This window comes from Ylistrum balloti, unplaced genomic scaffold (genome assembly GCF_031769215.1).
Source record: "Ylistrum balloti isolate Yb309-2 unplaced genomic scaffold, AGI_CSIRO_Ybal_v1 Utg369954, whole genome shotgun sequence".
NCBI classification, from domain to species: Eukaryota; Metazoa; Mollusca; class Bivalvia; order Pectinida; family Pectinidae; genus Ylistrum; species Ylistrum balloti.
In genome coordinates, this window is record NW_026782055.1 from 1,403,782 (window position 1) to 1,475,870 (window position 72,089).

General features: G+C 36.6%; 5 protein-coding genes across 5 annotated transcripts in view; 1 reads left to right on the top strand and 4 right to left on the bottom strand.

Moving 5' to 3' along the window:
• Positions 1 to 356: 356 nt before the first annotated feature.
• On the bottom strand, positions 357 to 26,404 carry LOC132547401 (U4/U6.U5 tri-snRNP-associated protein 2-like). The gene is made up of 14 exons (XM_060211159.1): positions 25,696 to 26,404; positions 25,152 to 25,215; positions 24,567 to 24,661; positions 22,546 to 22,682; positions 18,021 to 18,117; positions 14,951 to 15,006; positions 12,230 to 12,455; positions 10,678 to 10,823; positions 9,432 to 9,477; positions 7,171 to 7,394; positions 6,651 to 6,712; positions 6,016 to 6,157; positions 5,771 to 5,857; positions 357 to 541 (listed from the first exon to the last, which is right to left on the bottom strand). The coding sequence occupies exons 1-14, from the start codon at positions 26,402 to 26,404 to the stop codon at positions 443 to 445; spliced, it is 2,190 nt and encodes a 729-aa protein (XP_060067142.1). The 3' UTR covers positions 357 to 442.
• Positions 26,405 to 26,588: 184 nt separating this feature from the next.
• On the top strand, positions 26,589 to 32,756 carry LOC132547404 (UPF0561 protein C2orf68 homolog). Its single transcript, XM_060211162.1, has 4 exons — positions 26,589 to 26,678; positions 27,845 to 27,966; positions 28,380 to 28,459; positions 31,284 to 32,756. Exons 1-4 carry the CDS (start codon positions 26,602 to 26,604, stop codon positions 31,416 to 31,418), a joined length of 414 nt encoding a protein of 137 aa, XP_060067145.1. The 5' UTR covers positions 26,589 to 26,601; the 3' UTR covers positions 31,419 to 32,756.
• Positions 32,757 to 33,254: 498 nt separating this feature from the next.
• Positions 33,255 to 52,061, bottom strand: LOC132547409 (piwi-like protein 1). Its single transcript, XM_060211167.1, has 20 exons — positions 52,017 to 52,061; positions 50,940 to 51,090; positions 49,018 to 49,180; positions 48,446 to 48,518; positions 47,638 to 47,913; positions 46,477 to 46,672; positions 46,249 to 46,367; positions 44,957 to 45,037; positions 44,544 to 44,657; positions 43,621 to 43,812; positions 43,155 to 43,233; positions 41,635 to 41,733; positions 40,989 to 41,129; positions 40,484 to 40,786; positions 39,911 to 40,006; positions 39,053 to 39,169; positions 38,149 to 38,532; positions 37,789 to 37,856; positions 37,069 to 37,246; positions 33,255 to 36,889 (listed from the first exon to the last, which is right to left on the bottom strand). Exons 2-20 carry the CDS (start codon positions 51,048 to 51,050, stop codon positions 36,803 to 36,805), a joined length of 2,877 nt encoding a protein of 958 aa, XP_060067150.1. The 5' UTR covers positions 51,051 to 51,090; positions 52,017 to 52,061; the 3' UTR covers positions 33,255 to 36,802.
• A 1,897-nt stretch (positions 52,062 to 53,958) lies between these two features.
• On the bottom strand, positions 53,959 to 56,142 carry LOC132547430 (uncharacterized). The gene has a single exon (XM_060211185.1). It carries the CDS (start codon positions 56,140 to 56,142, stop codon positions 53,959 to 53,961), a length of 2,184 nt encoding a protein of 727 aa, XP_060067168.1.
• Positions 56,143 to 70,530: 14,388 nt separating this feature from the next.
• Positions 70,531 to 72,089, bottom strand: part of LOC132547391 (polycystin-2-like protein 1) — a 14,540-nt gene continuing 12,981 nt past the window's right edge. Inside the window, exon 14 of the mRNA XM_060211149.1 lies at positions 70,531 to 72,089. This exon is cut by the window's right edge and continues 542 nt beyond it. The gene's annotated coding sequence lies outside the window, so the exon portion shown is untranslated.

The following is a 72,089-nucleotide window of genomic DNA, read 5'->3' on the forward strand; positions in this document are numbered from 1 at the left end:
TTGTTTTACCACTGTCTGTAATACCTGATGGTATTGTTTTACCACTCTCTGTAACACCTGATGGTAATGTTTTACCACTCTCTGTAACACCTGATGGTATTGGTTTACCACTGTCTGTAACACCTGATGGTATTGTTTAACCACTCTCTGTAACACCTGATGGTATTGGTTTACCACTCTCTGTAACACCTGATGGTATTGGTTTACCACTCTCTGTAACACCTGATGGTATTGGTTTACCACTGTCTGTAACACCTGATGGTATTGTTTTACCACTCTCTGTAACACCTGATGGTATTGTTTTACCACTCTCTGTAACACCTGTTGGACAATGGTATAGTTAAGACATTCACCACTTTCTATGATGCTTGACATTTTATTTTCGTCCTATTCTTACACACATTGTTATAGATATGTCCTGCTATCGAGTCTTTCCAATCATTTAAACTTCCATAGAAGCAAAGTTCTCAGGCTGGGGTGGCTGGTCTTCTACTGCCATACCAAATGTTGGATTTGGGATGTCTCTCCTTAGCTCAAATATCTGGAATAAAGTTCTATATATTTAAGACAACAGATAAGTAATTTCTTTTCCTATAATGTTTTAAGTATAGTATGATCAGCAAAGCTTAGTGAAGTCAAATACATTATGTTAAAATAAAAAAAACCTTCAGGACTTCTGTAAGAAAAGCAGTGAGAATTTTGTATATGCATAGTGATAATAGTATTTGGTAGTTTGGTAGGTACTGAGATGGTAAGGAAGAAAACATCATAGGTACATGTTATGAGGAAATACTATAATATGCAATCATTTCAGCCTTGGAAGAATTTTTAAAAAATTGTGTTAGATGTTCTGAAACTTTAGTATATGGGGCTCAAGGGTCTTCAATAGGAATATAATTATCTAAAACAAAGGAGTAGGACTTCCTATCAACCATAGATTTTCATCCCATCTACTGCTACCGACAACACAAAATAGAATTAAGTTTTTTACTTCTGTCTTGATAATAATACTTCTTACATGTTAAGTGAACATTGGGGCTGTATTTCTCACTTGGATTAGTTCCCTTAAATTGCTTCATCTGAACTAAATAAAAAGTATTTAAAACAATTACATCTATTTCCCCTTTTAAGCCCCACTTCTCTGCCCTTTTGGGATCAGATGCATTGTTTAAACAAAATTAAATTCCCTTCATCCTAGGGTGCTTTAGACCCAAATTTGGACAAAATTCAATAATTCCTTATTAATAAGGACAATTCTAAAGAATTCAATATATTTCTCCTGACATCCTTCCCTTCCGAGGAAGACCCACCAATTATACAAAAATTGATCCAAGAATGCTTCAGATGCAATTTCCATTTTTGAGCCTTGCCCCTCAAGCCCTTGGGGACTGAGACCAACCATTTATACAAAACTGATTCCCCTTCTTTGAAAGTTTCTTCTGACCAAAACTGGTCAAAATTTCCTCAGCCATTCAGTAGCAATCTGTAGAGGATGGACAGCCAAGGTATGCCATAAGGTCATGTGGCCTTTTGGGCCAGGTGAATGTACAAAGGCCCTTAGGGCCTGCATCACTCACTTGGCTTTGTTCTGATAATATTTCTTCATCAAAACTAAAGGAAAAGGAATTCTGAATATCCAAACACACAACAAACACTATATCTATTTCCCCTAGGAGCCCTACTCCTTTGTCCTTAGAGAGTTCATGCTTCAGACCAAATAAGGACAGAATCCTACCATTCCAACAGAAGATGAACTATAAAGAATTTGCCTTACTTTCCCTTGAATGGGTCTTGCATCTCCCATCCTGAGGGGCCTAGACCCACTGTTTATACAAAACTTAATTCTGTTTTTCCTAGGATTTATCAGACCAAATTTGCTCAAAATCTAATCTTTCCTTACTTATTCCTCAAAGTCAGGGGTTGGGCTTATTACAGGACCTCAGAGGGCCAACACATTACTTATTCCTCAAAGACAATGTATGGGCTTATTACAGGACCCTTGTGGCCAACACATTACTTATTCCTTAAAGACAATGGGTGGGCTTATTACAGGACCCCAGAGGGCCAACACATTACTTATTCCTCAAAGACAATGGATGGGCTTATTACAGGACCCTTGTGGCCAACACATTACTTATTCCTTAAAGACAATGGGTGGGCTTATTACAGGACCCCAGAGGGCCAACACATTACTTATTCCTCAAAGACAATGGATGGGCTTATTACAGGACCCTTGTGGCCAACACATTACTTATTCCTCAAAGTCTGGGGTTGGGCTTATTACAGGACCCCAGGGAGCCAATGCAATACTTATTTCTCAAAGTCAGGGGGTGGGCTTATTACAGGACATAAATACAGGGTCAACACATTTCATCTTATTCAAAGGTGGGCTTATTACAGGATAATCAAGTAGCATTGAATGATATGGAACAGATATGGGTGGAGTTATTGTCACACCTGAGCTTATTGCTGTTATACAGTCATTTGATTCTGAAATGGAATGGCTTTTTTTTTACTTCATTTATAAATCTTTTAAAAATGACAGTAGAAAAATATCTACTTGTTAATTAATTGTGGACTCATGTTGTATAGTTACACAAATCTTACTGGCTCCTTAATGCAAAAGGATTTAACAAGTTGTACATAGAATGAGATCAAACAATTACGTAATGTATCTGGTAACTACTTGGAGTTATTTAGACAGTATATCGTTACTCCAGTACAGAACTTGGTCTGAGGGGTATAATAACATCACTCGTTTGTTAAATTACTTCGCAAAACTAATGTATATAAAAGCGTGACCACAAAATCCTTACTGACTGAAGTCTGTCGAGTACTACAAGACATGATGAATGTTGATAGATCAAAGGTCAATTCTTCCTCTCTACCTGTCACACCCAGCTATTTACTCTCACCAAACATTTACTTACAAGGGTATGTGTAAAGAGACTCTTAAACTCTCCACAGAAACGTGTGATCTACCTTTATGTTATCATTTCCGTTGGCCCTCCGTTAATGTATCCATACTTCCCGTTTAATCCCTACCTAATCCATTCCCTGAGGTATTCATTAATGAGTAAAAGTCAGCAATTATTTACTATTGTCATCCTTATGATGGTGTTATAATTCAGGTAATGCAGATATTCTTTTTATATCAAATAATAATTTATTCATCTTACAACAATTTTGAAACAAGTTTTTCCAACTTAATCACTCTTATTGGCACACTTGGAAGCGTGCGAGGGGTCTTAATGTGGGAGGAAACCAGAGTACCCGGGGAAAACCCATATGGTTGGACAGGTGATCCCAATCCCTGTTCATGTCCATTCCGGGAATCGAACCCCGGATCGCTAGGTGAAATCAAACATATCAAATCTACCATAAACAGTGATTTGATAAAGTAAATTAAACCTTATAGAGATGTTTAATGATAGAGAAAGGGTACCTCAGTGTACTTAGACAACAGTGTACAAATGTTTTTCCTTAATGCTACCTAACATAACGATCATAATGTTAACATGAAAGAATTTCAAATACAAGTAATATATTATAGGCAGACAGCTGAGAAACTGTTTTTCTTTTCCTTTTTTTTTTTTTTTTTTTAAATAAACTGGGCCCACTCCTGAAGCATATTGTACAAACAAAATGTTATCTGATGACAATAACTCCTACAGGTTTGAATCATGTCTTGCAGAAAATAACAAGCATACCCAAAAGTATAATGTTCTGATATATACTACAGATATTTAACCTCTGGGGGCTATGGGGAAGGGGAGGAGGGCATTAGAGGTTCTGTTCTGTAATATTTCATTTAATTTGGTTTAATGTTTTTTCACAAGAAATAACAAGAGATCCCAGAGGGATCTGGGTACCCACCATTTTTTTTTAAATTTTCTTATAATTATATGTTCTTGAATGTTGGATCTTTTCTGTTCTTTTCTCTTCTCTGTTTTTGCTCTTAATGATAAGACATTTGAACATTCCTATGCAGAAATAGCGATGATAACCTTTACCTGCCAAATCCAAACTGGCCGTCTGGAGGCCATTTTGTTTCTTTTGATCAGTCCCAAAATCAAACAAGCACAAGGAGAGAGCAAAGGGAACATACATATGAAATTTAAGATATATCCATTCAGTACTTCTTAAGAAACAGCAATAACAATCTTTACTAGGCAAAATCCAAGATGGCTGCCTGTCAGCCATTTCATTTTTCTTATCTGTCTAAAACTCAAACAGCACAACTAGGGACCTAAAGGAACCTGTACATGAAATTCAAGAAAGATCTATAGAGTAGTTCTCAAGAAATAGTGATAACAAACTTTCAAAGTCAAAATCCAAGATGTCCGCTTGTTGGCCATTTTATTTTTTCTGATCAGCACCAAAATCAAACAGGCACAACTAGGGACCAAGGAGAACCAACATTAGAAATTTGAGAAAGATCTATGCTGTAGTTATCAAGAAATAGCTATAACAAACTTCAAAGACAAAATTTAAGATGACTGTCTGTCGGCCATTTTTTTTTCTGATCATTCCAAAAATCAAATTGGCACAACTATGAACCAAGGAAAACCTACATCAGAAATTTAAGAAAGATCTTTGCTGTAGTTATCAAGAAATAGCAATAACAAAAAATTGTTTAAGGACGGACCATGGATACAGAGCAATTTGAATAGACTAAAAAAAGTGTCAATTGTTTGCAGATGGATGACTCAACTCATGATAATAGACAAAAGGAAAAGATCATTAGAATAGATTATTTCAAAGTTCGTTTGGGTTTTGGGTGACTTAACAAGAGGCCCATGGTCCTTAATGGTCATCTGATAATCAAACATCATTCATTTCAGATATTATTGCCATTTCAGTTTTGCATGTATGAATACTAGTATTGAAGGCAAAGTTTCAGCTAAATTTCCCATTAGCATCCCCCTTCTCTCCCTCGTCCTCCCAGAGGTTGAATCAACTCTCTGAGTTTAAGTAACGACTGACCTCCCAAAGATATGATTCAGATGTATTGGGTTGAAATATGCTAAGGCATTAAAGAAAGGATGATTAGAGTTTAAAAACAAAATTTAGACCCAAAGGGTCAATGCATCTCTCTGAATTTAAGAAATGATAGCCTACATCAGTGATGTTTCAGACCAAATCTGGTTGAAATTTCCTGAGGCATTAAAAAAAAGAAGGGTTTTGGAACAAAATTTTAACCAAATTTCCCATCCAGACAACTGTCCCACAGTCCCCAGATGTCGAAACAACTTGCTGAATTAAATAAATAATTGCCCACACCTTTTCTGGTCAAATTTGTTGACATAGGCTGATGTAAAGGTAGAATAAGTTTTCAAAGCCAAATTTTTCCTAAATTCACATTTAGGGCTCCAACTTCCAGTCATCAGTGGTCAAATCAAATATCTGACTTTAAGAAATGATTGCCCACCTTTAAGGATGTTTCAGACCAAATTTGGTTGAAATCCACTCAAGTATTAGGAGAAGTAGCATTTTAAAGGAAAAGTTTATCGACAGCACACTGCAGGAGCTGACAGAGGGTCAGATAACCTGAAATTTCTCTCAAGATATTCAAATATTTGAATATATATCTTGTATCATTTGATAATTTTGATGTCCTAAGAATAATATTCACACAGGATTTTGGGAAAGACTGTATTTATCATGCCTGCATATATAATGTATATAATTTCACTCGCAACATATGACTTTCATTGTTACTGAGGGAAACTTCTGTTTCTGTAATCCATAGACTTAAAGGTTGACTCACCTGTATGTAACTCTCAGAGAGTGGAATCATCTGAGGTAAGATATCTGTCACATGGAGATCTTGCATCTCATACCATTTACCCAGACCCTGGAATAAAAGTAACGGTAGGATAGTCACTTTGTAATTTATGACAGATAATCGAGATGGTCACCATAGTATATCATAGAGAAATAGGACGGTCACCACTTACAGTGTCATAGAGAATTAGGATAATCACCTTCATAATTTATAAAACAATGACCCACCTTATGGATAACATGAACTCTGTAGGTGCCTTTCCCTGACTTTGGCTCCCCATCATGGACAATGTTAGCCATAAGGTCATATGTTGTGTTCTTGTGTTGAGCTCGGATCTCGGGAGCTAAAAGGTCACCAAAGTCAATGTTTCTACAAAAAATGGAGTATTGTATCGTATATTAGCTAATCAGCAGATCATATCATAATAAAATTCATAATTCAAAGAATTCCAGTAAAATAACAACAATAATTAGAATAGTATGCTCTTTCTTTTCTGACTTCTAATGCACCAGGAAAATATAACTAGAGCTGTCATCGAGGGAGTGACAAGTATACCCCCTCACCAAACATTGCCACAAATACTTATTTGACTTTTAAATAAACCAACCCTGACCTTTGACCTTTACAGCTGAAAAGCAATCCCATGCCAGCACTTTTAATAAGGAAGCACTGTATGAAGTTTGAGCTTTATCGGCCCAAGGAAACTCAAGCTAACGCACGGAAACAAAAGTGCTGACGGACAAACTGTATGTCGGACACCAGGATTACTATACAAGTGATCTTATTATTAACATTACAGCTTTCATTAGGATCAGCTTTCAGTACTTAAATGGTTTTAAAAGTTCTTTAGAAATATACTTACTTGATAGGAAAGTTGACAATTGTTCTGTTCTTTTCTTGAATGAAATAATTTTTCGTGAATCTCTGTAAGATTGTTAAGTACAATTGCTAAATGTCACATCTTTATAGTTTGTTATCAATACAATCATAATCTTAGATCATAAAATTATTATCCAATGCCAACCCATGAAAATACATAGGAAAAGATATTAGTGTGGCATTTTTACCTTTTTTTAGCCTCATTGCACAAAGTCAGTCTACATCAGTAACACTTGCAGAAAAGCAATAGTATAAAACTTTGACAATCTCAGAGATCATTGTCACACTAGATCGAAAATAACAAAGGCTCCATCTTCAACATGAAACATGGTTGTTTGTTAAGGAATAAATACAGACCTGCTGAGTAGATAAACTTTACTTTTTCATTTTAGATTATTTGACTGCAACAATGTGGACATTCTTAAAATATCAGGACAGGAGCATATGTAATACTTAAACTTGTCATCATGTGGAGAGGTGTTACAACATAGCCATGTAAATACCTTTATATAACAGATGATGTAGGGTGGGAGACGGGTCAGCTCAAACCTCTTCATGTGGGAGTCTTTATGTGTCTTGTACTCCTTCTCAGATATCCCATTAAATTTGGCAAGGATGGTGGAGAATGGCACCTGTGGAATGATGTTCTCTCGTAACTCATCAGGGTACAGTGGTGGAGGTGGAAGGTCACAGGTCAAATACAGCCAAGGGATCTCCTCATACTTTTCTGCATATAAAGCAGGCAACATGTACACAGGAACTACAATTACCTTAGTATCATGTCTACACCACATGTACACAGGAACTACAACACTACCTTAGTACCATGTCTACACCACATGTACACAGGAACTACAACACTACCTTAGTACCATGTCTACACCACATGTACACAGGAACTACAACACTACCTTAGTACCATGTCTACACCACATGTACACAGGAACTACAACACTACCTTAGTACCATGTCTACACCACATGTACACAGGAACTACAACACTACCTTAGTACCATGTCTACACCACATGTACACAGGAACTACAACATGACTTTAGTACTGTGTCTACACCACATGTACACAGGAACTACAACATTACGTTAGTACTGTGTCTACACCACATGTACACAGGAACTACAACATTACCTTAGTACTGTGTCTACACCACATGTACACAGGAACTACAACATGACTTTAGTACTGTGTCTACACCACATGTACACAGGAACTACAACACTACCTTAGTACCATGTCTACACCACATGTACACAGGAACTACAACATTACCTTAGTACCGTGTCTACACCACATGTACACAGGAACTACAACATTACCTTAGTACCGTGTCTACACCACATGTACACAGGAACTACAACACTACCTTAGTACCATGTCTACACCACATGTACACATAACTACAACATGACTTTAGTACTGTGTCTACACCACATGTACACAGGAACTACAACATTACCTTAGTACTGTGTCTACACCACATGTACACAGGAACTACAACACTACCTTAGTACCATGTCTACACCACATGTACACATAACTACAACATGACTTTAGTACTGTGTCTACACCACATGTACACAGGAACTACAACATGACTTTAGTACTGTGTCTACACCACATGTACACAGGAACTACAACATTACCTTAGTACTGTGTCTACACCACATGTACACAGGAACTACAACACTACCTTAGTACCATGTCTACACCACATGTACACAGGAACTACAACACTACCTTAGTACTGTGTCTACACCACATGTACACAGGAACTACAACACTACCTTAGTACCATGTCTACACCACATGTACACAGGAACTACAACATTACGTTAGTACTGTGTCTACACCACATGTACACAGGAACTACAACATTACCTTAGTACCGTGTCTACACCACATGTACACAGGAACTACAACACTACCTTAGTACCATGTCTACACCACATGTACACAGGAACTACAACACTACCTTAGTACTGTGTCTACACCACATGTACACAGGAACTACAACATTACCTTAGTACCATGTCTACACCACATGTACACAGGAACTACAACATTACATTAGTACTGTGTCTACACCACATGTACACAGGAACTACAACATTACCTTAGTACTGTGTCTACACCACATGTACACAGGAACTACAACATTACCCAAGTTCCGTGTCTACACCACATGTACACAGGAAATACAACATTACCTTAGTAATGTGCCTACACCACATGTACACAGGAACTACAACATTACCTTAGTACCATGTCTACACCACATGTACACAGGAACTACAACACTACCTTAGTACTGTGTCTACACCACATGTACACAGGAACTACAACATTACCTTAGTACCATGTCTACACCACATGTACACAGGAACTACAACATTACCCAAGTTCCGTGTCTACACCACATGTACACAGGAAATACAACATTACCTTAGTAATGTGCCTACACCACATGTACACAGGAACTACAACACTACCTTAGTACTGTGTCTACACCACATGTACACAGGAACTACAACATTACCCAAGTTCTGTGTCTACACCACATGTACACAGGAACTACAACATTACCTTAGTACTTTGTCTTTAGGCACCATGTTAAGTAGAATGTCCGAATGATTATTCGGCCATATTTCTATCTATAAATCTTGATTTTCTATTTCTCTCTCGACAAATACACAAAATATTTCTACATGTACATTGTATTATCAAGGAAGAATAAAATCAGAATTACCTGTATACTCGTCTGTCTGAAGTAGTTTTTCTTTTTCCTCGTCTTTCTATTAATATACAAAACAAACTTATTGTTGCTGAAAAATATACTAAATGTTACATAAATCTCTGTGAGTTGAATATTACTGCACATTCTACTGTGTAGTAAATTACAGACAGAATATATTGGTTTATCAACAAAATACAATCCCATGATACATATCATAACAAGTCTGGAGGTAGGAGTGACATGTCATCACACTGGGTTTAAAATCTCTGTAGATCTAATTTCTATTTTCTTTTCTAACCATGGCTAACAGCAGTAAATGATCCTTTTCTTGAAGAGTTTTTCTGGGGAATACTAATACTGTATACTATATAGTAGATGTGTTGGAGAGATATAAAGCCCGGCTGACAATCACAGATATGTTTGAAAAGTTTTTTTTGTGTTATTAGTTTTGTTTAGAGGTTTATTCGTGACTCGTAGTTCTGTCCACAAAATCTGTGTAAAATTATCTGAAATAAAAGTTCTGTCCACAGAATCTATGTAAAACTATCTGAAATAAAAGTTCTGTCCACAGAATCTATGGAAAATTAATTGAAATTAAAGTTCTACCTGCAGACTTCTTTTTTAGATTCTGACTGGAGTTCGGCAAGTCTCTCTAATATTGATCTTGCCAATTTTTTTATATTAAACTTTAATTTAAATTCTTTAAATTGAATAATCCAAACTCTGAAATTGACCAAAACCACATCAGAAATCATCTGCATATCATTATACAATTATAGACCAAATTACAGTGATATATATCTGTATCTTTGAATGAGTAAATGAGCAGAAATAATATCATACTGGAATGTGGAATGACAGGTAAAGGTAACACTATATGTCCCAACCATGAAATGACTGGGGCATAACAACAAAATACTGGATTGATATCAAATCCAACCAAGTAATCTCTCTTCTGAATAAATAGGAACAACAAAGTGTGGTTCATTACAGAATTATAGGACATAGAACTATAGTAATAGACATAACAATAGAAAGGTGTGACAAATATCTGCTCTGTTACACAGGTGACTATTCCAGTAAAACATCTATTTAATCCTTAGATTCCAAAATAACTCACTTCTATCTATGGTCTAGTTTACAACCTATTACTTCTAAGCATATGATAAATTAAATGCTATGGATGGTAGCCCTAAACAAAATCTGGATTCCTGAGTGGGATACTGGAATAGCCCTTAATTTCTTCACTTCAACATACCAATTCCACAGGCAACACTTTGCGTGTGTACACTCTCATCTTGCCTCGGAAAGTCTTGTTAACAATACTACTGCTAAGCTTCCTTGTGCCGTTCAGCGCCTGATGTAAAGCATTCAGGAACCAGGACATAAAATCCAGTGAGTCACCTGTTATATACATAAAACAAACATAGATTAGTACATTTATAGCAGGTTATATAAACATAGTGTGTTAGGATATTTATAGCAGGTTATATATAAATAGTGTGTTAAGATATTTATAGCAGGTTATATATACATAGTGTGTTAGGATATTTATAGCAGGTTATATATACAAATAGTGTGTTAAGATATTTATAGCAAGTTATATATACATATTGTGTTAGGATATTTAGAGCAGGTTATATATATACATAGTGTGTTAGGATATCTAAAGCAGGTTATATATACATATTGTGTTAGGATATTTATAGCAGGTTATATATAAATAGTGTGTTAGGATATTATAGCAGGTTATTTAAACATAGTGTGTTAGAATATTTATAGCAGGTTATATATACAAATAGTGTGTTAAGATATTTATAGCAGGTTATATATACAAATAGTGTGTTAAGATATTTATAGCAGGTTATATATACATAGTGTGTTTGGATATTTAGAGCAGGTTATATATATACATAGTGTGTTAGGATATTTATAACAGGTTATATATACATAGTATGTTAGGATATTTATAGCAGGTTATATATACTGTGTAAGGATATTTATAGCAGGTTATATATACATAGTGTGTTAGGATATTTATAACAGGTTATATATACTGTGTAAGGATATTTATAGCAGGTTATATATACTGTGTAAGGATATTTATAGCAGGTTATATATACATAGTGTGTTAGGATATTTATAGCAGGTTATATATACTGTGTAAGGATATTTATAGCAGGTTATATATACATAGTGTGTTAGGATATTTATAACAGGTTATATATACTGTGTAAGGATATTTATAGCAGGTTATATATACATAGTGTGTTAGGATATTTATAGCAGGTTATATATACATAGTGTGTTAGGTTATTTATAGCAGGTTATATATACATAGTGTGTAAGGATATTTATAGCAGGTTATATGTAAATAGTGTGTTAGGTTATTTATAACAGGTTATATATACTGTGTAAAGATATTTATAGCAGGTTATATATACATAGTGTGTTAGGTTATTTATAGCAGGTTATATATACATAGTGTGTAAGGATATTTATAGCAGGTTATATGTAAATAGTGTGTTAGGTTATTTATAGCAGGTGATATATACATAGTGTGTAAGGATATTTATAACAGGTTATATATAAATAGTGTTAAGGATATTTATAACAGGTTATATATAAATAGTGTGTTTGGATATTTATAGCAGGTTATATATACATAGTGTGTAAGGATATTATAACAGGTTATATAAACATAGTGTGTTGGGATATTTATAGCAGGTTATATATACTGTGTAAGGATATTTATAACAGGTTATATATACCACTATGTATATACCATACAGATGGTGTTTATTTTGTACCTTGTTCTGTGATCTGAAACTTCTTCTTGCTACACAAGACCACAGACTGCAACATTTCGTGAGGACTGACATGAGCCTTGAAGTTCCGTGGATTCCACAGTTTCCTGATAAGTTCACCGAACCGTTGAACAATCAGAAACATTTGGTCCCCAGGAGGTCGCTTGATCTTTTTATAGTTCTGTTCCTGAAGGAAGTAGTTCCTTAGTGGAGACACGTGGGATAGTGCCTGGAGATGAAAACAATACAACAATAAAACTTTCCAGTCTTCTCAACCAGTTCATCCTGGAAGTCTATTTCAGAGTCTATCCCATCAGTCTCTCTGATCTGACTAGCCCACAAATCTATCTAACATGGCTATCCCATCAGTCTCTCTGATCTGACTAGCCCACAAATCTATCCAACATGGCTATCCCATCAGTATCTCTGATCTGCCTAGTCCACAAATCTATCTAACATGGCTATACCATCAGTCTCTCTGATCTGACTAGCCCACAAATCTATCTAACATGGCTATCCCATCAGTCTCTCTGATCTGACTAGCCCACAAATCTATCTAACATGGCTATACCATCAGTCTCTCTGATCTGACTAGCCCACAAATCTATCTAACATGGTTATACCATCAGTCTCTCTGATCTGACTAGTCCACAAATCTATCTAACATGGCTATACCATCAGTCTCTCTGATCTGACTAGCCCACAAATCTATCTAACATGGTTATACCATCAGTCTCTCTGATCTGACTAGCCCACAAATCTATCTAACATGGCTATACCATCAGTCTCTCTGATCTGACTAGCCCACAAATCTATCTAACATGGCTATACCATCAGTCTCTCTGATCTGCCTAGCCCACAAATCTATCTAACATGGCTATACCATCAGTCTCTCTGATCTGACTAGCCCACAAATCTATCTAACATGGCTATACCATCAGTCTCTCTGATCTGACTAGCCCACAAATCTATCCAACATGGCTATCCCATCAGTCTCTCTGATCTGCCTAGCCCACAAATCTATCTAACATGGCTATCAGTCTCTCATCAGTCCACTCTCTGCTATCTCAGTCTCTCTAGCCCACAAATCTATCTAACATGGCTATACCATCAGTCTCTCTGATCTGACTAGCCCACAAATCTATCTAACATGGCTATACCATCAGTCTCTCTGATCTGCCTAGCCCACAAATCTATCTAACATGGCTATACCATCAGTCTCTCTGATCTGACTAGCCCACAAATCTATCCAACATGGCTATACCATCAGTCTCTCTGATCTGCCTAGTCCACAAATCTATCTAACATGGTTATACCATCAGTCTCTCTGATCTGCCTAGCCCACAAATCTATCTAACATGGTTATACCATCAGTCTCTCTGATCTGCCTAGTCCACAAATCTATCTAACATGGTTATACCATCAGTCTCTCTGATCTGACTAGCCCACAAATCTATCTAACATGGCTATACCATCAGTCTCTCTGATCTGCCTAGCCCACAAATCTATCTAACATGGCTATACCATCAGTCTCTCTGATCTGCCTAGCCCACAAATCTATCCAACATGGCTATCCCATCAGTCTCTCTGATCTGACTAGCCCACAAATCTATCTAACATGGCTATACCATCAGTCTCTCTGATCTGACTAGCCCACAAATCTATCCAACATGGCTATCCCATCAGTCTCTCTGATCTGACTAGCCCACAAATCTATCCAACATGGCTATACCATCAGTCTCTCTGATCTGACTAGCCCACAAATCTATCTAACATGGCTATACCATCAGTCTCTCTGATCTGACTAGCCCACAAATCTATCTAACATGGCTATACCATCAGTCTCTCTGATCTGACTAGCCCACAAATCTATCTAACATGGCTATCCCATCAGTCTCTCTGATCTGCCTAGCCCACAAATCTATCCAACATGGCTATCCCATCAGTATCTCTGATCTGACTAGCCCACAAATCTATCTAACATGGCTATACCATCAGTCTCTCTGATCTGCCTAGCCCACAAATCTATCTAACATGGCTATACCATCAGTCTCTCTGATCTGACTAGCCCACAAATCTATCCAACATGGCTATACCATCAGTCTCTCTGATCTGACTAGCCCACAAATCTATCTAACATGGCTATACCATCAGTCTCTCTGATCTGACTAGCCCACAAATCTATCTAACATGGCTATACCATCAGTCTCTCTGATCTGCCTAGCCCACAAATCTATCTAACATGGTTATACCATCAGTCTATAGAATTACAATTGATACATCAAGACTTCTTTTCTCTAGTCCCATGGAAATTTTGGAATGATTTCACTAGTATTTCCATGTATACTATTCTAATGTTTTCTTTTGAATGCCATAGATTACCTCTACACAGAAAACATTTCACTTTTACACAAAATTAATAGAATACATGATACTGAGGTAACAGTAGAAAGCCATGATGCAGGATTATCATGATGTAACATGTTGTTACGCCTATGTCAATAAAGCAACACTTTCCGTACTTCTGAGGAAAACTTTCTACTCTAGACATAAAGTCATTCCATTGGTCTTGTATGATACCACACCAAAAATTAAAATCTGTCTGTAATCCTGTTCTCAAATTTAAACCTAACTAGAAACTGCTATGACATACAGTTTGCTGAATGATCTGTGACATTTAATTCACTGTACTATAGTTTAAGGAACCGAGGACATCATACTTACTTGTAAAATGACATTGCAGTAATCATTGGCTTTGATGTTGTTCAGTCCAACAATACCTACAAAAGAGTTGGAAATTTCACATTATATGTATCGCTACTAACACATGCATACTATACATTATATTACACTATTAATACTGCAGATGATCAAAAACAGGTACATTTGCATGTTAATATAATAATTTTTACATTAAAGCTGAATTCGTGTCTAACTTAAAATGACATCAGTATACCCACAATGCACAAAAACAAACACAAAATTACAGCTGATCTACAATTTACAAGAAGTAAACAAACACAAAATTACAGCTGATCTACAATTTACAAGAAGTAAACAAACACAAAATTACAGCTGATCTACAATGTACAAGAAGTAAACAAACACAAAATTAGAGCTGACCTTAAATGCACACAGAGGAACAGCTTAAGAGATTTTAAAGAGCAGATTTTCTCTAAATTTTCTCAGAAATGGACAAATCTTGTGAAATTTGAAGACCTGTCTGATTAATGATTGATAGTAAAGGTAACCCATACTTGTCACTTTTGGCATGTAAAATATTCATCGAAATGACTAATTTGGTATACACTTTGGATGTTATTGAAGAATCACTGACTGTACAAGCAGTGCCCCAAAAACACTAATTTACATGTCCAAAATAAGGTGTTGTTTGTGAAGAGTTGAACAGGAATAATATTCTTTCATCTTCATGTTCTTCCAATAAAGGCTGCTTAAGCCTAGTACATGTAAAAAATGTGGGCCCTCCCCTGCCTTCTGTCTTCCCCTAGAGCCTAGTATAGATTGGTAATGTGGGCCCTTATTGCTCCCCTCTGTCGTCACCTACAGCCTAGTATAGATTGGTAATGTGGGCCCTTATTGCTCCCCACTGTCGTCACCTACAGCCTAGTATAGATTGGTAATGTGAGTCCTTATTGCTCCCCTCTGTCGTCACCTACAGCCTAGTATAGATTGGTAATGTGAGTCCTTATTGCTCCCCTCTGTCGTCACCTACAGCCTAGTATAGATTGGTAATGTGAGTCCTTATTGCTCCCCTCTGTCGTCACCTACAGCCTAGTATAGATTGGTAATGTGAGCCCTTATTGCTCCCCTCTGTCTTCCCCTACAGCCTAGTATAGATTGGTAATGTGAGTCCTTACTGCTCCAATCTGTCTTCACCTACCTACAGCCTAGTATAGATTGGTAATGTAAGCCCTTATTGCTCCCCTCTGTCGTCACCTACAGCCTAGTATAGATTGGTAATGTGAGCCCTTATTTCTCCCCTCTGTTGTCACCTACAGCCTAGTATAGATTGGTAATGTGAGCCCTTACTGCTCCCCTCTGTCTTCATCTACAGCCCAGTATAGATTGGTAATGTGAGCCCATACTGCTCCAATCTGTCGTCACCTACCTACAGCCTATTATAGATTGGTAATGTGAGCCCTAACTGCTCCACTCTGTCGTCACCTACCTACAGCCTAGTATAGATTGGTAATGTGAGCCCTTATTTCTCCCCTCTGGTGTCACCTACAGCCTAGTATAGATTGGTAATGTGAGCCCTTACTGCCCCCCTCTGTCTTCATCTACAGCCCAGTATAGATTGGTAATGTGATCCCTTACTGCTCCACTCTGTCGTCACCTACCTACAGCCTAGTATAGATTGGTAATGTGAGCCCTTATTTCTCCCCTCTGTTGTCACCTACAGCCTAGTGTAGATTGGTAATGTAAGCCCTTACTGCTCCCCCTCTGTCTTCATCTACAACCCAGTATAGATTGGTAATGTGAGCCCTTACTGCTCCAATCTGTCGTCACCTACAGCCCAGTATAGATTGGTAATGTGAGCCCTTACTGCTCCACTCTGTCTTCATCTACAACCCAGTATAAATTGGTAATGTGAGCCCTTACTGCTCCACTCTGTTGTCACCTACAGCCTAGTATAGATTGGTAATGTGAGCCCTTATTTCTCCCCTCTGTTGTCACCTACAGCCTAGTGTAGATTGGTAATGTAAGCCCTTACTGCTCCCCCTCTGTCTTCATCTACAACCCAGTATAGATTGGTAATGTGAGCCCTTACTGCTCCAATCTGTCGTCACCTACAGCCCAGTATAGATTGGTAATGTGAGCCCTTACTGCTCCACTCTGTCTTCATCTACAACCCAGTATAAATTGGTAATGTGAGCCCTTACTGCTCCACTCTGTTGTCACCTACAGCCTAGTATAGATTGGTAATGTGGGCCCTCCCCTGCCTTCTGTCTTCCCCTACAACCTAGTATAGATTTGTAATGTGAGTCCTTACTGCTCCACTCTGTCATCACCTGCAGCCAAGTAGCCCAGTATAGACTGGTAATGTGAGCCCTAACTGCTCCACACTGTCGTCACCTACCTACAGCCTAGTATAGATTGGTAATGTGGGCCCTCCCCTGCCTTCTGTCTTCCCCTACAGCCTAGTACAGATTTGTAATGTGAGTCCTTACTGCTCCACTCTGTCATCACCTACAGCCAAGTATAGATTGGTAATGTGAGCCCTTACTGCTCCCCTCTGTCTTCCCCTACAGCCCAGTATAGATTGGTAATGTGAGCCCTTACTGCTTCCCTCTGTCTTCCCCTACAGCCTAGTATAGATTGGTAATGTAAGCCCTTATTGCTCCCCTCTGTTGTCACCTACAGCCTAGTATAGATTGGTAATGTGAGCCCTTATTTCTCCCCTCTGTTGTCACCTACAGCCTAGTATAGATTGGTAATGTGAATCCTTACTGCTCCCCTCTGTCTTCCCCTACAGCCTAATATATGTTGGTAGCATGAGTCCTCCCCGTTTCTCTCTTTTTCACCAAATATTGAAAATAGTTTTGTAAAGTTTTGTAACAGGATCATTCAGCTAACACAGCAAGGTTCCTAGAATCAATTAGTAATACCATGGATTATCATGTTGAAGTCCCAGATTCTGTTCCTGTAGAGGCACTCAGTAGGAATAGTTTTTACATCTGCTTGTCTCTCTTGATATACAGATTGTTCTGCCATTCATGTTGTCAGAAGTTAAGATTTCAATAACTGAAATAACTGTAAACTATAAACATACCTGGGTTGTATGTTGTCCCATCATAAGCGCGAGATAATTTGTTTGTGAAGTCCAGCTTCTTAATGTGATCAATTGTAAATGTTGGATTCAACACATACTGAAATGGAAGTTGACATCACTCAAAAGCTTGTCACTAAAAAAGTGGTAACTCAAAAAGTTGTGGTCTGTTACCACATTTTAAAATCTGACTGTAAAAGTTTCAAAATAATCTCATCAAATTTTAAAGCTGGCTTTGGTGGAGAAGAGTAGATTTGAGCTGGAAGCCATCCATCGACAGCAGTGATTTGGCCAATCACTGTCGACTCACCACCTTGAGGACGTTCCAGGATAGGAGTCGAAACGTCCAGTGAGAGGTGGTCCTGGCTGATGACGTCGATGGATTCTGCAGTCTAGCGATTGTTTTAAGGTAATTACATGTACAACTGGAGCATCCAGTGACTTCCAGGAAAGACTGGATGACAACCAAGAATAGAATGGTGACACTGGAAAGACAGATGACGACTAGGAACAGACTAGTACCAGGGTGGAGAGGGGTAGCATCCCAATCCACAGCTTCCGCAAGGACGCAACCTACAACCAGCTACGAGCACAACAGGAGAACAACACCCCCAGAGTCTTCCGAGAGGGGGAGGATGAAAGACTCAACATGGCAGATAACACGGCAACGACTAAGCTAGTTCAACGGACTTTGACTGGAGGGAAGGAGAATGAAACTAGATGCAAATGTGGGAAGGTCTGTAAAAACCTGCATGGACTGCGGATCCACCAGGCGAAAGCAAGGTGCCGACCTGAGGACACACAACGGCAGCGCACAGGAAGAAAACCTGATGAGACGCAGGAGGTTCCCAGCCAGGAGTCACACCACAGTGCTGAGGACCTCTCCGCTGTTGTGCCTTCGCAGGAAGACACCATGAATTCATCTGAGGGAGAGGCAAACCAGGGGGTTCAGGAAGACAATATCCACATAGAGAGAAGGCAGCGGGTTAAATGGCCAAAGATGGACGACAGAAAGTCATGGAAACAACTGGATGAAGACCTAGATGGTATATTAGAAGCGACGCTACAAGGAGGGGTGGAGAAGAAGATCACTTCACTTACGACCATTGTTTACACTGTCAGCTGTGAGAGATTTGGTGTTCAAGAATGGAAAAGAGCAGAGGTGGTCCACCAACCTAGTAGGAGACAACAGGAAGTGGCAAAACTCCGGAAGGAGTTAAAGGTATTGAGGAAACAGTACAGGAAAGCGAGTGAGCTTGAAAGATACGGACTGCAGCAGCTAAGAGATGACATCAGAACAAAGCTAACAACACTACAGAAGGCTGAAAAATCAAGGGAGAGCAGAAGGGTTACAGCAAAGAAAAGGGCAGCGTTCATTGCCAACCCCTACAAGTTTACATCCTCACTTTTGGGGGGAGAGAGATCTGGCAGATTACAGGCCTCGAAGGAAGAGATAGAACAACATCTGAGGGAGACACACTCTGATGCTGGTAAGAACAAGCCTCTTGGAGAGTGTGAGAGAATACCATTGGAGGATGAGCCTACATTCCAGTTAGACGAGAAAGAACCAACCTGGAAGGAGGTTTTTGAAGTTGTGAAGAAAGCAAGATCAGGATCAGCACCTGGACCGAGTGGTATACCTTACAAAGTATACAAGATGTGCCCAAAACTTCTGAAACGGCTCTGGAGGATTCTGAGGGTGATTTGGAGGAAAGGGCAAATTCCGGAATGCTGGCAGACGGCAGAAGGGATATTTGTACCGAAGGAGAAGAACTCTGCGACCATGAACCAGTTCAGAACCATATCACTCTTGAGTGTAGAAGGGAAAATCTTCTTTGCCATACTTGCCAGGAGGATGACGAAGTACATGACATCGAATGAGTACATCGATTCTTCTGTGCAGAAAGGAGGAATTCCAGGATTCCCTGGATGTATTGAACACACCAGCGCAATCACACAGCTAATTCGGGAAGCCAAGATCAATCAAGGAGACTTGACAGTTGTTTGGTTAGACCTGGCCAATGCATACGGTTCTGTCCCCCACCAGTTGATTTTCAAGGCGCTGGAACATTACCACATCCCGGATCACATCCAGAAGATCGTGAAGAGCTACTTCAGCAACATCAGGCTCCGATTCACGGTCAGGGAGATAACAACATCTTGGCAGGCACTTGAGAAGGGTATTGTAACAGGATGCACTATATCGGTCATACTCTTTGTGATGGGGATGAACCTGATCATCAAGGCGGCAGACCGGGAGACTAGAGGACCCAAGACTTCATCAGGAGTGCGAGTACCACCAAACAGAGGGTTCATGGACGACCTGACCATAACAACTACCACCCACGTGCAGGCGCGATGGATCCTGTCAGCACTCGAGGAAACAGTTGGATGGGCAAGGATGAAGTTTAAACCAAGGAAATCTCGATGTGTTGTGATAAAGAAAGGGAAAGTGACCAGAAAGTTCAAGCTCTCGATACAGCAGGAGGAGATCCCAACAATCGTAGACAATCCAATCAAGTGTTTAGGAAAGTGGTTTGATGCTAGCCTGAACGACAACAAGAATATCAAACGTTTGCAGAACCAGGTGGAAGAAGGTTTGAGGAGAATTGACAAATCAGGACTGCCCGGTAAATTCAAATCGTGGATGTACCAACACGGGCTCCTACCACGCCTCACGTGGCCTCTAACCCTGTACGAGGTTACCACTACCACAGTGGAAATCCTGGAAAGGAAAATAAGCAAATGTCTACGACGTTGGCTTGGAGTCCCCCCAAGTTTCACCAGTGTGGGCCTTTACAGCACCACAGGCAAATTACAACTCCCATTATCATCACTGGTAGAAGAGTTCAAGGTGGCAAAGGTTAGGCTGGTGATGACTGTTAGAGACTCCAAAGATGAGAAGATCCGGAATGCTGGAATTGAGACTCGAACAGGACGCAAGTGGTCAGCAAGTAGTGCGGTACAGGAAGCAGAGAGCAGGCTAAGGCACAGCGACATCGTTGGGACTACCTGTATAGGCAAACAGGGGTTAGGGTCAATGCGGGTGGAAAGGTGGGGAACAGCAGACACGGCTGGTAGAAGGAAGATGGTTCAAGATAACATCAGGAAGATGGAGGAAGAGATCAGGAAGGTTAAAGCTGTAGAAATGGGAGCACAGGGAGCATGGACCAAATGGGAGACAACGGAAAGACGTCTTACATGGGCAGATATCTGGAAGTTGGAACCATGTAGAATCCAGTTCCTCCTGCGATCAGTGTATGATGTCCTACCAACACCTACCAATCTCCACCGATGGGGGATGACGGAAAACCCCAACTGCCCACTGTGTGACCAACCGGGTAACCTGGCCCATGTATTGTCATCGTGCAACACCGCTCTGACCCAGGGGAGATATACATGGAGACACAACAAGGTACTGCGAGAGCTAGCAGACACCCTTGAGAAGGAAAGGCAGAAAAAGAGGAAATGTACCAAACATCAACCGTACATCAACTTTGTAAGATCTGGAGAGACAACCAATAAGAAAGCAGTGCACCAAGGAGGGATACTAGATGGAGCAAACAGTTGGGAGATGCGGGTTGACTTAGGACAAAGACTAGTTTTCCCAGATGTCGTCCAAACCAACCTTCGTCCAGATATCCTGCTATGGTCACAGCAAGGGAAGAAAATGATAATGATTGAGCTAACTGTCCCCTGGGAGGATCGATGCCAAGAGGCTCATGAGCGGAAGAAAGGGAAGTACGCCGATCTTGCAGACGACGTGAGAGCAAAAGGATGGAGTGTGTGGGTCTTGCCAGTAGAGATGGGGTGCAGAGGGTTCCCTGCACAGTCCATGTGGAGGATGTTTTCTACACTAGGCATCCAGGGAAGAGACCGAAGGGCAGCTGTTCAACGACTATCAACAACAGCAGAGAAGTCGTCCAGCTGGCTTTGGTGGAGAAGAGTAGATTTGAGCTGGAAGCCATCCATCGACGGGCAGTGATTTGGCCAATCACTGTCGACTCACCACCTTGAGGACGTTCCAGGATAGGAGTCGAAACGTCCAGTGAGAGGTGGTCCTGGCTGATGACGTCGATGGATTCTGCAGTCTAGCGATTGTTTTAAGGTAATTACATGAGCTATTTATATATTCATGTATCCCTTTCCAAATGATTAACTTGATATATCAATGTTTTGGTAAAAAGTATGATGACAATCAGATCACAACTCTTTACAACAATGCCCTGTCTAAAGTGACCAATTTCTGTTAATCCTTTGGATGGTCACTATAAACAGGTTAAACTGTATCTAAATGATTAAGCTTTTTCTTTCTATTTGAGATGTAGATGTTTTCTGAAATATGATGGAAAAGCATTTTGATGGCCTCTTTGCAATGGAGCCATATTGTGAATGAGAATATTTCAATATATGATACTAAAAACAGCTTTTCATCAGTACTCATAAAATTAACTTATGCACAGGAAATATTAACATGATTAAATATCAAGATATTCCATCCCTTCTCTAGACTTTAAAGTTAACTCACAATGATGTCTTCAAGAGATGAATCAATGATCTCATAGTTGTCAGGGAGACAATAGAACTTGTGAGTGAGGAGGTTGAGAAACACATGATGACTGTCCTGTACACTGTGTGTGTATGCATGTGACATCTTTCCACGACCTGAAAAATAAAAAAGCTGTTTATTTAAAAATTGTTCATCTAAATAAACCCAAACTCAGCAGGGAATCCCTTAGATATACCACCATCACATAAATGTACATACTCTTTGAACACCTGAAAAGTTCATTTGTGATTTCTCTACTATTCACATTGTCCTTTAAACCTTGTCTTGATACTATGGTACATGAACCAAATCACACACCAGATTTTAACATGTAAGATTGTCACTCGCGACTTTTGATCCTTTAATCTTTACAGAGTAAGCACAAAAATCTGAGTTTTTCCACATTCTTATACCACTGTGTGACTAGGAGATATCATATGATTAAGCCTTTTCATTTGAACTAAGGGATGAACACATGGATATTTAAATAGGTGGACAAATACACAGAAAAATATATTACTACATGATTTCTCATCGTATTGAGTGAAATATACTCAGATGATTGTGAATATTCAATGTATATAGAATAAATAACTGGTAATACTCAAACATCAGAAAATAAATTTGATTGTTGCTCTGAAAGTAATACATACTATAAGAGCTTATTCTGGCTAAGTTTAGGAGAAATGGAAAATGTTTGGATGTAATTTCAAGTTCTAACTCTGCTAAATATCTTTATCATGTAAACTGAAAAAAAAACACACACAAAAAAAAAAGTTCAGTTTTAAATAAACTCCAATATAATGCTCTATTTAGGGGTGGGATTGGGCAAAATGGTTTATTTATGCCTTATTTCCAAATTTCAGCAAGAGAATGAAAAAGAGACTGACAGACTGACAGACAAAGAGAGCGACAGACAGACACAAAGAGACAGACTGAAATAAAACAGTAAAATCTGCATATGTATAAAAACTGGTCTAATTATCCCTGTTGGTGAGGCATTTATTCCTTTCAAGACCCAGATAAAGTAGAATAAAATGCTCCTAATGGAATGAAGGGTCTTACGGTGCTTTACCAAAATTGTAAACTTCATGATCCCATGATCTCATAATCACAACAGGGGAGTAGGTAAGGTTTACAATAGTTTATTTGAGCATGATTATAAATACTGAACTAGAAACTATCTTAAAGACATGAATGCCCTCAATCCTCTGCATATTGTAACCCTTATCATTATTGATTAGTTTGCAGAAGCTGTCCAGTGTTAGCTCGACTCTTAAATCTGTAACTGTTTTCACCTGACTGAGAGTAGAACTTGATGCTATGATACAAGTTTATACATATGATACATACATGGATGGGCAAATGCATGCACAAAGTGATTACAACACAGTGGGGGTAAAAGTACACCAAACTGCTTATCATCAGCACACCAGATATTTGATAGGGCAGTGGTATAGCTTTTTTGACAGGTTCCAGCAGAAGAAAAACTATAACTGTGCCACTTCTCAAATGTAATTTGCACTGAAAAGCACTTTCTTCATTTTCAACACCTGTACAATGTAGTTAAAGCTTTATATTTTGTTAAAAAGATTTTAATAATATCAATGATATGTCACATAAACAAAAATGACAGTCTTTTATTGACTGTTAAACCGCAAGCATCAGTTATGTATCTCTCCAAATGTGAATATACATTTTTCATTGTGCCTAAAATGTAGAGTTTTTAACAAAGATAACACATTATAAGCTGACTTTGACTTTGTAACATTTTTTTTCATTATTTTCTTCAATATGACCTCCTGAGGTTCAATCCCTGTAAGCATTAACTAGCATACATTCACATCAAACCCTTAGATAATCATATGCCAATACAAGGGATACACTATTCTACAATTATACCAAATCTGAAAGTAATCAGAGCTAGGTCTAATTTGGACCTTGTGGTATGCAGGCATTGAACAAGTTGAACATCTGTATTATTGGATTTAAATGCTTACCTTGGAAGTATTTCCCACATACAAGACAGGCATAGACATTGATGTGTGACAAAGAAACAGAGCACAGCTTCTCAAAATCAAAATCCAACAGAGACCTAATGGTAAGACAAACATTTCATTTAGAACTCTAAATTTCTGAATTATAAAACAATTGAAAACAAAATCTCAAGGTCAAGTCTTGATTCCAAGAATTAGTAATAAGTTCACTAATACTGTGACTTTATCGTTTTAATATTATGATCTTGGTCAAAAATTGTGGCTTAAAGCCTGAAATAATGAATCAACTGAAAATTTTGATTATGGTAATACCTGTATTTTGCTGAAGAATTAAACATTTTCCCAGATTGCAGATTTTTTTGGTTTCATAATTTTGTTACTTGGAAGTGAAAATTAAGAAACAAAACAATACAGGTATTGCATGTTTTAAAGAGAGAACAATTATGCTGAAGCACTGAAAAGCTAATACTGTAATAATTACATATCTATTGAAGTAGATAAGTGTAATATACACCCAAAGAACATTCCCGTTTGTTTACATTCAGCTCCCATAATCAAACAATTATTCTTTGTTAGACTATATATTACCTGTTTATAGTATCAAGATAGGGACAGGAACGACTTCTGTCAACTTTAGGATCTTGAATAGGTTCTTAAAAGAAAAGGAAAACCACATATGGTATATATAATGATGATTATATATCATAATAAACCTTTTAAATTAATATATAGCTACTTTTCTGTTTCAGATATACATTTATACTGATTAATGTTTTTCAATTTTTTATTACACATCAATAAATTTTGAGCTAGCGATGAAAGCAATAGCCCTGTTAGGGACCCGGGAGTATAACCAACTGGTGTAGTTAAAAATGCACTTTGTTTTACAAGGATATATCATGTCATTACCTTTATGTTACATCATGTTATGTTATGTCAGTATTATTGAGCAAAAATGACTGTTAAAGTCTCTTTTCCCAGTAATGAATCGTGTTTAAAACTGTTTTTTATTTTGACAGAATTGATAGTCATTCTTGTACAGAACCTGTGCTCAATACAGCTGCTTCAAATGAAAACGGAATATCAAATGTGGTTTTATGTTTCTGACACAAATGACAAGCATATTGTTTACCAATTTCATCATCGTCATCAAAATCATCTACAATATTCGCTGGCTGCTTAGGCTCTTGATTTTTATCAGCTTTGGATTTCCTATCTGATGATTTTTCTTTCTTTGATGAATGCGACTTTGAAGAACCAGATTTGTGTTTACTGGAGCTGGATCGGCGCTCCTCTTTTACACGCTCTTGGTCCACATTGGTATCACGCTTAGCATCAGGTGTGGCTTGTTTTGGTTGCGGAGGAGGAGAAGGTGGTCGCTGCTCTGCCAGCTCTTGCTCTTCGGAAAGAAGTTCTGCCTCTGCAATTTCATACAATTCATCTCGAATCTCTTGTTTCACTTGAGGCTGAGATATACTTCTTGGTGTTTTGATAGGGCTGGTAATGGATTTAGCTTGTTCTGTCACTAAAGCGACATCCGTGTTTTCTGGAGATTTTTGAAGGATGTTTCTTTGAGCAGTATTTCCTTGCTGTGTTGGAACAACAACAGAAGATTTCAATATTCCTTTTTTAGAAGGACTTTCATGAAGGGGGTCGGCTTTCGGTCCACGTGTGTCGAATGACTCCTCTTTTGATTCCTTTGGTTTAGATGATTTTCCCTTCTTCAGAATAGATCTTATTGGGTTGTCATCATCAAGTTTGCCGAGATGTGAACTATCGCGCTTTCTTTTTAAGATACCTTTGAGCTCATTTGCGAACTCCCGGCTCTCATTTTCCGCCATACTTTCATGTGCGTCCACAAAACGTCAAATATGTACACAATTGCATCGTTATCATCAAAACGTTTTATCTCTCGGAAACACAACACTGAAGCGCTTAAATGATTTTGACCAGAAGATCAATGAACACATAAGTTGATGACGTATACCACATCTACATTTATGGTAAAGCTATCAATTGTCTAAGGATTTCATAAATCATGGCTGAAACACCAGTCTCCAGGATTGATATGAAACATGGATTCATGAAAAGTATCATAAGGAATCAAGTTGACAGGTAGAATGCTGTTTGATATAATAACTATTGATTTATGCCCACTTGCATTCTATGCCGAGTATCAGGTACTGGCACACCGGCAAATCTGGCTATACTATCTATGACTGTACGTATATAGAGCAAATGTGAAGAAACTGACACTTGCTTGGTCACGATCATGTTTTGCACATCGAAAAAATGGACGACGAATTTAGCGAGTTGGTAAAACGATTTTTTGGTTATAAGATACAATTTCCGGGGAGTTGGTTGAATTTCGTCGGTGCAACATTTGCTACTCGCGTCCCTTTATACACATGTCCGACATTGCTTCCATCACACGAGTTGTCTTTTTTTTTTTTTTTTTTGGCACACCACCAACATTTCTAAGAGATAAATATCTTCAAGAGCCAGACAGTCCGAAAGAATGACATTCAAGTTTGTGGTCAAATTGATGACCTAGACCAGAGACTATGTGTTATATAAGTCTCTGCCTAGACCCACTTTCAAATTATCATGTGTCAAATCCTGTAAAACGTTCTATCACTTCTGAATAACCGAATGACGCAAGATTATGATGTTTAATCAGTTGCATTCAGGAATAAAGAACCTCTAAGTTTGTTCAAATGAATGATCTTGACATCCATTTAAGGTCACAGTTGAGTGTGAAAATCTTTGATTTGTATGTTGGTGAATGCTCAGCTAGTGTGACACATGGTTGGTTTATATTTGCTAGTAGGCTATGCACAGCAAATTGCAGGAGGCAAATGGGGCGGACGAGATAGGTGCTGACTTCTGTGTATATTACAAAAGCATGGCATCACTTTATAATTAATTGAGAAACTTCAATAATTTAAGATGTGTCACGAGAAATTTACCCAGACTTAAGTACAAACATATATAAAACAATAGATTTCTAGAATGGTGATACCTCCCTTTAAACTGTTAATAATTTTATAGTAATTTAATAGATTCCTGTATGTATCACAATCAAGTAATATGTACTCTGTATGTATAGCAACCTTGACCCACTTTCAATGTTGAAGAGGTCCAATTGATTTACCCTACTGAGCATTTTGTTAAGTTGTAGTTACTCTAACAAATATTTATATGTATGTTTTATCATTGGTATACATATTTATATGATCTCCTGTTGAACTTTTCTGTTATATGTCTGATGGACATAATAGGAACACATATGATAAAGAAGTTAGAGCAAAGAAGGGAATGTCAAAAACAGCCAAACATTCTGGGTCCAGACACAAGAAACCTGAAGCCAGTGTCTACATTCCTCCCATGAGGCAGCAGAAAGGTACTTCTCATCAATATTCTGAATAAAACTAACGTTTTATTCTTTGCCAAGGTATTTTATTAAGTTTAAAAATCTCAAAATCAAGTGTTCTGATTTCACTGACCAGATGTTTACGTTGATTTAACTGAAGATTTATAATGTCCTTCCTTTAAAAGGGCTTAGTTGGGATTGTAATTGATGAGCAAATTCAAATGTGGGTTTCAACTCAGCTTTGATGCAAAGATTCTTGATAAGGTCTGAATCACCAGGATCATGTCCTGTCATATCTGTTCTGTCGTTTTCTTCCTTAGTCGTGTCTGCTGTGATTGTCTAAGGGCATGATTTATCTGCAATCTATCAAAATGCTGATTATTTTGTAGATTTGTTATGTAAATGGCAATTTTTGATTGGGAGCATTTAAATTTTTTATCTAGATGAAAATGTGAAAGAAGAAATGTTTTGTCTGGAGTTTGAAGACAAAAATGGGGAAGTTTACAACTTCACTATCTACAAGGTAAGGGTAACTTACATATTGTATAGTACTGCTTCTTATCCACAAGGTAGGGTGGCTTCACTACAGTACTACACATTGTATCATACTGCTTTTTAGGTCATCTGACCCGAAGGGTCCGATGACCTATAGTCATCATGCTTCGTCCGCCGTGCGCCGTCTGCCGTGCGCCGTCTGCCGTGCGCCGTCCGTAAACTTTTCATTCAAACGACTTCTTCTCAAATACTAGAAGGTCTAGGGGGCTAATACTTGGCACAGAGGATACTGGCATGGAGCTCTACCAAGTATGTTCAAATGAATGACCTTGACCCACTTTAAAGGTCACATGGGTCAAATATGTTAAAATCTTTAAACAACTTCTTCTCATTAACCAAAAGGCTCAGAGTGTAGATATTGGGCCTGTGACATGCTGGGATGAAGGACTACCAAGTTTGTTCAAATGAATGACCTTGACCCACTTTAAAGGTCACAGGGGTCAAATATGTTAAAATCTTTAAACAACTTATTGGGCCTGTGACATGCTGGGATGAAGGACTACCAAGTTTGTTCAAATGAATGACCTCAACCCACTTTCAAGGTCACAGGGGTCAAATATGTTAAAATCTTTAAACAACTTCTTCTCATTAACCAAAAGGCTCAGAGTGTAGATATTGGGCCTGTGACATGCTGGGATGAAGGACTACCAAGTTTGTTCAAATGAATGACCTTGACCACTTTAAAGGTCACAGGGGTCAAATATGTTAAAATCTTTAAACAACTTCTTCTCAATAACCAAAAGGCTCAGATTGCTGATATTGTGCCTGTGGCATGCTGGGATGAAGGGCTATCAAGTTTGTTTAAATGAATGACCTTGAACAACTTTCAAGGTCACAGGGGTCAAATATGTCAAAATCTTTAAATAACTTCTTCTCAAATACTAGAAGGCCTAGGGGGCTAATACTTGGCCCATAGCATGCTGGCATGGAGCCCTACAAAGTTTGTTCAAATGAATGACCTTGGCCCACTTTCAAGGTCACAGGGGTCAAATATGTTAAAATATACAAAGGACTTCATCTCAATAAGCAAAAGTCTATGAGTGCCGATATTGGGTCTGTAGCATGCTGGGAGGAAAGGCTACCAAGTTTATTTAAATGAATGACCTTGAACAACTTTCAAGGTCGCATGGGTCAAATATGTCAAAATCTTTAAATAACTTCTTCTCAAATACTAGAAGGCCTAGGGGGCTAATACTTGGCCCATAACATGCTGGCATGGAGCCCTACAAAGTTTGTTCAAATGAATGACCTTGGCCCACTTTCAAGGTCACAGGGGTCAAATATGTTAAAATATACAAAGGACTTCATCTCAATAAGCAAAAGTCTATGAGTGCCGATATTGGGTCTGTAGCATGCTGGGAGGAAAGGCTACCAAGTTTATTTAAATGAATGACCTCAACCCACTTTCAAGGTCACAGGGGTCAAATATGTTAAAATCTTTAAACAACTTCTTCTCATTAACCAAAAGGCTCAGAGTGTAGATATTGGGCCTGTGACATGCTGGGATGAAGGACTACCAAGTTTGTTCAAATGAATGACCTTGACCCACTTTAAAGGTCACAGGGGTCAAATATGTTAAAATCTTTAAACAACTTCTTCTCAATAACCAAAAGGCTCAGATTGCTGATATTGTGCCTGTGGCATGCTGGGATGAAGGGCTATCAAGTTTGTTTAAATGAATGACCTTGAACAACTTTCAAGGTCACAGGGGTCAAATATGTCAAAATCTTTAAATAACTTCTTCTCAAATACTAGAAGGCCTAGGGGGCTAATACTTGGCCCATAGCATGCTGGCATGGAGCCCTACAAAGTTTGTTCAAATGAATGACCTTGGCCCACTTTCAAGGTCACAGGGGTCAAATATGTTAAAATATACAAAGGACTTCATCTCAATAAGCAAAAGTCTATGAGTGCCGATATTGGGTCTGTAGCATGCTGGGAGGAAAGGCTACCAAGTTTATTTAAATGAATGACCTTGAACAACTTTCAAGGTCGCAGGGGTCAAATATGTCAAAATCTTTAAATAACTTCTTCTCAAATACTAGAAGGCCTAGGGGGCTAATACTTGGCCCATAGCATGCTGGCATGGAGCCCTACAAAATTTGTTCAGATGAATGACCTTGGCCCACTTTCAAGGTCACAGGGGTCAAATATGTTAAAATATACAAAGGACTTCATCTCAATAAGCAAAAGTCTATGAGTGCCGATATTGGGTCTGTAGCATGCTGGGAGGAAAGGCTACCAAGTTTATTCAAATGAATGACCTCAACCCACTTTCAAGGTCACAGGGGTCAAATATGTTAAAATATACAAACGACTTCTTCTCAACAAGCAAAAGTCCATGAGTGCTGATATTGGGCCTGTAAGATGCTTGGAGGAGAGGCTACCAAGTTTGTTCAAATGAATGACCTCAACCCACTTTCTAGGTTTGGCTTGCTTTTTGTCAGATGACCGTTAAGGCCCATGGGCCTCTTGTTATCTACAAGGTAGGGTAGTTTCACTACAGTACGACATACTGTACACCATTGCATACATGTGGCCCATGGGGCCTCTGAAACCTTATAAGTTGATATGATTCCATTCACAATATCGTTTTGCCATTATTTAAATTTTGAGTGAAGACTACAATTTGTTCATCATGAACATGTACATAGTCCTTGTTTTACAAATTAAGACTTTACATCACATGACTGTCATGTGACGTTTATTATAGCATTACTTGATACTTGTGATCAGTTAAACCATCAATAAAAAAATCAGAAAACCTTTTTGACCCTGTATTTTACTTGCAGTGTGATAAAGCCGGGGCAGTTGCTAGAAGAATTGGCCAAGAAGCACACTTACCTCCTCTATTTGTTGTTGCGCTGGAAGAGAGATTGCAGCAAGAGTTTGAAAAGCATGCCAGTCAGAACAACCAAATTTCTTGAACAGGGTCTGTGATGGTGCAACTCAAAGCCTGTCTCCACAGGTTTCTAAAAAATCAAGTGTTCTAGCATTCCAAGTTGGATGATGTGGTGCAGATTATGTTTTGACCATAATGATCAGACTATACAAATAGTACAGTCTCGTGTATCCGAGATTGGTAAGAGGAGACATACCTTTATTGTCCAATATCCAACATACTGACAGTGTCAGCAGAAGGTACATGCTTGCTATTTGTTTGCTTTGCCCTGTGTAGAGAGACCAGTATGATATATGTAGTATATGTTTTTGATGGGCTGGTATGTAGACAAATTCATTCAGCACACCTGTCAAAGACTAATGCTGATTCCCTGTCTTAGAGACTGAACTATTTTGTCTCGCATATTGCAGTTTCATTTCCTGAGACGAATAAAATTTAGTGGCTGTTTGGCTGTTTTCAGTTAAAAGCAGCATTTGATGTCACCATCCTAGTTATGAGACTGATATCACCATCTCTTGATTTGGTACTGAATGTTTATCTCTACATTTCAAGAAGTTCAGTTCAGGATGGATATTTCACATTTCAGATGTAATTCGTTTTTGTATTTATTTGTGCATGATCAGTTTTGAGGACCAGTTAAAGATCAAATTGGCTGACCAATAGCCCAATTGAATTTTGACACAAGAAGAATTTTATTGAAAGTACTGAAAAGATCAAATTTTATGTGTAAGGTTTTACTTGGTTGGTGGATGTGGTAAGCATGTGATTAAATGCATCAAATCATCAAGAAAAAAAGATGATCTTCATATTTTCAAAAGGTTATAAAAGAATTTGCATAGTTCATAAAATGGTTAGAGAATATATCAAATTAAGAAGTAACATATCTGATAAAATGGTAAAACTTCTGTAGGAATAGAATTTACATAGCTTATACGATAGAAAAGATACAAGCCATAAAGAACTTGTATAGATTGTACAATGGTTGGAGAGAAGATAAAACTTGTATTCACACATGTAGAACTTGAATAGCTCATTTAATAGAATGAGAGAAGATGAAAGTTATAATATGTAATGGTTAAAGAGCTGATCAAACTTGTAAAGAATTTGTGCAGTTCACACAATAGTTGGAGAGATGATCATGTTATACTGAATTTAGCTTATATAGCTCATACGAAGATTGGGGAGAAGATCAACTTGAGTGCAAGTCAAGGTCATTTACAGAGCCTTTATATCATCCTATCCAAAGACCTTTGACCAATCCTAGTGAGTAAATTGTAAATTTAATATTACAAAATATGTCAGAAAAAAAAATGCAATACTGGTCAACATTACAACCCAAAATTAAAACTCATTTGGAAATTTATGGATCTTTCAGTAATTGTTCTTTTCAGATGTTTCATTAATTACAATTTAATCTCAATTCTAATAATTGATCCTATTTTATGAGTGGAAACTAACCACTAGGAGGTGAATGATAGGTCAAGAAAGAATTAATATGTGGCTGCTTGTTGCAACTAAATATGAGTGTACAATAAGCTGAGGTCAAAGACCTGCTGAGGAAACTGACAGAACATTTTCATCTTTTCATTACAATTGGTTATGTTACCAGCATAACATCTATATTTGAAAAGTGAATTGCTTTCTCATCACCTCACCTTTGGTACACCTATGAGTTGATATCCTTATTGTTCTTCTATTAAAGTTTAAATCTTCATAAATTTGAACCACATGTTCTTGAAAGTAGGAAAGGTCATTTATAAGACAGAATATTTATAGTATTTTAAGGTACAAATACAGACGATAAACAACAGATACAAACTATGCTGAAGTGACCATAAAAAAACACCCAAACTTAAGAAAAAATAACTTTTATTCCATACTTTCATCAATACAAAAGAATGGTTCAAACAACTCTTCAGTGCACACCAATAGAATTTTTAGAAGCTTTTAACAAATCCCCTAAAATTTCAAAGAATAACTTCTAATTAACTGAAAACTAAGGTGAGTCATCTTTCAAATATCCTTTTGGTTATCAAATATTTGTTAGAACCCGAGTATTATTTCACACTTTTGACTCGTATCAGTCAAGATTATTTTGTTTTGTTTTTTCCCCAAAAAATTCCATTGATGAGCAAATTAACTTTGACCAGTATAACTTATGTCAGGGAAAACTGTGAGGATCAAGGTTTTTGAGCAGGGGATGTTTTTGTTCTTTCCAATAAAAGGTGAGGACAACAATTGCAATTTGTGTTGGACAATGTTTTTTTAAAGGTAGCCAAAAGTCAAGTAGAGAGGACAAAGTTGGGACATGAATTGGGTAAAACGTATCTGTGAAACCAATACATGAGTTGTTTACTGTAGTACATTTTGAATCTAAAACCCAAGTTTCAAGTAGCGTTCATGGTTGTCCATCAAATATCAAAATATAAGACTGTTATTAAAATGTAGCATAAATATAGTGTTAAAACATATGCCACATAATCTGCAAATTTGATCACCAAATTGACAAATTGTTTCAAGATTTTTATGATACCATAAATTAAATTGCTACTGGTCACCAAAAAAATTTCGTTTATTTTTCCTGAAAAGTGTTATACAGTTGCTTCATTAAGACTTATATGTTTACAAAACTTCTGAAAGGGTTTGCTCATCTTTGGAAAAAAAGAGGGGGCATAGTTTCTTAAGCATCGATCAGCTGAAGAATTTATTTTATTGTTCTAAAGATTTGTTTCTTTGTTTAGTTTCCGATTTAAATTGCAAATCCCCAGGAAAAAAGCTGTTTCCAAATTGTGAATTCAAATTTTGTACTACAATTTTGTAAAAGAAAAGTGTAAAGAAATATTTCAATTTGGTCAGTATTTTCTCTTTTCCCACCTTTATTTTATTTAAACACAAGCTAATATATAATCGACAGATGTTTTTCCCTTGAAAATATATATTACCTAACAAAATGCTAACAAAAATGTTCACAACACTGATAGAACTTTAAAAAATCATTAGAAAGTACTATAACAAGACAACTATTATCAACATCATAGTTTCACTAACAATGCTATGTGCACTGAACATAAAATATTAACTGGTAAAACATACATGTACACAGTTTAAAATTTTGAACCACATATTTAAATTAAGAATAAAATGACACTCCAGGACTATTCCGTAATTAGTTAGGAAAGAGGCATTTATCATTTGTTGGGGTCAAGTTCAGATCAGTTTACCCTCATACACACATTTTTAATTATGGTTGCAGGCTTTGAAAAGTGCCCTTCATATGCTCAACATAGGGAATAAAGACGACATAGACCCTCCTACATTATTAATTATGGAAAAGTCCAAAATTACAAATATGTCTGCCTGGACATTTTACAAACAAAATTGATTGCATAGATAAACCCAGAAAAAGGCTGGAGCATAACAACGACTAGTTTTGGCAGACAGTACATTTACATCAGTATTAAGGGTTAAACTCAATCACACTTGAGTTTATTGATATTACAGCCAGTTTTTGAAATATTTTAACTGCTGTTGACATGTCTAAACCAAGTGAACAATTCAATTTAGTTTAACACATCCAAAGAATACTCAACATTTTCACTTTTTCCTTCATTGATACATTCCTTGCTTTCATAGTTCTTGAATAATGCTGAATCTTGATCATTCCTCCCTCTTATTTACACCACCTGATCTAATTACCGTGTTCTGACTAAACACAAAGGTTTTGTCAACTGTGATCAACTGGCAGAGACCCCACTGCAAGACTCATGACTGTTTTGGCCAAAAATCTACAAAACCTCACTTCAATCAGTTGTACCGCTTTAACTATTCCAGTAAAAATTCTCTCCATTCCATGCAAGACTTCCAGAAGATAATTTCAAATACCTTATGTTAGATTATCAGAATGTCAAGTAACAGACATTGACAGAGACATTATTTTTGAAAGTTGAACTGCATTACTAAGGCATGCTTGTGAAAAGTTGAAACATGGGCTTCCCTAAAAGATATTATGAACACAAATAAAACATTTGGTTAATTTGATTATTGAGTAGAGAAGCAATTGCACTAGGTCTCTATTTACAGTAATCGTAGTGGAAACAAAACTCATATTTTTATTAATATGTATGTAAATTAATGATGCTAATAAGAAATGAAATCGATAAAATTACAAATATGAAATAGGCTTATACATGTTCCATAGCAGAGTGACAGTAATATGTGGAGTGATGACATCACACTTCTGTTAATAAATGCTAAACATGATGTTACTATTACAGAAATACAAGTAATAATGGTAGGTAGCAATGCTTATAAATGCTAAGATATTACAGAAGTCATAATGGTAGGTAGCAATGCTTATAAATGCTAAGATATTACAGAAGTCATAATGGTAGGTAGCAATGCTTATAAATGCTAAGATATTACAGAAGTCATAATGGTAGGTAGCAATGCTTACAAATGCTTAGACATTACAGAAATAAAGTCATAATGGTAGGTAGCAATGCTTACAAATGCTTAGACATTACAGAAATACAAGTCATAATGGTAGGTAGCAATGCTAATAAATTGTAAGATATTACAGAAATACAAGTCATAATGGTAGGTAGCAATGTTAATAAATGATAACTATGATTGTCTTTATCACAGATATAAAAGTCACAATGGTAGGTAGCTGCATATTGGATTAGTCTTCGCTGAAGACCAGGACACACAAACTTGAGATATCAAAATACCTATATCCAGACATCTCACTTTAAACATGTCATGAATTTTCAAAAAACCAAGACATGAAAACAATTTGCTGAAGAAGACAATCTTGCAACCACATAAGGAAAAGATCAACTAAATACATGGTAGCCGGATCTTATCCTATTGTGGTTCAGCAAAGTGGACATACATTCACCTGAGGAACAAGATATCTGGCAGTGTTAGGTTTCCCATATTAAATAGCACCAAAGGGCTGGTTAGGACACACCTACTGTAATTGCACTTTATCATGTTCATCCGTCATGTAGCTCCTGGCATTCAAGTTTAAATGGATCATATTAATGTGTTTTACTTTCAATGAAATCAAACAAATACATCATCCAGCCCAACAGGTGATGTGTAAATATATTATAGTTACAAAAATTGCACAAAAACTCATCAGATTTGTCCAAACAGCTTTGCCATAAAAATGTACGATTGTCTGTATTGATGATGCTCCACATAAATCAGGACACCAGGGATGTTATTCTAGCCAGGCAAAACACTTTATTTGGAACTGGATCTCATTTTTATGTTCATCTAAAACAAATTTTTCCCTAAGTGATTTGGGATAATTAAGATCAGTAACATGGATCTGTTTGTTCCCTCATGCTGCTTGCATGTTAAAAGAAGATTTATGAGGTACTTTTTGTTGTGGGACTATGTTTACAAGAAGAAGAGTCGGTCTGATAGCTCAGGTGCAGGTTCCTTGTGAATGTTCTGTCCCACCAGGTAGGCAAGTTTGTGAGCATACTGAAATGACAAAATTTTTTCCATAATAAGAAACCTTGAAATCAGAAACTGGAATATGTAACATTGATACAAATGCTATTCTTAAGTGCTGTGTAGAGAAACATTGGTTATATCACTTTTTCAAAAATTTATCCGAATTATTTTACATATGTAATTTCTGATTTAGTTGATTCACTTACCTGACAAGGTGCTGGAACTCTGATAGTTCCTGGCCAGTTATAATATAAATGGGTCATTTTGTAAGATAGTCGCTGCATGTGGTCTGGCTTGAGGTTTGTGCTGTCATGTACCACTATGTAATGGGTAGGAGACACAGTACCTTGTCTTACATGCTGGGACACAAGGAAATAGTCATACCTACAAATAACAAGTCATACTTACAATTAACTTATCTTCTTTACCTTCTGAAATCTGAATGTTTCTCAAGAGATGTTTCTGTCATGTTGAGATATCTCTGAATTCTCAAATCTCAAATATGCTTTAAGCTTTCTGAATGAAATCAATTTAAAGTGCTTGAAACATTTATATTAATAATAATAAAAAACGACAGAAATGTTCTGTTTTTTTAAATGGAACTTGATAACTCCAAGGAAAGAAAAAATACAACTATTTATATTATATAACAAGAGGCGTGGATAGTCTCTATCCAAACTGAATAATCAATTTATGGTTCCTCTTCTACAATGAGCTTCTTACTACAGCTAATTCAGATATTCTAAGATACAAATAGTTAATGTGGTTAGAGAATTTCAACATTTCTGATAATGTGTATTGCATTATTCTGTACATCAAGCTCATTATTTCTACATTACCAACAATCATAATGCATTGAAAGTGTAACATTTCTGTTGCTTTATTTTAATTAATAAAGAAAACATTTTTAACACTGTAATACGAACCATTCCCTTCTCGTGATGGTGTGATCAACAACAGTTCCTGATGGTGGATTCTCCATCTCATGATTACCCTAATAAAGAAAGGACAGTAAGTTGATGTAGACAAATGCACAAACACAAATCCACAAGTGGCCTAGAACTGATATATGCATCTTCCAAAGTTGTTACTTTTTCGAAGTTTGAAGACTTAGTTTTCAATTAAACAGAACTGACAGCACTGTCTGTTGTTGCAGTTTAGCATATTTGACCCCTGTGACCTTGAATCTAGAGACATTTCATGCAGCTTTTGAATTAAAAGTGGACTTAAAGGAAGGACAATGTGCCATTCTATAAATTGTGAAATGTGGGGCAAAAAGTAAATACCTTAAGGAATATTCTTGAATTGATACGCTTCTGGACAATAACTACTCCCAGGCGGGGCTGGTAATCCTCTCCAAATTGACTAAAACAACCCTTCAGCTGTTCCACCTCATGACCAGACACAAACTGGAGTTGTCCATCACTCACACCATCCCTGAATACAATAATCTTCTCAGGGAACACATGGTTCACTTCATGGTACTTTCTAATGGCTGAGATGAGACACAGTTTGAGGCCATCCACAAGTTCTTGACCTGGCATCTGAAAGCACACTCTGCTGTACCAGGTGGTACACTGGGGGTTGGTGCTGGCAACAAATCCTGCGATTGACCTCTTACCTTTGGCAGCATCATGATAAACGTCTATCCCGATCACCATCAGCTTTTTCTGAGGAAAAGGATGAGAGAGAAATATAATTCAAAGTAAATGTGAAGCATCTAACAGAGTACACAATTCTTCCATAGTAAACAACCTATCAATATCGCCTTCAACACATCAGTTCGGTATATCATGTCACTATTATTCATATCTACAGAGTATTTTCCTTGAAGACATATTTCTAGAAGAGGAAATTCTGTGTCAGCATTACAATTGGAATTTTCAAATACCAGACTTCTATCAGATATAATTCTACAAGAGAAAGCTATTTGTTGAAAGTGATTAATGGATCTTAAATTTCCAATGAAATTTCGAATGGCCAGAGTTCTATCAGATATAATTCTACAAGAGAAAGCTATTTGTTGAAAGTGATTAATGGATCTTAAATTTCCAATGAAATTTCGAATGGCCAGAGTTCTATCAGATATAATTCTACAAGAGAAAGCTTTTTGTTGAAGGTACAATTGGAATTTCCAATGCCCAAAGTTCTATAAGGTAGGTTTCTAGAAAAGATTTGTTTTGACTTTACCATTGGAATTTCCAATGCCCAGAGTTCTCCTCCCATCTTACAATTAATCTGCAATGCTATCTTTTGAGTAACACTCCTCAGTTTATCCTCTCTCATGATCGTTTTGGCAATGATGACCTGTATTTAAACCAATGAACCAAATTAAAACATAATAATGCTGTTTAACAACATTATGAAAATACATATTTCCTATTATGTAAGACAAAATGAAGTGAAAACATTAAATTTGTTAACATTTACCAAGCAAAAGGAGCAATGCATATTGGTATTAAGAAAGAAACAAATGACAATGCCCCATTACTAGTTGATGTAGTGGTTTTAATTGAAGATGTTTACGATCAGATTTAAAATAGTGATTTTTAAACTGTAAGGTTTAAAGAGTCAAAGTAAAATTTATTTATTCCCATACTTCAATGAAAACTAACTCTTTGTTCAGAAGGTAATACACTCGAAATTCAGTATACAGAAATTCAGTAGGCATTAATTTTAAAAAAATTATGGAATTTCCCTTTTTACATATACCTATACCCAAAAATACTGAATTTTTCAAGAATCAAGACCTTGAGATCATAAAAATGAACATCACAAACAAGTCTACTGCATATTCCAATCTAGGTCTTCAAAAAAATTCTATCAGCAGAAACTACAAAGGTCACTTGAGGAATCACCCATCAATATGAAAATTAAATTTATGTTATATAGTTTAATCTTTGCTTTTCTTAGCTAATAGATTATATAGTTGTTTAGTTGGCACAATTTAACGATCACAATATGTGTACCTTTTTACTTTTAACAAACAACTTCACAGCTGAGCTTAATAATGCTTTTAGAATTAAATGTCTAATTTGGTTCACTTACCTGAGAAGGAACAGGGCATTCCGAGCAACACAGCTTCTTAATTGCTGAGTATCGGTCATCTCGACTAGTAGGGCAGATAATCACCACCATCTGAATCTGTAAACAATTGAAAAAAAAATCAGCATTTAAATAGCACTACGGCTCTAATGGTGCATGTTTCAGTGTATAACAATGTTAACAGGCATACAACTACCCATTCCCACAGGCATACAACTACCCATTCCCACAGGCATACAACTACCCATTCCCACAGGCATACAACTACCCATTCCAATAAACATACTGATTTACATGTGTACATATAAAGATAATAGAGTAATATTGAGATATCTAATTATCATAGGGCAATTGAATTTTGTAACATTGAAATATCTAATTAAGTGGCTGCAAAGGTGCAATGATTTGAGAAAACTATTATTTTCTGTAAACAATGGTGAAGGAGATCAAGCATGTCAGAGGCTTAAGTTAAAAAGTTGTCCTTCAGGATTTATGATTCTCCAACTTTATAAAATATAATGATTTATCTTGAATAAAGCAGGGTTCTTGACAAGTTAGAATCAACAATTATCTTACAGATGGGTTAATGTTCTCTCTCAGAGTTCTTATCACTGTTTCTGTTCGGTCGTCGTGTAGCTCAAACCGAACTGGAGGATGACATTCTATGCCCATCTGCGGACAACACTGGAGCATCTGTTTAATGTAGTTTGAAGCTTTAGTCCCATCCCTCTTTGTGTATAGTACAACCCAGTTCTTGAGAGGTACTGCCGTTATCACGTGCTGTTTGGTGACATCACGGCCCCAGTCAGCATTTGGACCAGCCAAACTTTTGTAATTTCTATAGATGATGTTTTCTTGGGGAAGCAATCTACCATCCATCTAAATAACATAAAAGCTGTATCACAAAATTGTCTCACTCTTGGTATATTTTTTTTGGTGTGTCTGTGTTGACAGAAATGTCATTATGAAATACAACTCAGTGAAGTAGACATTACTGTTGATAATATTCCTTTCAGTCTCTGTCACTCTGCAATGTCTTCACTTTTACATACCTTTTCCTTGTTTCAAGAAAATTACTCACACTTAGTGTATCATTCATTAGCTCTAATCCCCAGTTTGACAGTTCCTTCTTGGCATCTGGATTTCCATTAACACTGTCTATGAATTTCTTCATGGTCAGGTTTCTTTGATTTGGTGTCACTCTCGTATGACATGCAATGTCCTGAACAAAAAGATTTAATGTGATCAAAACAGTAACCTACTACCCTATATCAAACACTTTTCTCCATTTAGATGTCCATTTTCATTGTATGTCAGAATGGACTTCCTCAGAGGATTTCAAACAGATATTTATCTATGTCTGCTTTGTTTTCTATGATATTGGATACTTAAGATTTACTAAATAGTGAGACTTACTGAGGGATTTCAGTTTGAAAGAATATGCTGTTTGTAGACATTTATTAACAAGATTTTGTATGAAAATGAAATAGTACGAGAACCAAAACTCTTGACATCAGAAACATACTAAAGTTAATTTCTTGCAGACAAGAAGTAAGTTTTCCAAGGAATATTGAGATAAATTGTACATATACCAGATTTAAAACCATGAACTCGAAATAAATCACAACACTTACATCAGTGGTACACCAGACCGGGTCATACACATCTTTTGGCAACTAATTTTAGAATAACTCATATCCAATACACCCAACAGCCATTTAAGTTACCTTCATAACTTTGAAGTCATTTCGGAGTTCATCAGTGAGTCCTGTGCCATAACATAACTCAGGAATCAGACAAATAGCCTCAGACTTTGCCTCTTTATTCTGTTTTGTGGGGGAAAAATCAATATTTTTAATGATGTTGAACTTTTATGGAACATCAACAGCATAAAAACAGCATCTATTCTCTATAAGCTTTTTAACTGTGAACTTACCAGAAATTATCAATCTGATAAATCACATCTTCATAATGTAAAAATGTTGATCATTCAGTTTTCAGTCTTTTAAATGTGCAGCAACAGGTAAACATCTTAGATATAGTTTTAGCTTCATCAAGTGACTCCAACAGATTAAGGTGTTCCATCCTTTCTATCTTCATTTACAGCAACATTGATATCTAAATTTGAAAACCTATCCAAAGCTCAAGTGCTTGTAGTATATGAGAGATTGAAGACTGTTCTTAGCACACATGGAATGAATATTATGCAAGGGTCTTTAGTATTGTACGGGTCACCTGACACTCGTTTTAAACCGTGCTTTGTCACTTTGAACTCCAAGACCTTCCTCTCGCACAAGATGTCCTTTTACATTCAAATGGATAACCCCACATGAAAAAAGGCTACAGATATTGCCAAAAAAGAGAGCAATTCTTTGAACAGGGTCAAGAAGTTATATCACAGATCACAGTGACCTTGGTATGTCACACAGTACTCCTCCTGCCAGAGATGTTTATATGGAGGAAGACACAATTTTTGTCTTTGAACATGGATAAAGGTTCACAAAGGGTTGGAGACATAATGAGATTAAGATTTTTCTATGAACTGGGCCATAGGTAAAAATAAAGGTAAGAATGACCTACTTTCTAACCAATAAACTATGATTTTCCAGGAAGTCTGATGATCCTACATGAAATAGTTACCTGATATGCTTACACTACTAATACATAACAAGAACATGATGGGTGTCATAGTAGCCATCTCATCAGATCATACTGAACATCACAACAAACTACAGACAAATTGGAACACACCACTGAATTTTGAGCTTATCGTCTTTGTCGGTTTTAGAGAAGCAACAATTAAAAACTTTTCATACCAAAACACAATATGGTATCTAGTGGCCATCTTGAAAATCATATCCTGAAAATCAGTAAGGAATATCTAGGTCATTATGCACTGGAGAGCATCCCAGTAACTGTTTCAGAGGAGTGGCAAAAATAATTGTTATAGACAACAGATACAAAAAGTGATTTGATTAGCCCATCTTGTCCACTAGGTGGGCTATAAAAAGAGAATTATTTGACATCGATGGGCCTTAAGGAGCCAGTTTATGAAGTATTGCATGAAAAGCAATGTTCAGGTAACTAACATCAAGTCAATGACATACAACATAAAGAGAAACAATCAATAGTGAAACGTTATCAAGTGTATTTCATAAAAAAATATCAATAATTGTAATTTCAAGAAACATTTTCTGCATCAATTAAGTAAAACAATATTTCAAAATAATGGAGTAATCCTACCTACCCCTGGTAGAGTTTTCCTCTTAGGTCTGTGAAGTAGAAGAGGCTGTTCATGATCAGATATGGTTTTGTTATAGGCTTTCCTGTAAAAAAACCAGATCAAAATAACATTGACAGTAACATTTGTCCAAGAGGAATGATCTTTATTGGTTCTAAACAATTTTTGTTCTTTTAAATTCTGTGACACTTGTCTCTGAGCCAAATGCTCTTTAGACTTATTCTAAATCTGAATATGAAATAAGAAACAAGGGGAACTGAACTGTCAAATTCTGATGGTCACTTGTCATCAATTCTGTTTTTGGAATTAATCTCAAAATTTGAATATGTGAGAGAGAACCATCTCTGTGCCTAGTATTATGACTACAGATAAAAGATTATTCAAGGGCAGATGATGCACCTAATGAAAATCAAATGAACAATCAACCATCTGATGATAATTTTGGACTAGCAACAATTCATAACCTGCTTACTTGTAATACTCTATGAAAGTCATTGGTTCACCGGTGTTGCCACAAGTAAATGTGTGCTGGGGTGATTTGTCCCACAGGATGTCATCTATTCTGTAGGTTTTATTGTTATACCGTGTCAGGATAATGGTCCCTATCAAGGTACGATTGCACACATCATGGAAACTCTGCGGATTCCTTTGTAGTATGGTATGCCTGCAACATATATAAATGTTAGTGTTTTGCAGTAAACATCTACCTGACCTATGGAGCCCAAAATAAATTATTTCTATTCTTGATTCAGTTTCCTCTTTTAACTTCTTGAGTAATTTTTTTCAAATAATTCTATGAGTGGCACCTGTAAACAAAACCTGCATGTCCTAAATTGGGATAGAGGTTTTTTCAATGAGAGCCCTTTTATCAATAACTCATCAGTTGTTTTCCAGTACAAAGTATTCTCTTTTCAGGTAAGTAACAGTGATAAGTAATATCATTCTATACTAACTCCATTCATAGTTTAATGTATTCAAAATTCTTCATATACAGTACCATTAACGAGATCTCTATACACGATACCAAGATATCATGTCAAGCTCAGATAATTGAGGTTTAAGCTCATCAGGAATAATTGGTATTTTAAATACTCACCTGAGTAAAGTGGTATCTAAGCAGACACACTTTACACTAGTTAGGTATGATTTTATTTGTCACAGAGTTTGAAATTTGGCAAAGTTTATAATGGCGTGTACAAATGTAATTTATACAAGACCTTAGCCAACGTGAATTACATGGGTAGGTTTTCATCGAAGAACTCAAGAAGATGAGTTTCAAGGATTTACAACGACAGCCAAACTGCAAATGATATATGTGGTATGAAGATTGTCTCACTTCAATATGCAGATTTTCTCATAATATCACAACATAGCATGATAGTTTATGATACTTACAACATCTGCAACACAGTTTCAGTGCGCAGGACTCTATGACTAGCATCAGCCAGTAACATCAATCCACCTTCGTTTTCACACACTGATGTTATGTAACCAGGCCATACTTCCAACCTTTCATTAATAACAACATTTCATTTTATGGAGGAATAAAAAATATTAAAGCATACACAACAGATGAAAATTCTATTTTCACCATCATGTACACAAATGTAAATAACAAAAATTTTAATCACTAACAATTTTATTTAGTTTACCCATAAGTTCTAAAACTCTGTTCAAGTCATTATTGCTTAACTTTGTTTTATACTCATTTGTTAATGCGTTATAATTTAAGAAAAATTTTACAACTGAAAATAATATGGAAACAAATGTTCTGATTGGATACATTTAAGTAAGCAGATGTCTCTTACTTGTGCTGTGGGACTGCTGATGGTGTCTTTGGGTTGTAATAATATCTGCCAACCTCCACCATCTCCAGAATTCTCATTATCCTGTTAAAAGTAAAAAGACAACAACAACTTAATCTGTTTGTGTAACAGGTTTAAGAAAATCAACCCAATCAATTCCATGTTTCATCGTTTTCCTGCAGCATCAGTCCTGATGGAGAGATTGTTATGTAAACTGTACGTAACATCAGGCCCTATATCTGTGCGTAGACAATCTGTGAAGGAACTCAAGCCAAATGAGCTGTAATAACAGAGTCATTGACACTGAATAAATTGAATAAAACATTTATCTGTACTGTAGCAGGTATTTTTGCTCTGGGCCACAATTTCACACATTTACGTACAAGCCATGACAACTAATCAACAAGGATAATGGAATATCATTTGATGTTCACCAATGCTAATGTGGTAATAGCTATGGTGAGTTCTACTTTATGAAATTGTGAAAACATACTGTCAGAACATCACCCAAACATACTTGTAATTTTCATGTCCTATGATGGATATTAATGCTGTTGCTTCAAGACATAATACATTATGATTTTTATTCTTTTTAATTCATTAGTGCCTATAAGGTTTTTATACCGCTCTTTAAAATATGACTGTAACAAGTAACTACTACTTTCATGCTGCACTTCATTTCCTTTAAAACTGATTTGTAAAATACAAACTGAACATGAGCATGTGTTTACCTATCTAAGGAAAATGTAAATGTAAGCACACATTGTTGAATTCTTGTTAGTTTCGATTAAATTTTTTTTTTGGTATTTTAACTTGTGTTTTATTAAATATTAAATGATTCAAAGTCTAGATGTATCAAAGTCCCTTAAACTTGGAAACATCAAGTTTGACTGTAATTGAAATTTACTTCAACATATGCCAACCAACTCTTGGCACAATGCATAGTCGCTGTGGTATCCTATACAACATCTATGTAAATGGATCCCACCATTTCTCATGAAAATGACAAATATTTACCTGACAAAATCTTAGTTTAATAATTTTCTTCTACTACTTCTACCTGTTTCATTCTACCTAGTTGACATGACAGGTTATTTTTTTTCATTAAACTCTGATTATTCTAATTTTCTGTATAGTTTTTGACATGGCATGGTGCTTACAAAATCTAAAACGCCAGGTAATTTATTAAGGACATATGATGAATGCTTTTAAATGGGATGTTAAATAAATATTTTGCTTCAAAAGCCATAAAGAACACTTTTCATAAACCTCTCCCATTCTGTCAAAGGCCTTACTTTCTGAAGATTATGTTGTAGAGTGGCACACAAGCCTCTGGAGCCACCACCTTGGTCAGTCTAATTGTGATTGTGATGTCCACATTGTCAGTCAGCCTTGTTGAGTGTGCTACAGTTTCCTGTAATACAAAAGCATATTGCAATTATTGATTTCTCCCAATTGTCCCTTTACTGGATCATTGGATCAAATATTACTTAGATTAATATCTGAACCTCAAAATGTCTTACCTGATTTGGGAGTTTAATAGGCAGGTAGAGTATGCTACCATCGAAGGCTTTTGTACTTCCTATGATATCTTTCAGCTCACTCATCATCTTGAACCTCATGTTTTTAGAGTCCACTTGGGGACTGAAATCTACATGATACTGGTATACCCCTGAGTTGAGACAGCGTAGCTTGATGTAGTTTGCTGACAACAACAAACTACAAAGCAAAATATGAAGACCATTTCAAGCAATTTTAAAATTTATTTAAAGCAATTGCCCAGTTATGTGAATAATTTTCCATAGTGTCTAATAACCAGTTAAAAAAAAAATTCATTTCATACAGATCAAAGTTTTATCGCTAAGTAAAATTATACCTGGTCCATTTAAATCCTGTATTATTACAGATTATTATCACCTAATTCTGAGCCTATCTAGTGACTATCCAAGTAACCAGTAGGATATGACAATCTTGTTACAAAACCCCTGTGAAGTACCCTGTAAATCCTGTTTGTTCCTTTAATTAGTCAACAATCCATGAATTCTTACTATTCCAAAACTTAATCTGAATGAGAGAATGCAAGTTTTCATGTTTCAGAAGTTAAAATCTAAATGGTAGTTTCAATATCAAAGACACCCTAAATCAGAGAAGATTATAGGTGGCCAACAGACCTGGAAAGTACTAAGATGGATATTTGGGCTGTAAAAATCACAGTAGTACTTTGAAAAAAGGAGTGATGAAAGAATGGCTGTCACAATACTAATACACGTGAAGAATATTATCATTACAATATGATTAAATGAAAATGAGGTAAAGAACAGTTAGTCCTGAATTGGTGATATGTGTTAGAAGATGCCACTGCTTGTAGACTAACTACCTTGTAAAGAATTGACATATATAAAGTCTACCAATCTGACCATTTTATTATGTCACTTCCCCTCCTTTGCTTTTATTTATATATCCTTTGAACAACATTGGTAAAAAGTGCTATCAGCATACAGAAAATTGCCTAGTAGTTCTGCAAAAATTGTCTCTAAATAAATCAACCAATCTGAAAATTCTAACCCTGTTGCCTAACTTAACAAAAATCTCTTTCAAATACCAGTAGACCTAAACGCTTCAAAAAAATGGGACCGATATTTGTAAGTTTATATATTTCATGACAATGCCACACAAGTACTTACTGTTTACCGACTGAACCTGGTCGGTGAACCACCTCATCACGATCTAATGACATGCTGTTAAATCTACTTGTGAGCGGCGCCCTTTCCCCTGAAGCCTTGCCCATACTTGCCACTGGAGCTGGTGCCTTAACTGTTGCCTGTTGTGTTGCAGGAGGAGACTGACCAAGACTAGCAGGTGGTGACTGTTTAGAGGGCATTTGTTGTAAAGGCTGGCCCAGGCCGGTTTGTTGTCCACCATTAGCAGCAGCTGCAGCCATCATGCCACCTCTTCCAGACCTGTAACATTACACTCAGTTAGAGAACAAGATCTGATATGAGATCAAAAAAGGAAATTTGAACCCATCATTGTCTGATCTTTATTTGTGTTCTTTGAAAGTTTTCCTTTTTCCTCCTTTTCTCGGTTTTTGCTTTTAATCATAGGAACTCAGACAATTCCTCACAAGAAATAGTGATAATAATCTTTGATTGTCAAAATTCAAGATGGTCGTCTGATGTTTTTGACTCTACAAATATATCAAATATAATTATTCAATTAATAACTTTTACAAGAACTAAATAGCAATGAATAATCTTTCAATCAGAAAAGATATCTATACACCAAATAAAGTAAGCAAGTACTGAATAATTTGACAAAATGCACTGAAGCCATCTTTTTAACGTTAATATATTTTCCATGTCATGTTTCTGAACCCATCTTTTTAACATTAATATATTTTCCATGTCATGTTTCTGAACCCATCTTTTTAACATTAATATATTTTCCATGTCATGTATATGAAATTACATATTTAAGGAAACAGAAACTTACGTGAGTCTAAACAGAGCCTCTACTCCTCTTGGCTGTACACTTGTTTCTGTTGGGGTCACTGCTGGTGTTGTTCCTGAAATTGTAAAGCAATTGAATTCCATATATGTACAATCATTATTGTACACCAAATGGATGAAAACATTTTGCAGAGGACTAGACAAGAGATTCATGTAATAAAAAGAAATACACTTAATCATAAAAGAAAGTATCATGATGCGAGTCTGGTGAAAACTGTGGAAGGAGATGATTTCATAAATTTTGTTAAGTGAAATAGCGAAAGGGCAATTAAACCATTGAAAGTCTTGAGTAAACAATATATGCCCGAGTAATGTCAAGTATATATTCATGATCAATCTAGTAATATCAGAAACTTCTTGAAATATTGTTAAACTGAAACACGTTCATCTCAGAAGGAGAAAAACTACTGCCTATAGGTAGAAAAAATATAGTAAATTTATTGTTGTGTAGACTTTCACATATCACAAATACCTTCAACAGTGAGATCAGCAAACCATATTTGTGATGTCATTTTCTTACTTCTAGACTAGGGGTAAGTTCTCAACACTACATACCTGCTGGCTGTGCTTTTGGAGGGAGGATTCCTCGACCTGCTGCAGATGCCAGGAGTCCCAAAGCACCTCTACCCCTGGCTATAGACTTGGGAGGTGGTGGTTGGCTAGCCACAGGTGGCTCAGGTGGTTGTGACTTGGTCTGCAGTATACCTGGCTGGGATACCTGATAACATCAAAACAATGTTTCTGTAACTATGGTAGTATTTCACTCAGAAGGTCAGTTCTAACATTTCTAACAGATAAAAAAAGTAGCACAGTTTGCCAATCACTACGTATTTAGTACGGAAAGGTAATTGATGGTTAAAGAGGAACATCATTTTAAGAAAGCAAATAACAAACATACAAGAGGTTCCAGGATTAAACACTGAACTCAGAAATTCCTCTTTGTTTGTGAATGTAGTACAAATGTTGCACTAAGGCATTTCAATGCCAATGGACATGTTAGCATTTTATTGCTACATTGGAGTTAAAGATAATGCTTTCCTGCTACGAAAGTAGTGGGAATTTGTGAAGAAATAAGAAGCCCACAGGCCTTAACAATCATCTGACTGTAGAGACCTATATATAAAAGAGGCCAAATAGACCTTAGATAAATTATTCAACTACTCTTCAGCTTGCAAAGACATTTGTGGGTCATAAAAACATTTTCTCCAAACTTGAAATCATAGTCTATACTCCTGTGACCTTGAAAGTGGGTAAAGGTCATTCATATCAACAAATTGGTAACCCTTCAGCTTAGTATGCTTCAGGCTAAATCTCAGCACCCTGGGTCTTTTGGATATTGAGAAGAAGTTGTTTGAAGATTTGAACATATTTGACCCATGTGACCTTGAATGAGGGTCAAGGTCATTAATTTTAACAAACCTGGTAGCCCTTCATCCCATAATGCTACAGGCCCAATATCTGCACCCTTGGCCTTTTGTTAAATGGAGTCATTTGAATGGGAAGTTTATGCACAGAGGACGACTGATGATGGACAAAACTTGATGGCTATAAGTCATCCTGACCCTTCAAGACAGATGACCTAACAATCTGACAGGACCTGAACTGTTTGTGATAACCTACGAGAGGTATTTCTAGGTGTAAGCAACAGTTGGGCCATTATGTTTATCTTTGTGTTATAAGTTACCTGTTGGGGCATATTCTACCTGAAAACAAGTCTAATCTAAGTACTTGAAAATTTTCAAAGCCATTCATGCTCCACGATTAAACTCAATGCAAAATGATAAATTTTTGTGAAAAAGTCAATTAACCATATTTACAAGAGTGTCCCCATAGACAACCAAGGAGAAACTTGAAACTTTTTAGCTACAGAAGTTTTATTAAGAGGTGTTTTCATGAACTATGTCTATGGAATCTATGGTAAAAAATTCCAAATAAAATTAAGGTCTTTTAATTACCACTGAAGTAAGGAAAGGCTCTACAATATTGATCCGATTGTTTACTTGAAAATTTGAAATGATTTTTTTTTTATGGTCAAATAGCAATAACTTAGAAAATAAGTTACCATAATAAAATCTAAATTTGTATATCAATTGGAAAGCCAATATTCCATATTTCAATCACTATTTTAAATCCAAGTTTGTTTATTCAAAGGTTTATGGAAAGAAAAAAACATGTTTACATTGGATCCACAAGTCCTTTGTTGAAATTTCTTAAGATCAACAGAATTTTGGATTGCAACTCCTGTCTTATCCAAAATTATATTCTTTGAGCCAGAAATATGCCACCATTTCAAACACTATTACAAGGGACCCAGATTTCATTCACTGCCACTATAGGTAAAAGTCTCAATTATCACACAGAAAATCATTATCTGTAAACATTATCAAACGAATAATTTTTGAAAACCTTGACACCTGAACTTCATTTTAAAAAAAAAAGAAGAAAAAAGAAAGACTCTCCTTACACACGAAACAAACCTTTGAAGGAGCTAGCTTCTCTTCCATTCCACCAGGCTTTCTTACAGGTGCATTTAGGGCCTCAAGAAGGGCAGCACCGCGTCCCCCTCGCCCATATCCTCCAGACGCCATGGGTTGTTTTCAATATCTAACTTCTACATTAGATTATCTTCTGAAGAAGAGGGAAATAGGAAAATTTATCAACCTTTCCAAGAGAAAATATGACTGTATACCATTCAATCATTACTTAATGCTGATAAGTCAAATTGCTATGTAAAAAGTGAACCTACATCCAGAATTAGAATCAACTCATCTGAAATATGGGAACACCCTCTCGATTTTGCAAAACAAGTGTTTTATTGATATTTGCACCTCTTTTGTTGTCATAAATAACTTCTGTGAGAGTTTCCATTCGAAAAAGTCTTTTGCAGTATTTGAACCTTCATTGATTTCGGAAGAACAAGAAATCATTGGAATTCTATAAAATACGCAAAATTATGAGAAGATAAACGGCGCACACTAGACGTCTCACCAAATACAGTTAGCCTTGACTCAACCTGTTCCAAGTAACCATACATCTTGTACACAGGTAACATTGACAGTTTAATGCAATCTGTTGTCAATCTTTAACAATTTAAAACTTCCTATCACAAACTGCTCTTAGAGGTTTAAAAGGCAAATGCTTTTGCCAAGAGCAGTCACAATCACTAAGTATGGATACACAATAAGACACGATGCAACTAATCAAAACAAACTTTTATATATGAAAAATACGTATTTCAGCACTTGTTTTTTTTGTGTGTCACACATGTTAGGTGTCCAATTTCGAACCTGTATTCATTGGGTGTCAATACGCTATTCTTTACTATATGAAAGAGATGTCAAGATACACATGCCACATTAGAAGCAGAAACCTTTAATAACTAGTCTCTTCTCCAGCAGGCATATCACATATGCCAGACACCCAGTCGCATAACGTTTGATACCTCGTATGATTATATATATTTTTTTGCTATATGTCTACTTGTATTTTTCAACTTGTAAAGTGTATTTGTGCCGTCACAAGTATGCTAATTTAAGATATTGAAAGTTCCTCACCAAACACATTTTGTGTACAAACACAGCAACTCTGTACTCGCGCTAAGCCTCGTTGTGAATACGTGCATAGGCGCCCGGATGTAAAATATATACTTGTAAAACTAGTATATATAGCGGAACGCAGAAGTAATAATGAAGTGTAACGATTATGAAGAAAAAACCAATATCTCCTTAAGACAAACTGATATTGAAAATAAGGACACTGTAATGGAGTTGATGTAAAGTCTATAAGGAGGTTTGCCATTATTTTAAGAAGACGCATATTTATATATAATTTTGAACAAATTGCCACTGAAATTAAAGACATACAGACCACGTAGCTATTGGGATTTGTCCCTTTCTTAAATTTCATAGTGTATATGTAGGTTATGAAAACATCAAATTATGTCACCACAAGTTGTAGTTGAAGAATTTCAAGATCTCATTAAAGAATTCTGTTGACATCTAATTAAAATTTACCTGCATATGTCATGTAACACCCCAGTGTTTCTAGAACTCTTTTAAGTAAGAAAACACATAAATCCGCGTATCTTTGGTCTCCGACAGGTGCTTTATTCTCTTCATTTAGATGTTAATTATCAATTTTGCCTCAACATCTTCACTTGTTGGTGATTTGTTACCTAAATGTCTAACCCAGACCATCCTGTCTTTATACGCCACCAGAGTGGGTTCACCTACATGTTTGATGATAACTGAATTATGTCTGCTATATTACATCTTCGGTATCGGAAACTCAAGTTAAATACATGCAATATTAGTGACATGACTACATGAAAAAAACCTCTTTATACAAACATAAGATAGTGAATGAGACTTTAAACCGCAAATGACTGAATCGTACAGTCAGAATAAACCAAGACAATGGTTGAATTCCTGGTGGCAAGACTTCCTAAAACACAGCTAGGAAAAGAATAGGAAAAGTGTACCCTTTTGACCTTGTTGTGAATTTTCCATTTCTAGATTTATGTATTACTACTTCCGCTTCCCTAACCCACGTTATTTATGTTTGACATGTTTGATGATGTTCATTGGAGTATTACCAATATCAAGATTGTACCACATGTCGACTGCTAAAAATAACAACAATAATGACAAGTAGTTTATTGTTTATATGACTATAAATAACAAGATAAACATGACAAATTCCACAGACTTACATCACTTAAAGATATACAATAAAACACTATTACAGTAGTATACATAACAAATAGTCCTTTTGTAAGCAAGGAAACGTACCCTGTAACAGGTGATACTATTGGGTGTCCAGGGATCTTGCATTACACGTCAGTTATTTGTAAATAGTTCCAAACTGAAATGTCATTTCAAATATTTATTCATCTTTTAAATTCTGACAACTTCAACAGCAACATATATAGTGAAACAAGTAATCCTGCTTGATGATGATAAACGCTAATGTTCATTCTAACTCAAAACAGATAGCTTTGTTTGGTGATGATAAAATATATTTTCACCCTAACTCAGGTCGGTGAGCGTTGCTTTGTGATTGTTCACCCTAACTCAGAACAGATAGACCTGCTTGGTGATGATAACCACTAATGTTCATCCTTACTCAGAACAGATAGACCTGCTTGGTGATGATTACCAGTAACGTTCACACTAACTCAAAACAGATAGACCTGCTTGGTGATGATAACCACTAACGTTCACACTAACTCGGCTACCATGCTGCCATTGAAAGAAATCCCCAATGTTATACTAACTTTTCGCTTTTTTGCCATTGTGTCATGTGAACCAAGTCTTATCTACATTTTATAATGCCGCGTAATCGCCAACACTTACCGAAGAAACATTATTTAATTTTCATTATCTTGTATCTCAAGATACTGATCCAGGTTAGCCACCACTAATCAACTTATAAAACGTGAAGTTTTATAAGAAAATAATGCCCATATGTATGTGTGGGACAGACAGCGTTGCTATTCTAACAGGCAGTCTCACCGTTCTCACTATTGTTAGACTTAAATGAGATGACGGACATCAAGGTTTTGTTTGACCTGGACGATGTGTCACTCGAGCTCTGTGTACTTGTGTTATATTTCGCCGGACAGAACCGAAGACAACAGACAGGCCAAGCCAATTTCAGAAGACGAATAACTTTTTTGGAACATACGAAGGACAGAAAAATGAGAACGCCCTGTAAAGCATTGAAAATTATAAACAAATACCAAAATGGCGGCAAATTTGTGAAAGTGGCGACACATGCGAAAGCCCACGTGAAACCCATGACAGTCGACAACTTCAGATATATGAGTAACTTACATGTTTGTTGCTTTTTGAGAATACTTGATGTACTTTTGTCGGATACATATATGGCCCTGGCCGTGAAAAGGAACAACACCATGTTCACGGAGACCAGGACAAGTAAGGGGACTAAGAAAAAATACAACAATGCGTAACTGTTGGAAATCCAGCAGACGACCACGCCATACTTAGGTTTAGAGTCTGTTTCGATAGGCGTGAAATCAAATATCATTGCAACACAAACGATAACAGCAGGTGTCAGCCAGCAATATAAAGAATACGAAACGAAATGATTCAAATTATCAGTTCTTGACTTCGCAAAACTCCTTGAAAATGTTAAGAATATATCTACTGCCATAATGTTCATCCAAAAAAATGCGGCTAGGTATGTATAATGCATTACTATTGCAAGGAGAGTACACAGATGGACAATATCAATTGCTATTGGAGCCGAGATGAAGAGCATCTGTGCGGCGAGAAGACTAGCCATCAAACAGATCAAGTTCTTACCAGGGATATTTTGCAATTTGGGAAAGCAGGCGTATATTATCAATCCGAGACACAGGGCCAAGATTGATAAACACTGACACACAACCGATAGAATGCTCTCCGTACTTGTAAAGAGCAATGTTACACCGACGGTGTCCGGCCCACCGGTTTCATTCGCTGGTTCCTGGACACATACCAACACGAACCCATCGCCTATGTAAGACTCGTTCTTACTGTAAATAGACCCAGATGATAAAATAAACACTTGATCAGTGTTGATGATTTTGTATTCACTTTGGTTGAGACGTAAAAATGGACAGGTAAGGTGGACTTCGTCATCCGCTGCTGGTTTTGGGTTAATTACATATGATGTCGATGTTAGCTTGCACTTTTTGTCTTTATATATAAATGGTGAAACGCAAAGTACTTGCCGGCATATTTCAGCCAAAGGGTCAAATACCGAGGGTTCGACACAAAGGCTCGATATGTCATGCCGGTTCTCTCTGACGGCACCTCTTCGGGCTGAAGACACACTAATACTTGTCAATGCATGCAGGTCGACCAGCAATCGGTAACTGTAATTTATGGGCTTCCGCTTGTTAGGGGCTTTCGGGAAGATTTTTACACTAAAAGGATCACAAGACAGGTTCGCCAGAACTTCACCATTACATCCCGCACAATATATATTTTTATATATTGCATTACCAAACACAAGAGCCCTGCTTTCTGTTCGGCATCTGTCGTTAGACTTCCCTTCACACTTGTCAATGACAGGGAGGCATTCTCTAGGTTCCAAATCTACAAAAGATGGCGGCGGTTCGAAAATAATTCTACAGTTGGAGTCGTTTCGGAGATCAACAAAAGAATAATTTCTTCCATAATTGTCTACTTTCCAATTACAGTCGATTCCCGATCTCCATGTCGTATAATCTTCACGGTGACACATAGCGCAGTACATGTTCCGATATAGGAACCCGGTTTTAACACCAGAGACCGGGGTTCGAATCGTGATGTCGTCACTAAATGTTCCATTTTCACACAACATCTTCAACTGGTCGTTATTGTTAACATCAGGACAATTTTCTATGATGTATAAGTAAGCCTTTTCTTTAATTTCCGGCACATATTTACATGATAAATAGTTATGTTGAAAACCGATATCACTGTTACCATCCAAGCAACAGTCGTCGTAGATATTACACGCGTCATCACACGCGCACAGATTTGTCACGTCGCTCGCGTTATCAGCACAGGTCCAGCTGTTTTGACATTTTTGACTCCCCAAACTCCACTCTAAATTTGAATTATCAACCAAATACTGGCATCTGAGACACGGTAGTATTAGAAATGGCCACACAAACAACACGGATGCCATGTTTTTCATATACGGTATGGCGTCGCGAGTCGTGATCCAGGTTTAATGCGGAGCTGTTTCTTTTCCGTTTACGTGTGTGGGAACTGGGCTTAAATCAAACGGCCGTGGGATGTATTTGTGAAGAATTCTAGCTGTGTTGTATGACGGAAACCTGATAAGTCTAATACCCTGTTTCATTAATGATGGGTTAGACGCTGTACACACCTACATATAAGATAGAACGCATACAGGCAAAATGTACTAAAGGGCATTGGGAGAAAACATGAAATTTATAAAATCTGTGTTATGTTTATTCGCGATACAGAAAAAACCTAGTATCTTAAGCAGACAGTACTTTTAGATATCAAGGTTGATGCTCGAAACGATATTTATACGAACATTCATCACGATGCACTCCAGTCCGGAAACTTTCTAATGACTTTCTATTTGGGCTACAGCTTGTGTGTATATACAATTTCTAACAATTCATTGATTTCAGAGTACAGGGGAGAAATATAATCAATTATATAGTTCATGGGCCGTGATGTTTTCGTTTATGTTTCATGTTTAACTTACTGACAGGGTAACGTGGGTAACGTGTATAAGTTACTGAGAGGGTAATGTGTAGAACTTACTGACAGACTAACGTGTATAACTTACTGACAGGATAACGCGTATAACTTACTGACAGACTAACGTGTATAACTTACTGACAGACTAACGTGTATAACTTACTGACAGGGTAGCGTGTATACCTTACTGACAGGGTAGCGTGTATAACTTACTGACAGGGTAACGTGTATACCTTACTGACAGGGTAGCGCGTATAACTTACTGACAGACTAACGTGTATAACTTACTGACAGGGTAGCGTGTATAACTTACTGACAGACTAACGTGTATAACTTACTGACAGGGTAGCGTGTATACCTTACTGACAAGGTAGCGTGTATACCTTACTGACAGGGTAGCGCGTATAACTTACTGACAGACTAACGTGTATAACTTACTGACAGGGTAGCGTGTATACATTACTGACAGGGTAACATGTATAACTTACTGACAGGGTAGCGCGTATAACTTACTGACAGACTAACGTATATAACTTACTGACAGACTAACGTGTATAACTTACTGACAGGGTAGCGTGTATACATTACTGACAGGGTAACATGTATAACTTACTGACAGGGTAACGTGTATAACTTACTGACAGTGTAACGTGTATAACGTACTGACAGGGTAACGTGTATAATGTACTGACAGGGTAACGTGTATAACTTGCTGACAGACTAACGTGTATAACTTATTGAAAGGATAACGTGTATAACACACTGACAGGGTAACGTGTATACCTTACTGACAGGGTAGCGCGTATAACTTACTGACAGTGTAACGTGTATAACTTACTGAGGGGGTAATGTGTAGAACTTGCTGACAGACTAACGTGTATAACTTACTGACAGGATAACGTGTATAACACACTGACAGGGTAACGCGTATACCTTACTGACAGGGTAGCGCGTATAACTTACTGACAGACTAACGTATATAACTTACTGACAGACTAACGTGTATAACTTACTGACAGGGTAGCGTGTATACATTACTGACAGGGTAACATGTATAACTTACTGACAGGGTAACGTGTATAACTTACTGACAGACAAACGTGTATAACTTACTGACAGTGTAACGTGTATAACTTACTGACAGGGTAACGTGTATAACTTACTGACAGACTAACGTGTATACCTTACTGACAGTGTAACGTGTATAACTTACTGACAGGGTAACGTGTATAACTTACTGACAGACTAACGTGTATAACTTACTGACAGTGTAACGTGTATAACTTACTGACAGGGTAACGTGTATAACTTACTGACAGGGTAACGTGTATAACTTACTGACAGGGTAACGTGTATAACTTACTGACAGTGTAACGTGTATAACTTACTGACAGTGTAACGTGTATAACTTACTGACAGGGTAACGTGTATAACTTACTGAGAGGGTAATGTGTAGAACTTACTGACAGACTAACGTGTATAACTTACTGACAGGGTAACGTGTATAAGTTACTGACAGGGTAGCGTGTATAACTGACAGGGTAGCGTGTATAACGTACTGACAGTGTAACGTGTATAACTTACTGAGGGGGTAATGTGTAGAACTTGCTGACAGACTAACGTGTATAACTTACTGACAGGATAACGTGTATAACACACTGACAGGGTAACGTGTATACCTTACTGACAGGGTAGCGCGTATAACTTACTGACAGTGTAACGTGTATAACTTACTGAGGGGGTAATGTGTAGAACTTGCTGACAGACTAACGTGTATAACTTACTGACAGGATAACGTGTATAACACACTGACAGGGTAACGCGTATACCTTACTGACAGGGTAGCGCGTATAACTTACTGACAGACTAACGTATATAACTTACTGACAGACTAACGTGTATAACTTACTGACAGGGTAGCGTGTATAACTTACTGACAGTGTAACGTGTATAACTTACTGACAGGGTAACGTGTATAACTTACTGACAGACTAACGTGTATAACTTACTGACAGTGTAACGTGTATAACTTACTGACAGGGTAACGTGTATAAGTTACTGACAGGGTAACGTGTATAAGTTACTGACAGGGTAGCGTGTATAACTTACTGACAGTGTAACGTGTATAACTTACTGACAGGGTAACGTGTATAACTTACTGAGAGGGTAATGTGTAGAACTTACTGACAGACTAACGTGTATAACTTACTGACAGGGTAACGTGTATAAGTTACTGACAGGGTAGCGTGTATAACTGACAGGGTAGCGTGTATAACGTACTGACAGTGTAACGTGTATAACCTACTGACAGACTAATGTGTATAACTTACTGACAGTGTAACGTGTATAACTTACTGACAGGATAACGTGTATAACACACTGACAGGGTAACGTGTATACCTTACTGACAGGGTAGCGCGTATAACTTACTGACAGACTAACGTGTATAACTTACTGACAGGGTAGCGTGTATACCTTACTGACAGGGTAGCGCGTATAACTTACTGACAGACTAATGTGTATAACTTACTGACAGGGTAGCGTGTATACATTACTGACAGGGTAACATGTATAACTTACTGACAGGGTAACGTGTATAACTTACTGACAGACTAACGTGTATAACTTACTGACAGTGTAACGTGTATAACTTACTGACAGGGTAACGTGTATAAGTTACTGACAGGGTAACGTATATAAGTTACTGACAGGGTAGCGTGTATAACTTACTGACAGTGTAACGTGTATAACGTACTGACAGGGTAACGTGTATAACTTACTGACAGGGTAACGTGTATAACTTACTGACAGACTAACGTGTATAACTTACTGACAGGATAACGTGTATAACACACTGACAGGGTAACGTGTATACCTTACTGACAGGGTAGCGCGTATAACTTACTGACAGGGTAGCGCGTATAACTTACTGACAGACTAACGTATATAACTTACTGACAGACTAACGTGTATAACTTACTGACAGGGTAGCGTGTATACATTACTGACAGGGTAACATGTATAACTTACTGACAGGGTAACGTGTATAACTTACTGACAGGGTAACGTGTATAACTTACTGACAGACTAACGTGTATAACTTACTGACAGTGTAACGTGTATAACTTACTGACAGGGTAACGTGTATAACTTACTGACAGGGTAACGTGTATAAGTTACTGACAGGGTAGCGTGTATAACTTACTGACAGTGTAACGTGTATAACTTACTGACAGGGTAACGTGTATAACTTACTGACAGGGTAGCGTGTATAACTTACTGACAGACTAACGTGTATAACTTACTGACAGGGTAACGTGTATAAGTTACTGACAGGGTAGCGTGTATAACGTACTGACAGTGTAACGTGTATAACTTACTGAGGGGGTAATGTGTAGAACTTGCTGACAGACTAACGTGTATAACTTACTGACAGGATAACGTGTATAACACACTGACAGGGTAACGTGTATACCTTACTGACAGGGTAGCGCGTATAACTTACTGACAGTGTAACGTGTATAACTTACTGAGGGGGTAATGTGTAGAACTTGCTGACAGACTAACGTGTATAACGTACTGACAGGATAACGTGTATAACACACTGACAGGGTAACGCGTATACCTTACTGACAGGGTAGCGCGTATAACTTACTGACAGACTAACGTATATAACTTACTGACAGACTAACGTGTATAACTTACTTACTGACAGGGTAGCGTGTATAACTTACTGACAGTGTAACGTGTATAACTTACTGACAGGGTAACGTGTATAACTTACTGACAGACTAACGTGTATAACTTACTGACAGTGTAACGTGTATAACTTACTGACAGGGTAACGTGTATAAGTTACTGACAGGGTAACGTGTATAAGTTACTGACAGGGTAGCGTGTATAACTTACTGACAGTGTAACGTGTATAACTTACTGACAGGGTAACGTGTATAACTTACTGACAGACTAACGTGTATAACTTACTGACAGGGTAACGTGTATAAGTTACTGACAGGGTAGCGTGTATAACTGACAGGGTAGCGTGTATAACGTACTGACAGTGTAACGTGTATAAGCTACTGACAGACTAATGTGTATAACTTACTGACAGTGTAACGTGTAGAACTTACTGACAGGATAACGTGTATAACACACTGACAGGGTAACGCGTATACCTTACTGACAGGGTAGCGCGTATAACTTACTGACAGACTAACGTGTATAACTTACTGACAGGGTAGCGTGTATAACTTACTGACAGTGTAACGTGTATAACGTACTGACAGTGTAACGTGTATAACTTACTGACAGGGTAACGTGTGTAACTTACTGACAGACTAACGTGTATAAATTACTGACAGTGTAACGTGTATAACGTACTGACAGTGTAACGTGTATAACTTACTGACAGAGTAACATGTATAACTTACTGACAGGGTAACGTGTATAACTTACTGACAGGGTAGCGTGTATAACTTACTGACAGGTTAACGTGTATAACTTACTGACAGGGTAAGTTTAAAAAGAAATCTTATTTACAATGTTTTGAAAGAGACAGACATCTTCTATTGTAATATCATTGAAGAGAGAGATATACAGGTATAATACAGATATCTGAGTCGTCTCTAAACAAGTTAGATATCATTTCAATACAAGAGATGTTCTATAAATAAAGTGTGTGATATTTCACCTGCTCCTAATTCTTTTTGAATGTGATATATTGATAAATTAGGTGTTTGTTGAAATGAATTCCACCAGTGCGGATCTCTGACAGATGCGCGAGATCACGTGACGACGTATTGGTATTTTCAATTTAAGAAGTTTTTATTGCACGTGCTACTTGTAGTTTAAACGAAGTCAAGTCTTCGCTGCATTGTTTATTTTTGGTTTGTATTTAGATAAATAATCAGCGTGGTGGTAGTATGAAGATCTTCAGGACAGACTCTGATGTTATCTGGTGTTAGATGTTCATTAGATAATTTTGTTTACGGATTTGTTAAAATGTTTACTTATATATCTGTCTGTCTTAAACTGAACTCAGTTGAACCTGTTCAATCACCTGCTATTTATGTAAAAGCTTCCCGAAATATCACGTAGATTTATGATACCGAATGGTATGTTTATGATAAGTATATTGTGTCCATGAAATGTGATATACTTTCTCTTTATATAACAAATATACACCTCTTATAACAATATCAATTCAATACAGATGTCTCATTATTATCTTCAATGTCTTCTAGATATCATAATTTTGTGAAAACTTCAACATGAAAACCCGCATGTGTTTCATTGAAGTTACTATTTCAGCACGGATATCGGTCTATCCTTTGCAATGCTATATCATTTTAATCAAACCTGATATATTATATAACTACTCCTTACTACATTGTTAACACGTGACAATAAAACCAGTTTGCCGATTCTTGTAGAAGTCATTAGTTGTTAACAATTCAACGCTATTGATGTAGTATAACACCACGATATTGTTACAAATAAAATGACTGACAACAATATCAAAAAAGAAATCGAAGTCCAACATTCTAGTTTCATTCAATTGAATTAATTACTCTCGCCTTCTCACCCCATGTTACAATATCGATAACTTGTGACGGATTTTGAACGGACTTCAAACATCGGATTACTTGTGATACCATATATATATACATTTATTAATTAAATGCAAGTCATACTTTAAGTACTGTAACATATCATCCCGCTTGTGACTAATGATCCAAGTTTGCACCAAATGATCTTAACGGTGGACTTTGTGTGATTTCCGGGATGAACTTTTTCAGCATGTTCACTTTGATTCAGATTGTACTTGGCTTCTTCAGATATCTGTGTCAAACCAAAGTAGGGCATATTTAAGCATTGTGTCATGTTATGGCATTTATGGTCGATATAAGTGACCAATCTTTGCAGGAAAAAAGTAGTGTTGCTAGTCATGTACTGAACAAGTGTCCTACAGTAGTGTATTTGTGTTGTAGTGTAATAACAACAGTGTCCTACCGTAGTGTATTTGTGCTGTAGTGTAATAACAACAGTGTCCTACAATAGTTTATTTGTGCTGTAGTGTAGCAACAGTGTCCTACAGTAGTGTATTTGTCTTGTAGTGTAATAACAACAGTGTCCTACAGTAGTGTATTTGTCTTGTAGTGTAATAACAACAGTGTCCTACAGTAGTGTATTTGTACTGTAGTGTAATAACAACAGTGTCCTACAGTAGTGTATTTGTACTGTAGTGTAATAACAACAGTGTCCAACTGTAGTGTATTTGTACTGTAGTGTAATAACAACAGTGTCCTACAGTAGTGTATTTGTCCTGTAGTGTAACAACAGTGTTCTACAGTAGTGTATTTGTCCTGTAGTGTAATAACAACAGTGTCCTACAGTAGTGTATTTGTGCTGTAGTGTAATAACAACAGTGTCCTACAGTAGTGTATTTGTCCTGTAGTGTAACAACAGTGTTCTACAGTAGTGTATTTGTACTGTAGTGTAATAACAACAGTGTCCTACCGTAGTGTATTTGTGCTGTAGTGTAATAACAACAGTGTCCTACAATAGTTTATTTGTGCTGTAGTGTAGTGTCCTACAGTTGTATTTGTCTTGTAGTGTAATAACAACAGTGTCCTACAGTAGTGTATTTGTACTGTAGTGTAATAACAACAGTGTCCTACAGTAGTGTATTTGTACTGTAGTGTAATAACAACAGTGTCCAACTGTAGTGTATTTGTACTGTAGTGTAATAACAACAGTGTCCTACAGTAGTGTATTTGTCCTGTAGTGTAACAACAGTGTTCTACAGTAGTGTATTTGTCCTGTAGTGTAATAACAACAGTGTCCTACAGTAGTGTATTTGTGCTGTAGTGTAATAACAACAGTGTCCTACAGTAGTGTATTTGTCCTGTAGTGTAACAACAGTGTTCTACAGTAGTGTATTTGTACTGTAGTGTAATAACAACAGTGTCCTACAGTAGTGTATTTGTGTTGTAGTGTAATAACAACAGTGTCCTACAGTAGTGTATTTGTACTGTAGTGTAATAACAGTGTCCTACTGTAGTGTATTTGTCCTGTAGTGTAATAACAACAGTGTCCTGCAGTAGTGTATTTGTGCTGTAGTGTAATAACAACAGTGTCCTACAGTAGTGTATTTGTGTTGTAGTGTAATAACAACAGTGTCCGACAGTAGTGTATTTGTGTTGTAGTGTAATAACAACAGTGTCCTACAGTACTGTATTTGTACTGTAGTGTAATAACAGTGTCCTACTGAAGTGTATTTGTGTTGTAGTGTAACAACAGTGTCCTACAGTAGTGTATTTGTACTGTAGTGTAATAACAACAGTGTCCTGCAGTAGTGTATTTGTACTGTAGTGTAATAACAACAGTGTCCTACAGTAGTGTATTTGTGCTGTAGTGTAATAACAACAGTGTCCTACAGTAGTGTATTTGTGTTGTAGTGTAATAACAACAGTGTCCTACCGTAGTGTATTTGTGCTGTAGTGTAATAACAACAGTGTCCTACCATAGTGTATTTGTGCTGTAGTGTAGCAACAGTGTCCTACAGTAGTGTATTTGTCTTGTAGTGTAATAACAACAGTGTCCTACAGTAGTGTATTTGTACTGTAGTGTAATAACAACAGTGTCCTACAGTAGTGTATTTGTACTGTAGTGTAATAACAACAGTGTCCAACTGTAGTGTATTTGTACTGTAGTGTAATAACAACAGTGTCCTACAGTAGTGTATTTGTCCTGTAGTGTAACAACAGTGTTCTACAGTAGTGTATTTGTCCTGTAGTGTAATAACAACAGTGTCCTACAGTAGTGTATTTGTGCTGTAGTGTAATAACAACAGTGTCCTACAGTAGTGTATTTGTCCTGTAGTGTAACAAGTGTTCTACAGTAGTGTATTTGTACTGTAGTGTAATAACAACAGTGTCCTACAGTAGTGTATTTGTGTTGTAGTGTAATAAGAACAGTGTCCTACAGTAGTGTATTTGTACTGTAGTGTAATAAGAACAGTGTCCTACTGTAGTGTATTTGTCCTGTAGTGTAATAACAACAGTGTCCTACAGTACTGTATTTGTACTGTAGTGTAATAACAGTGTCCTACTGAAGTGTATTTGTGCTGTAGTGTAACAACAGTGTCCTACAGTAGTGTATTTGTACTGTAGTGTAATAACAACAGTGTCCTGCAGTAGTGTATTTGTACTGTAGTGTAATAACAACAGTGTCCTACAGTAGTGTATTTGTGTTGTAGTGTAATAACAACAGTGTCCGACAGTAGTGTATTTGTGTTGTAGTGTAATAACAACAGTGTCCTACAGTACTGTATTTGTACTGTAGTGTAATAACAGTGTCCTACAGAAGTGTATTTGTGCTGTAGTGTAACAACAGTGTCCTACAGTAGTGTATTTGTACTGTAGTGTAATAACAACAGTGTCCTGCAGTAGTGTATTTGTACTGTAGTGTAATAACAACAGTGTCCTACAGTAGTGTATTTGTGCTGTAGTGTAATAACAACAGTGTCCTACAGTAGTGTATTTGTGTTGTAGTGTAATAACAACAGTGTCTGACAGTAGTGTATTTGTGTGGTAGTGTAATAACAACAGTGTCCTACAGTAGCGTATTTGTACTGTAGTGTAATAACAGTGTCCTACAGAAGTGTATTTGTGCTGTAGTGTAACAACAGTGTCCTACAGTAGTGTATTTGTGTTGTAGTGTAATAACAGTGTCATACAGTAGTGTATTTGTCCTGTAGTGTAACAACAGTGTCCTACAGTAGTGTATTTGTACTGTAGTGTAATAACAACAGTGTCCTACAGTGGTGTATTTGTGCTTTAGTGTAATAACAACAGTGTCCTACAGCAGTGTATTTGTGCTTTAGTGTAATAACAACAGTGTCCTACAGTAGTGTATTTGTACTGTAGTGTAATAACAAGTGTCCTACAGTAGTGTATTTGTAATGTAGTGTAATAACAACAGTGTCCTACAGTAGTGTATTTGTACTGTAGTGTAATAACAACAGTGTCCTGCAGTAGTGTATTTGTACTGTAGTGTAATAACAACAGTGTCCTACAGTAGTGTATTTGTGTTGTAGTGTAATAACAACAGTGTCCGACAGTAGTGTATTTGTGTTGTAGTGTAATAACAACAGTGTCCTACAGTACTGTATTTGTACTGTAGTGTAATAACAGTGTCCTACTGAAGTGTATTTGTGCTGTAGTGTAACAACAGTGTCCTGCAGTAGTGTATTTGTACTGTAGTGTAATAACAACAGTGTCCTACAGTAGTGTATTTGTGCTGTAGTGTAATAACAACAGTGTCCTACAGTAGTGTATTTGTGTTGTAGTGTAATAACAACAGTGTCCGACAGTAGTGTATTTGTGTGGTAGTGTAATAACAACAGTGTCCTACAGTAGCGTATTTGTACTGTAGTGTAATAACAGTGTCCTACAGAAGTGTATTTGTGCTGTAGTGTAACAACAGTGTCCTACAGTAGTGTATTTGTGTTGTAGTGTAATAACAGTGTCATACAGTAGTGTATTTGTCCTGTAGTGTAACAACAGTGTCCTACAGTAGTGTATTTGTACTGTAGTGTAATAACAACAGTGTCCTACAGTGGTGTATTTGTGCTTTAGTGTAATAACAACAGTGTCCTACAGTAGTGTATTTGTGTAGTGTAACAACAGTGTCCTACAGTAGTGTATTTGTACTGTAGTGTAATAACAAGTGTCCTACAGTAGTGTATTTGTAATGTAGTGTAATAACAAAAGTGTCCTACAGTAGTGTATCTGTACTGTAGTGTAATAACAACAGTGTCCTACAGTAGTGTATTTGTAATGTAGTATAATAACAACAGTGTCCTACAGTAGTGTATTTGTGCTGTAGTGTAATAACAACAGTGTCCTACAGTAGTGTATTTGTGTTGTAGTGTAATAACAACAGTGTCCGACAGTAGTGTATTTGTGTTGTAGTGTAATAACAACAGTGTCCTACAGTACTGTATTTGTACTGTAGTGTAATAACAGTGTCCTACAGAAGTGTATTTGTGCTGTAGTGTAACAAATGTCCTACAGTAGTGTATTTGTACTGTAGTGTAATAACAGTGTCATACAGTAGTGAATTTGTGTTGTAGTGTAATAACAGTGTCATACAGTAGTGTATTTGTCCTGTAGTGTAACAACAGTGTCCTACAGTAGTGTATTTGTACTGTAGTGTAATAACAACAGTGTCCTACAGTAGTGTATTTGTGCTTTAGTGTAATAACAACAGTGTCCTACAGTAGTGTATTTGTACTGTAGTGTAATAACAAGTGTCCTACAGTAGTGTATTTGTAATGTAGTGTAATAACAAAAGTGTCCTACAGTAGTGTATCTGTACTGTAGTGTAATAACAACAGTGTCCTACAGTAGTGTATTTGTAATGTAGTGTAATAACAACAGTGTTCTAAGATAGTAATATTTATGCTGATTTTTACTAAAAAGAAGACAGTGTAGTGATGTTTGTCCTGTATCTACTGAACAAGAGGCCCAGAAGGTCTCTAAAGTCTGTACACTTCCCAAAGGGGATTAGATGCAATGTTTGTACAAAACTAAGTTTTCTTCATCAAAGATATCTTCAGTTCCAACAGAAGTAGGATTTTAAAGCATTTGCTCTATTTCCCCTATGGAGCCCCAGCGGGCAGAGACCCATCATTTATATAAAACTTATTCCCCTTCGTCCAGAAAGGATAAAAACAGATTTAAAAGAAATTAATAGATTTTCCCCACTTTTTATACAAAACTAATTTCGCTTCATTTAGGCATGCTCAACCAAGTTTGAACAATAGCATTCCCTTCCTGAAGAACAAGATAGATTTTAAAGAAACTGAAAGATTTTCCCCACTGGGCACTGCCTCTCTGGCCCATGGGGGCCAAGACCCACCAATTATACAAAACTTATTTCCCTTCACCAAAGCATACTTCTGACCAAATTTGGGCAATATCCTGCAATTCCTAAAGAACAAGATAGATTTAAAACAAATTGATAAATTTTACCCACTGGGCCCCACCTCAGACTCCAGACCCACCGTTTATACAAAACGGACTCCCCTTCAACCAAGAATGCTTCAGAGCAAATCTAGTTAAAATCTGCTCAGGCATTCATGATAAGTAGCAATTTATATGAAAAGTTGATGGACAACCAACGCTGCAGTATCCCTGTAGCTCACTCGGCACTTTGGGCCAGGTGATGTAACAACTAAGTATCCTATGGTAGTGATGATCGTACTGATGTTTGTGCCATAACTTACTGAACAAGTGTTCTAGAGCAGTGATGTTTGTCTGATCTGTCTTCCTATAACAAATTACATATATAAAACACTTGTTACCTTTGAACGAATTTCAGATAACTTTCTTCCAATATGCTAGTTATCAAACCTGCCCAATATCTTGACCTTAGACTTCTTGTTTATTGATAGGGACAATAGACTACCTATGTTGTATACCTCTTCGTAAATCTTAGCAAGGAGTTAATTTGCCTTTCTGTATTTACTTGGCTTTTAAGTGTTTTCTCAAAAAGTACATACCTAATCCTTTCAAAATAATTAAAATGAACAGTAGTAGAAAGTTTAATCTTCAAATTTAACATGGTAACTTTTAAGACAAAATAATTTCTGTTAATGCTTGATATTTTTAAATGAAACCCATGTTTTTATTTTTAGTCAACAACTGAAATAATGTCGTTAAACTGTTTTAATGGGTCATCAAGGAAAAAGACCTTATAATCAATTCTATTGTGTAATTGTTAAATGTGACCTGAAAGGTAAATCTAATAAAGTTGATAGACCTCATTCAAGCATGTTACTGGCCAAATATCATGAAGTTATTTCCATGTTTTAACATATTTGACCCCTGTGACCTTAGTGAATTGAGGTCAGGCATTTGGACAAACTTGAAAGCCCTTCACTGTAGCCTGCTACTAGCTTAATATTATAATTGTAAGGCCACTTAGTTATTGACAGAACATTGACTGATGATGATGCACCACTAAAAACCATCACTAACTGCTAAACACAAAACTGATCAAATGTAAGTGCATATGAAGTTGGAAATATTACACACACCATTTAACTAAACAAGAGATCCTAGCAGGATCTTGATGTCCACCATCGCATGATCTTTATCAGTACTCTAAGATCTTCTCTCTTCTTTTTTGTTATTTGCTCATAATCATGTTGTATTTGAATGTAAATTAACAATTAACCATATGGACAAATATTTCTTTGATGTAGGTCAAAGGGCAAAATATAGGTCAGGGTAACCTGATTTTGGTATGTGACACAAGTATGAAGTTCCTACGTGAGTAGTGTAGCAGATAAGGCCTGACAAATTTTTTTGTTTGATGTAGGTCAAAGGGAAAAATTCCCTGTGGTGGACTAAAAATCTCATCAGCCCTAAAATGGGAAATGTTTGACAAGGGCCCAAGGGGAACAAAAGAAATCTAGAATAATCTATCCAGTGCTTTTCAAGAAATAGTGTTAACAAACCATAAGTATCAAAATCCAATTGGGTTGCCTGTCACCATATTCTTTTTCTAATAGTCCCAAAACAGATTGTGAACAAAAGCAAGGGACAAAGAGGATCCTATATATTAAATCAGAAATTTATCTATCCGGTAGTTCTCAAGTAATAGCAGTTACTAATAATGTCAAAATCCAATAAGGGTGTCATTTGGCTGTATACATTTTCCATTAATAAAAACATTTTCAGTTCATATTCAAATGAACTCACTTGGGACCAAGGAGGAATGATTCATTAAGACCTTCTCATAAAATAGTGATAACAAGAACTGCTAAAGACAGACTGATGACAGATGAAGGACTACTGGAACAGTCCTCCACCTGATGATGGTGGACTAAAAACATGAGAAGTTATCTACATTTCCGACAAAATAAGTAATATTGAATACAAAGGTTAAAGGATAGTTATCAAGTGTCAGGAAACAGAATTTATGACATTGAATATAGTAAGGCTGTGTCATCCTATACTGATAATTCTTATAAAGTTATTTCCAGTGGAAAATAACCAATGTTATGCTCAAAAAAACTATTTTTCCATGAAAATTACAGTATAGTCTAAAAAAAGGATTCCTCCCAAGGAAGAAATGTGACTCATTTTGGTAATTAAAGCAGCTGAAGATGCTGCCATTCATAACAAGTATTTGATTCTACCATATCTGGATCTGGAAAAGAAGACTTTTAAAGTCAATTTGACCCCTTTCAGCCCCACCTGGGGTCAGTCAGGATCAAAATGGGCATACCATCAAGTCATCATCCTTCACTCATAATTCTAACCAAGTTTGAAATATTTCCTATGGAAATTAAACAAATTATGTTATAAACCTAGTTTTCCTATGTAAACTTTAGTAAGCTTTAACCCCTCCCAATGGGGCAATGCGAGACCCTTGGGCCATGAAACCATGAAATTCACAATTTTGGTAAAGCACTTAAAGATGCTTCCATTCATGAAGAGTATTTGATTCTACCTCTTGAGAGGAAGATTTATAAAATCTGAGTCAATTTGAGCCCTTTTGGCCTCACCCCTCAGGCCCCTAGTGGGTGGAGACTGTATAATTTGAAATTTTGCTTCATCTTAGACCAAGGAAAGTTTCTGCAAAATTTCATTGAAATTGGATCAGGGGTGCTAAATTGTTTATGGACGCTTTATACCAGATGAACTGTATTAGAACAGGTCACCAATAAACTTTGTCTCAGGTGACCTAAAAATGCAAAATTGTCATGTAACAATGAAGAGTTGCTGATTGTTGGGGTAGATAAAAACAAAGACTTTAGATATATATTGCTGAAAGATATTTATTCAACTCATTAACAAAATATTAACATCTATCTCATACAGACAGTAAAATAAAAATACATCACATTAAGAGAAGTCTAGATCATCTCTTCACAATCATCAGATAGTCCAACAATCATCCCTTTTGGAAATGTTATGTAACACATCCCATACTTTGATGAAACTGGATCTAAATATAAGCTTGAAACACAGAATCAAAATACTTTAGCATTCCTTGTCAACTTGCTTATATATGAAAAAGCTTCCTTTTTTTGGTAACAGTTGGTAAATACATCGCTAATACACACGTATATATAGGCAAGTTCCAACATAGAAGACTATGTGAGGATGGTGAAGAGATATATTTCCTTGGACGGATTTCTGATATAGTGCTACAGACTATGTGTCTGTACAGTATCTGTATACTCTGACAGTGTTAATACAATTGTGCAGCCCCTCAACCCATGGTTCAACACTTGACCAATTGAGGATTGTTGTTCAGTTACCAATGTGAGGATAATTTGTATAAAGTTTTAGACATAAATAAAAATTCAACAAAACAATTGTAGACTGTATGTTACTCTTTCCACATGAACACAAAAGTATTTTATCAAATTGGAGTAAATTGTAATTTAATACTTTTTGATTTACATTTAACATCACATTTTTAGATAAAACCATGTGTGATAGGTTCTCACACAGAACAAGGTAAGGGAGATAACAATGGACTGATCAACAAGTTGCATTCCCCACATGTCAAAGGAATATGAAAAAAATCTCAGAATAAAAAATACAACACGTTGGGCTGGATTATTTACTGAAGCTCTCAATCTTAAATTGAGTCAATAATTAATACAATTTCTAAAAATCCAAAAATGGTTGTATCATTAGCATCACCAAAATGAAAAAATAAATTACTTTCATATTTTAGGTATATACTCTTATCAATGATCACAAATCAGTAATGTAATGGACGGACTTTAAACTGTAAACATAATTTTTGTTTGTACCAAACAATAAAGATAAAATCGTAGATCATATTGCTAAAATATATGATATAACTCTTTCTAAAACTGCTCAAACATTTAAAATGATCCCATTTCTGGGGAGATTCTACAGCTGATACATCTATATATATTCTATAACATTCTAAGCCATATAGTTAACATGTATAGATAAAACAATTAAAAAAAAAAAAAACATTGAAATAAATTGAAATGGTTCTCCTGCGTAGGTGTTAACAGTAGCCTAGGGTATTTGTTGGAATAAGTTTGGAACTTTTCCTTTCCCAGAATCTTAAATTTGCCATGATTGAAGATGGTATCTACATAAATTGTAACCTTATATGGATTGTTTGAGCACTTTTTTTTAGTTAAGATAATCAGCACTATATTTCAATCACTCTCATTGATTCTTGTTTTGTAATTATCACTGACTAGTTATACCTATTGATACTTCTTGATGAAATATTTTTTCACATATCTTTGAACATCATCAGTTTGACATAAACAATCGAAAGAGATTTTCATTAAAAATAAACTTACAATGAATAAATATTTTC

Excerpts from the sequence above, each read along its gene's own strand:
- LOC132547401 (XM_060211159.1), bottom strand. The coding sequence starts at position 26,404 with ATGGCGGAAAATGAGAGCCGGGAGTTCGCAAATGAGCTCAAAGGTATC. Across the intron at positions 18,118-22,545 it reads CATCTCTTGAAGACATCATT|TATGTGTTGAATCCAACATT; the intron begins GTGAGTTAACTT and ends CTTCCATTTCAG. Across the intron at positions 7,395-9,431 it reads TCAGACAGACGAGTATACAG|AAAAGTATGAGGAGATCCCT; the intron begins GTAATTCTGATT and ends CTTTATATGCAG.
- LOC132547404 (XM_060211162.1), top strand. The coding sequence starts at position 26,602 with ATGGCTGAAACACCAGTCTCCAGGATTGATATGAAACATGGATTCATG. Across the intron at positions 27,967-28,379 it reads TCCCATGAGGCAGCAGAAAG|ATGAAAATGTGAAAGAAGAA; the intron begins GTACTTCTCATC and ends TTTTTTATCTAG. Across the intron at positions 28,460-31,283 it reads ACAACTTCACTATCTACAAG|TGTGATAAAGCCGGGGCAGT; the intron begins GTAAGGGTAACT and ends TTTTACTTGCAG.
- LOC132547409 (XM_060211167.1), bottom strand. The coding sequence starts at position 51,050 with ATGGCGTCTGGAGGATATGGGCGAGGGGGACGCGGTGCTGCCCTTCTT. Across the intron at positions 48,519-49,017 it reads TCCAAAAGCACAGCCAGCAG|GAACAACACCAGCAGTGACC; the intron begins GTATGTAGTGTT and ends TTACAATTTCAG. Across the intron at positions 40,787-40,988 it reads TAATGAATGATACACTAAGT|ATGGATGGTAGATTGCTTCC; the intron begins GTGAGTAATTTT and ends TATGTTATTTAG.
- LOC132547430 (XM_060211185.1), bottom strand. The coding sequence starts at position 56,142 with ATGGCATCCGTGTTGTTTGTGTGGCCATTTCTAATACTACCGTGTCTC.